Raw genomic sequence first — 72,089 nt, 5'->3', positions numbered from 1 at the left:
CCCAAAGCCAAGCTCTGGCAAAATAATTCAGAACAGCAAATGGTGAGCGCTGTGAACTGTGTAAGACTTTTGAATCACAGACCTGTACCTCTGAAACAAATAATACATTATATGTTTAAAAAAAAAAAAAGAAGAAGAAGAAGATAGCAGGAATGGAAGAATGAAGGGGAGAATTGGAGGGGGAGATGAACCATGAGAGACTATGGACTCTGAGAAACAAACTGAGGGTTCTAGAGGGGAGGGGGTGGGGGTATGGGTTAGCCTGGTGATGGGTATTAAAGAGGGCATGTTCTGCATGGAGCACTGGGTGTTATGCACAAACAATGAATCATGGAACACTACATCAAAAACTAATGATGTAATGTATGGTGATTAACATAACATAATAAAAAAAATTTAAAAAGAGAACAGCAAATAGAAAGCAGCTAATCTCTGTTTTACTATAAGGCATAAATTAGAAATGATAAAAATGTTAGGAGATGCCCAAGTCATCTTAAGGACACTTGAATTCATTTGCCAACTTCACAATCTTCTAAAAAATAAGAGGACTGCATTTTTGAGCAAGTTGTTCGGGGAAAGAGGACCCCATCATAAGTATTTCATAGTGTTCTCTCTGCAGGACCGAAAATGCCACATAAGGAAAGGGTTGCATACGGTCTTCATAGTTCAAGGTGTTTGAACTTAAAATACAAATAACCAGTGACTGAGAAAGGACAGTCAGCCTCTCACACATATGAGATGAGACTTTAAAATAATGAAACTGTTTCCAAGGACATCCTTCACTGACTTAATCTAAATGTTAGCAACAGTCTGGGCCGGTATGCTGTCTTCCGTCTCTCCCCGACAGGAGCGTACTGCTTCTCAGAGTCTCCACGAGCATGTGGCTGACGACTGTCTGCACCCTCCCCTCTCTTTTGTCACCGATGAGACAAGGTCAGCCCTGGCCCCTTCTCCAGAAGGCACTGGGCCTGAGGAGGAGGCCCGTGGGCAGCTACGGCCCTTCCCTGCTGGTCCGGGCCTGACCTCATGCCCCACATAAGGTGATGAAAACTCTGCTTCCTTGCTATTTTAGCTTTTTACTTCGATGTAATTTTTGACTTGCAGAAATAGTACAGGATAGTACCCTCCCCCCAGCTTGCCCTCCTGTTAACACCTTGCATAACCACAGTAAAATGATAAAATTAGAAAGCCAAGAAATTCACATTCTACACTGCTATTAACTAAACTACAGACTGATACTTTGCAATAGCAAACAGTGCGTATGTATTTTCACATTGTTGAGATGTCTTGAAGGTAGATTCCCGAAGTGACATTGCCAGATCAAAAAGTAAGTGCATATAGAGTTCTGTCAAGTATAACCAAAAGCCTCTCTAGAGGAGTGGAACCACTCTGCATCCCCTCCAGCAATGTATAATAGTACCTGTTTCCCCACAGATCTGCCAGCAAGCTGTTTTCAACTTCTTTTTTTTTTTTTTTAAAGATTTTATTTATTTAACAGAGAGAGACACAGTGAGAGAGGGAACACAAGCAGGGGGAGTGGGAGAGGGAGAAGCAGGCTTCCCGCCAAGCAGGGAGCCCGATGCGGGGCTCGATCCCAGGACCCTGGGATCATGACCTGAGCCGAAGGCAGACGCTTAACGACTGAGCCACCCAGGCGCCCTGTTTTCAACTTCTTAATCTCTGCAAATCTGGTAAGTGAGAAACGGTATCCCGTGAAACTTTAATTTTGATTTCTCTAATTATGAGTAATTTGAACATTTTTCATATGTTTGAGGACCATCTGCTTTGTTTTCATTGCTATCCCAAAGAAAGGCATGGGAGACACATGTAGTCAAAGTGTTCACCATCCCAGCTGAGGGTGGGCAGAGAATAAAGGTCACGGACGGATTTCCTCGTCCAAAAGCTGTGGCCATGGGCGGTCATTGTCCCTCTGTTGGCTCTCTGTTTCAGTGCCCTGGGAATGTCCCACTCAGCTAACAGATATCAGGAGCCACCCTCTCCCCAAGAAACTGAACCTATGAGAAGATCATGGGCTTGGGGTCAGTTGAACCTAGTACTTCTCCTGAGCTATGTGGTTTTGGGCAAATTACTTCACCTGTCTGGGTCTTGGTTTCCTTATTTTTAAAAAATGGAAATAGATGAACTCTATCAATTTCACACGGCTATCACAAAAATGAAATGAGTCAATGGATACAAATCTTCTCCCCCATGGCTGACAAGCGAGAGAACCTTGGTAAATGTTAGCTCTCCTGAGTTTCTTTTGCCTCATACACAGATCTCGAAGTAGCCCTTCATTAATTGTAATGTCCTCTTGCCTTCAAACACCTGAGAAGGATGGGTGTCCAGTGAAGTGGCTTGAACCCAGACCTTATTTTTTGACCTTGACCACGGAGCAGGAGAACAAGACAACTCTCTGATACTAGAATTTAGGTGCTGTATCATCGGACCAGGAAGATAATTGAGGTGGGTAGGGGACAGGATTGCCAGGCTCAGAAAATAAAAATACAAATTATAAATAATAAATTTGAATTTCACACTCTTGGTATAAAAGATACTCATGTAGGAGGCTCTCTTAAATTTAGAAACCTCATAATATTATTTCAATCACATTCCTAACATATGGAGATTTGATAAGACTGGGGTTACAAGATAAAATACAGGACACTCAAATTTGAATTTCAGATAATGAAATTTTTTTCATATAAGTAGATCCCACATATTGCATGGGACATACTTACACTAAAAATTATTTCTTGTTGATCTGATTCCAATATTGAATGGGACATACTTATACTAAAAAAAATTATTAGTTATCTGAAACTCAAATTTAACTGGGAACCGTGTATATTATCTGGCAATCCTAGTAGGAGACATTTCAATCTCTGAAAATCGCATGAAAGGTGGCTGTCCCTCCGTTCTCTGCTCTGTGCAGATCACTGCACCAGCTGGTGCTCCAGGATAGCAGAAAAGTAAAGGAGGTAGGCAGTGAAACCAAATAGAGTGAAACTTCCTTGAATAAAACGCCTGGCCGTTGTATCATGCAGATGTGCTGGTTGCAAATGACAGAAACCCAACTCAAGCTGGCATACCCAAAAGGTGGACAGTATTGCCCCACGTAGCCGAAAATATAAGGGACACAGCTGACTTCCAGGTGGCCAGCATGAAGGGGTCCGATGGTGTCGTTAATAATATCTTTCGTTCTCCATCTCCCAGCTTTGCTTTTCTGTGCTTGGGCTCCACTCTCAGACAAGCCCTCCCCACATGGTGGCAAAGCCGGCAAGCAGCAGATTTAGCTGCCGCTATCCTTACAACGAATTATCCTACAAAGGGAAGGAGCGCTGCCTCTCTCCCAGTTGCTTCTGCAAGAGGCTCGTGGAGGACTCTAGAAGGGCTTGGGTCTTGCCCACTCCTGTCACTGCAGATGGAAGCATTAGCCCCAGCAGAGGTACATGGATGGGTTTCCCAGAGGGGAGAGAGATGGTCTTTGCCATCAAAGGAGCCAGGGAGAGGGAAATATGCACGGAGTATAACAAAAACTCCAGTGACTACATCACTCACTAAAAGTTTGTTAATCGGTCAAACCTCCAATACCAGAGAAGAGAGAGAGAGATTCTTGCTGCTCCCAATGCAAGAATAACAGGAGAAAGGGCTGGAAGCAGGGATATTATGGGTGACTGACAACTACAATTGTCTAAATAAAGCAGTTAGGACTCATAGGAGGTCAGGGAGAATAATGAAAGGAATGTTTGCCACTCTATTAGTCTACCTGACATAAGGTGAAACCCATGTGGGGGAAAACCTCCATAAATGATTAGGCATAACAGAAAACAAAGTGGTCTCAGGGTCCACCAGGGACGGGATGCTAACTGGAACTGTCATACAGAAAAGGGGACTGAAGTCAGATTTAAAACCGCAAGTGATGTCCTCACTCCCACAAACACACAGTTTCAGAAAAGCTGCCTACTCGTCATCTGGTAGTCATGTCCTAGGGAGATTTTTCTGAATGGAAGAATTTGATAATTATCAAATGTTGCAAGCTTGAAACTATTTGCTTTAGTGGAAACAACATCTCCAGTGACCAATCAGCCCTGAAATTAAACAAATGCCTTACTGTAATGGCTAGAGATGGGGGCCAGGGAGGCAGAGAAGGGAAAGCCTTCCATCTCTTTTTTATATATATAAATCATGTTTTTATTATGCACTTTACCATTGATACAGTTTTGTTTTTTAAGTAGGCTCCACGGCCAGTGTGGAGCCCAGCACAGGGCCTGAACACGTGATCCTGAGATCAAGACCTGAGCTGAGATCTAGAGTCAGCTGCTTAACTGACTGAGCCACTCAGGCACCCCAAGAATGCCTTCCATCTTGAAGGAAATGGAAATTGGAATTTATGGTAGAATTGGATGAAGTTTGATCTGCAGAAACCCCTTTCGAGAGAGCAGGAAAGATGCCTGTGGCTCTTTTGATTGGAGCATTGCACAAAGATGGAAAGTGTGGTGCAAAACCCCAGGCGAATGCTCAGCAAAACGTGGGGACTCTCAGGGCCACCTCTGGTCTGCACCCCAGTTCTTCCAAGTCTTCCATGGCATCCCCGACAATGAGAACAGTTTGTCTCTTACGACATTTGGACCAATGTGATCTCTAACACCAGGCCGGGAGTAAGGAAATGTATGAAAACATCACATGGGAAATATCATACTTTATAGTCAGAAGAATTATTAGTGTGCCTATAAAATGTAATAGAGGAAAACTTGGGTGAAATCATATTTCAAGTTATCTCAGGAAAGCATTATTCAAGGAAACTGTTATCCCTTTTAAAGCTTGAATTCCTACATAAAGGACAAAATTGCCTCACTCTTATTTGTGTTTTTCTAAAGATCCCATTTCACTTTTCCTGGGTCCTAGAGAAACTACCTTCCCTCTAAATTTAAGACTGGGGGTGCTTGGGTGGCTCAGTTGGTTAAGCGACTGCCTTCGGCTCAGGTCATGATCCTGGAGTCCTGGTATCGAGTCCCACATCGGGCTCCCTGCTCAGCAGGGAGTCTGCTTCTCCCTTTGACCCTCCCCCCTCTCATGCTCTCTCTCTCTATCTCATTCTCTCTCTCAAATAAATAAATAAAATCTTTAAAAATAATAAAATAAATAAAATAAATTTAAGACTGAAAACAGGGAAAACCCAGAAAAACTCAAACTAAGGAAGTGTTGACCAGAGACCAGGAACAAATGACTCTAGAATCAACATTTTATTTCAATAAATCCTGGGGAACCCCATGAGGCCCAGCCTCTGCATGGAGTCACATTCAAAGGAAATATAGACTGTGCCTTAGCAGCATTAAAGAAAAATGTTGGTGTTTAAAATGGGGCATGAGTGCATGATGGGATTTTACACACCTGGGTACCCAAAAAGCATCCCAGACATATCTTCAGACATCGTTTCCTATCTTCTGCTCTCACGCAGGCAGGTCTCACACCACCCTGCTCTCTTCCTCTAAGCCCTCTTCCTTCACAGGCTGACCCATGCGTGACACACCCTGGTGCCTGGCCTATGCTCATTCCTGGGCCTGCTGTCCCCAACACTTGGTCATGTTCTTCCAATCCAGGAGAGCTGAAGGACCCAGATGGGTCACACCTCCTTCCTCTACCTTTCCTCCCCCACTGGGAAGCCACTCTGTAGTGTCTTCTCTTGCTCCATTCATCTTGGGAGAGACCCTTAGGGAGCATTTCCCCCTCATTACAACTGATGCTCCTGCAAACAATGCAAAGGACACCGAGAGATAAAACTTCCACAAAGAAAATTCACAGAGCTTCCCCTCAAAGAAATGGGGGGAGGGGTGAAGGATAAGGCTAAATAGCCCAGGTCAAAGAATATAGAATGGCCTTGTAGAACAGAAATTCCTTTTGGCCACCCAGGATAAAGAGTGGCTGGGCAGACAGCAGAAAAATCTGCCATGTTGTTCTCTGAATGGTAGAAACGCAGGGTGGGCTCAGGAGATCGGACTTTGTTCAAAAAAATGATGTGGTTGGTTTGCACACTGATGTTCATAGCAGCATTATTCACAACAGTCAAAAGGCAGAAGCCACCCCCCCAAGTGTCCATCAACAGATGAATGGATAAACATGTGGTATATCCAGACAATGGAATAGTATTCGATCTTAAAGAGGAAGGACATCCTGTTACATGCAAAAATACCCACGAACCTCGAGGACATTATGCTAAGTGAAATAAGCCAGGCAATCACAAAAAGACAAAACACTGTGTGATTCCATTTATGTGAGGTGCCTAGAGTATCAAAGTCATGGAGACAGAAGGTAGAATGGTGGTTGCCAGGGGCTGGAGAAAGGAGGAATGGGGAGTGTTGCTTAACCAGTACAGGGTTTCAATTTTGCAAGATAAGAAGAGTACTGGAGATTGGTTGCACAACAACGTTAACGTGACTGAACTGTACACTTAGAAATGGTTAAGGTGGTAAATTTTATGGTATGTGTATTTTTAACACAATTTAAATTTTTTTTGTTTACTTTTTAGAAATGACATGGTTGGGAAGACCAAAAGAATATGACAACATAACCAATTCCTACTGGATGGGGAGAAGGTAGAGGTGGACAGACAGGTGATGAGGCTGATACGAAAATGCAGGGGGAATGGTGGCAGAGGGGCAGGCCCCAAGGAGGCACAGGGAGGGCCTCAGCCCTGTGCTGCCTCCCCACACCCCTGCCCAGCCACCGAAAAGGAGCCTCTATTCTTCTGGAGCCCTGAGACAGCCCGCTTGGCGGCACTGTGCTCTGGGTCACGCAGGCTGGCCTGATGACCAGAACCACAGCAGAAATGAGGACGGCCCCTACCTGTGAAGCATTGTCCCGCTGAGGGAGAGAGGCGTCGCATTCCTGTAAGGCAGATCTTAGGACTCCTCAGTCCCTCAGCCACTCAGACAAGGGCCCCAGTGCTGCAGCATTTCATTCTCCCAGCATCGCTGGGGTTTGAGATCTAACCGGTTACATGACCAGAGAGGGGCCAATCACATGGCCTTCACATGGCCAATTCACAAAGAAAGAGACTGGAATAGAAATATAAAAGGAAGCCTTTCTGGACACTTAGCCACACCAGACTCCAGGCCCTCTCTGCGGGTAAGAGAAGGCAGATGGACGCGGGGGGCCCCATGCTAAGGCCACTGCAAGTCTGGGCGGTGAGTCAATATAAAAGATGAGAACTTTTATAACAAGATCCACTTTACTTCTGGAAACTGCCCGCATATTGTTTGTTCCTAAATTTTCGAGCCCACTGAGAACAGCTGAATAAGATTGTTGCCTGTCCCATTTATGTGTCCTCACCTCTTTTCTCCGTCTATTCTTACCACTCTCACTATCACTCCACCTGTTCTCCACACAGCTGCCCAAGAGAGTTTTCTAGAATACAAATTTCACAAGGTTATTCCCTGCTTAAAGCTCCCTAAAAGACTCACCACTGGAAATGGGATAAATTCCAAGCTCATCAGCCCAGGTCACAACCCAACACACTCCCTTCAGCCCAGCGTTGGCTTTGACCAAAATTTTCTCAGCCTGGAACACTCTCCCATCTTCCCCAAGGCCCAGCCATCCTCACCCAATAAACAATGACACGCCCATCCAGTTAGCATAAGGGAGCCTCCTTTGGGAAGTTGCCCCTGGTCTTGTCTCTCACCCAGGTGGGACTGGATTCCTCCAACTGCTCCGGATTCTTATCTTGCCCAGAGCACTCACCAAAGAACTAGATTGATACGTAGGAGTGTTTAATGTTTTTTGAGTTAATTAACTAATGAATGAATGAAATAAATATAAGCAGAGGGGACAGAGAACAGCAGGACTGAGTGTTTTGGCCTTGCTCAGTCCTCTGTTCTACATCAGTCCAACTAAAAGAGCCCCCTGTGTGTCAGAATTTCCCACTGGTGATGAAGGTAAACTTGGCTTTGCTAGTTGGAGTCTTTGTGCCTACGTGCAATTGATGAGGTCACAGAGGCATACCTGTTTGTCACTGTGATCCATCTCATGCAGATAGCATCAGCTCTGCTCTGCCAGCTTAGGGTGGCAGAACTGAGAACCAGGAAGCCCCTACATCCTTCTCGCCCCCATCCAAGCTTGCATGTGCAGTCCCTCTGAGTAAAAGCTCCGCAAAGGCAACTGAAATCTGTCACATCTCAAACACTATGTGGACTGATGTGGGATATAAATAAAAAGGCATCCAAACTAAAAACACCAAAACAGCTATGTTTCCCAAACATAACAAAATCATGCCCGTTGTCTTCTAGCAATGAGCCCGAGTCCACCAAGGGAGCCCAGCCCAGCCTCCCTCAAGATACTGATTTGTTCCCATCCTCACCTAAGAGCCTGGGTAGCAACTGAAGCTTGACCAGTGATGTTCTCAGGGTAAAATATTGCCTTCAAGGAGCTTAAAATCTAGTGAGGGAAACCATCACTAGACACATAATTGGCAATATCTGATAAGTATAAGAGAAATTTTCATTGTGTTCTGCTCAGTCTCTACATGCTCATTTTACAGACGAAACTAAAAATTCCAAAGTAATTTGCCCCAAGGTCACACAATCAGTCACAGCTCCGTTGCTGGAATATAATTTGTTAGCATGGGGAATTTGTGTACACTTAAAGAGTTTAAAAAAAAAAAAAAAGGTTGGGGCGCCTGGGTGGCTCAGCCGTTAAGCGTCTGCCTTTGGCTCAGGTCGTGATCTCAGGGTCCTGGGATCGAGCCCCGCATCAGGCTCCCTGCTCGGTGGGAAGCCTGCTTCTCCCTCTCCCACTCCCCCTGCTTGTGTTCCCTCTCTCGCTGTGTCTCTGTCTGTCAAATAAATAAATAAAATCTTTTTAAGAAAAATAAAAAATAAAAAATAAAATAAAAAAAAGGTATATTGAAAGTTAATATAAACTCAATTAAAAACATGAAATATTAAGGTATGTACTATTTATAGACAACTTTCTGTACTTCGAGTTTCAGAAGCAAAATGCCAAAATCTTAGTTTCAACTACATTTTCTTGACAATCTCTACTTACGAAAAAATCCCCTGAAATGTCTCTTGCTAGTGGAGTCTTTGGCAAACTAGCACCTTCGTATCAGCTGAGCCTGGCTGTGCGATCATTTGCATACAAGTGGGTACTTGTATCAATCCGCTTGGGCTTCTGTAACAAAACACCACGGGCTGGGCGGCTTACACAACAGATATTTTTTTCTAGCAGTTCTGGAAGTCCAAGATCTGGCAAGTGCTGGTAGATCCTGCTCCTGGTGAGAACTCTCTTCCTAGTCTGCAGGGGGCCACCCTCCTGCTGTGCCCACACATGCCAGAGACAGTGAAAACTCTCTGCTATCTTCTTAGAAGGGCACCAATCATGTCATGGGGGCCCCACCCTCATGACCTCATCTAAACTTTCCAAAGTCCCCACCTCCAAATAATATCACATTCTTGAGGGTTAGGGTTTCAACCTACGAATCTTGGAGGAACACAAACATTCGGTCCGAAACAGTACTCAATAAATTTAATCCACAACGTGGCCAAAATTATCGGTCATCAAAAAAAGTTCTGATCCTTTTGAAGACACAAGAACCATTGTAGCGATTTGGGTTCTTTAAAATGCTTTCAACTGAGGGGCACCTGGGTGGCTCAGTAGGTTAAGCGTCTGCCTTTGGCTCAGGTCATGATCTCAGGGTCCTGGGATTGAGCCCCATGTCAGGGCTCCCCGCTCGTTGGAAAGCCTGCTTCTCTCTCTCTCTCACTGCCTAATGCTCCCTCTGTTTTGCTCTCTCTCTGTCAAATAAATAAATAAAATCTTTAAAAAAAATCATTATAAAAAAATGCTTTGGGGGCGCCTGGGTGGCTCAGTCGTTAAGCGTCTGCCTTCGGCTCAGGTCATGATCCTAGGGTCCTGGGATCGAGCCCCGCATCGGGCTCCCTGCTCCGCGGGAAGCCTACATCTCCCTCTCTCACTCCCCTTGCTTGTGTTCCCTCTCTCGCTGTCTCTCTCTCTGTCAAATAAATAAAATCTTTAAAAAAAAAAAAAAAAAGGCTTTCAACTGAGATTGTAAAAAGAGGAAGAAAAAAAATTTGAAAGAAATGCATGATTAATCTAAGTCCAAAACCCCAGCTGCTGGAGTGAGCCAGCGAGTGCCCTAGGGAGGATCAGCTCCACTGCCTGAGTCCTGTCCGCCCACGGCTTGGTGTTCTTCTGCTCCTTTGGATCTGTGAGTCTCCCCAGGGTTTTCTAATGACTCCCTGCCTTTGGCTTAAGTTAGCTAGAAATTGTTTCTGTTGTTTGCAACCCAAGGAGTCTTAATAGACATGGGGAGTTCTAATTCAAGTTAACAATGCTACCGAACCTAAGGAAGTCAGCAGAACTGGGAAAAAGAAGCGAAACAGAAATGAGCTCTTGTCCCAATAATACCAAGTTCGAGTTCTTGCTTTTCCTTGAGAAGTTCTGTGTTATTTGGTGATATTCCTTTGTGAGCCTCAATTTCCCCATCTGTAAAATGCTGAATGGTCTCCAGAATGCCTTTCAATTCTGACAGCCTCTGAATTTGGGGGAGCCCACAAGGAGCCAATGTACATTTCTGTTTAAAGTCCCTGTATGGATTATTCCCCCAATAGCTTGAAGTACTGGCAAGGCTCGGGGTCAACCCCAAGATTCCCCCAGGAACACAGCACTGTGAAGCAGTCCAGACACTGTCCTTTGTTTATTTGTAAACCAAAGTGTCAGTTTCCTTGAGGCATGCCTCTTCCTGTCGACCCATCTAGTCACACACCCGTCTAACTGCAAAGACCTTGAAGAGTCACACTGAACTTTAGTGAAGGTTTTGCAGGGACTTAGAGGAGTTACTCCAAGGTAACACATAGCACAATGTCTTTAAAATCTTCTTTGAACATGGCCATCCCCCAGATGGGATCATCCAGAGCATCTAGCATCTTTCACTCTCCATACAGAACCCTCACCACCAAATGCCCCCCAATCTCTACCCTTCTGAGTGACACCCCCATCCCCAGCCTGGGACTCTACTGGTCCCACCAAATCTTTCCATATGGTTAGGATTTTCCCCAGCATGCCCTATATCTTTTGTTATCTACTTGCTGCTCTGACATTCTTGCAAGATGAGGCTTCCTAGAATTTTGGTGACTACATTGCACCTTCATTCAACAAACATTTACTGGGCGTCCCCCCACCTGCCATGGCCACATAACTCGGAGGAAGGGATGCCACAGGGACGCAAATGCATTTCACACTCATACCCCAGCTCCATTCCATAGTTCAGTTCTAAAGTTTAATGATTAAAAAATAATAATAATTTTAAAACCCCGAGTCCAGTTGGCAGTTGAAAGTGGTCTCATTTAACCCAGGCTGCATGTGACCCCGGCCGGACCACCGCCATCAAAAGCCCAGGGCAAACAGGAAGCCGCCTCAGGCACAGGTCCCCAAGGCCAAGGAGAGAGGAGGCTACCATCACTCTCCCGACACGTCGCTCCTGGAGGGGGGCCTTCCTCAGTCTCTGGGAGCCACTGCTGATCCTCACGGACAAAGATCTGAGGGCACTGCTAACAAGGCACCTTCCTGGCTTGTGCAGTCTGACTGCCGGGGGCCAGTATCCAGGGAGGAATCGCAGGAAACAGTCTTATGTGGCAGCAAAGCAGCTTCCTCAGGAGGATGCAAATTAACTCAAATTTCCTTGATCTGAGGAAGAAATGGGGCTCACATAACTGAACAGTCAGGTTACTCCCCTCAGAGAAGTAAATTTAATTACTCCCACACAAATTGATCAACTCTTTGTAAAGTGACCTATAGCCCCCTCTGTTCTTGACGGTTATCGGGCACACTAACAAGCTGCCGTCATCCCGAGCCTCTCAACTAGCATCTCCACATGGCACTTTCTCCTCCCTTCTCATTCTCCACACTGTAAGACAAAAATGAAAATAACAACTTCCCATGTATTTGTGGGATCAAGACCAGAACCGTTCGGCTGACCCACAAGGTCCTGCAAGCTCTGTCCTGCCCCCCTCCCCCAGCCTCACTCAGGCCCCCTGCTCTGTGTGGCCGCCACTCCAGACTTGTCACAGTTCCTTCAGGGCGCCGGCTTCCACTCCCCAGGGCCTTTGCATGAGCTGTTCTCTCTGCAGCTGCCCTCTGCCCTTGAGCTAGGGAGCACATATTTGTCCTTCCATATCAACTTAAACCTCACTTCCTGTGGGAAAGATTTCATTTTATATTCTTGTGCCACCATTTATCACAAATGTAGGTTCCACTTCTTTTTACAGTACTTTGATTAAAGTCAGTCTTTCCCACTAGAGTATAAGCTCATGGGACCAGAGGCTGAGGCTGGGACTTTGTTTTGTTATTTTGTTTTTTGTTTTTTGCTTACTTTCATTTTTTCAGTAAGTAGCACAGGACATGGGAAATACGGAAGGAAGGAAAGAAGGAAGGAAGGAAAGAAGGAAGGAAGGAAGGAAGGAAGGAAGGAAGGAAGGAAGGAAGGAAGGAAGGAAGGAAGGAAGGAAGGAAAGAAGGACCTGACTTGGGCAGCTCTGGGCAGTGACTTCCAGGCCTTTGGCTGGGGTGACGCTATGGATGGTGCTGCCATCCCCAGAAACCAACAGGACAGAAGGATCGTCAGCTTGGGGAGATGATGAGCTCAGTTTGGGACTTGTCCTGGGCCATCCCAATGCAGGCATTCCACAGGAGTTGGCTTTGTCTCTCTGGAGCTCAGGGGAATGAGTCCGGAAATAGAAATGGGATCACACAGGAAGAACACGCAGGGAAAGGAGAGCAGTGAGCTAAAGGTTAGCTTGCACAGAACCTACCTTTAAGTACCGGGCAGAGAGTGAACAACCCCTAAAGAAGACAGAGAAAGAATGTTCAGAAAATAACAAAAATCCAGACAATAGGGTCAAAGACAGCAAGGATAGTTCCAGAACAAGGGAAGGACCAGAGCTGCCCAGTGTGGCTGATAGGCCAGCACAGTGTGGACTCAAGTGTGCAGTAGAGTGAATTCAATAAGGGCAGTTCCAGGAGGCCAATGTGGGGTGAAAGGGGTAGCCACACCGCAGGGGCTGGGAGTCAATGTACAGGAAGACAGGGAAGGCTGGAGTCGTTGGCAATTCTTTAGAAGCTTGGCTCAGAAGCAAAGGGTAAGGTGATAAAAAGAAGGGGATGGAAGAGTGTTTGGGTGGTTTTATAGGAATGAACAGTGAGAAAAGGAGGGGCATTAAGGACAGACCAGGGGGTGACAAATGGATGGACGTCCTGCAGGCAGGCGGAAGGACTGGCGTAGAAGGCCGAGGAATGGCCGGCCATTCCCCAGGGCCAGTGCGGGTTCTGGCACCCAGTGGATGATCAATAAACACAGTGATGAATGAATGACAAACATATAAACAAACTGACAGACAGGTAAAGAGGCTGGCTTTGAGAAAGGCTGACCTTCCTAGCTTGGAAAGAAGGCAGAATGGGTACAGATATAAATAAATGGCTACCGATTGTGACTAGTGTTGCAAAAAATGCTTTCATTTTGAATGAACACTGACCTCAGAAGCTATCTGGAGATAGAGAGTGTCGAGAGGTTGAGGCACTTGTTACACAGGGACCCCCGATGAGAACCCCCCCCAGTTTTTCCAGACAGCTGCCATGGGTGCCACTGAGCGGAACTGGAAGGTACAGAGGCATGGGCAAAACTGGCCTTTGCGTCAGGAAGACAGTTTTTAATCCTGTTTAAACTTAATACTTATTTGACTTGGGAGAAATCATCTAACCTCTCTGTACCTGAGTTTGTTCTTGGCAGCATGGGGCTAACAATTATCCTCTACTCATGAGATTTTGTAACAACGAGTATAGCGTGTCTAACACAATGCCTGGCACAAAAATGCTCAAAAATTGAAGATACTATTGTTATTGCTGCTGGTGTTGCTGATGATGTTGTTTTGCAGCCAAGAAGCAAGACCGCTTGTGTCTAAATATTTCATTGAGCAGAAACCTGAGCATCCTTGATGATTGCCCTGAGTATGCTTGCACAGTGCCCCATCAGCAAATTGACAAGCCAGCCAGTGACATAAGGAAACCACGAACTGTGCATAAAGTCGTCCCAGACCTGATAGGCAGTCAGGGGAGGCAAAGGCCCCAAAGCCAGGCTCCACACCTGAGCAGGTGAACCAGACATATATGCAAAAGACAAAACCAGACTAGGTCATCAGTCAGTGTGGGTGTGGGATGACAGATGGTACAGTGTGTCCCATTCTCCCAGACAGCCCCTGCCCATATGGGGATTTGGATTCCATGAAACCAAGATGGGACGGCCAGGAACAGAGTGCTAGAGGGGTCCTGAGCCAATGTCCCAAGAGAGCAGAAAGAACAGGGTTTGGTGCACAAGCCAGAAGGCAGGAGCAGGACCGCAGGGAAATCTAAGTCGAGAGCTGGGGGCAGAAGCCGAAGAGGAGCCAACTGCGAGCAAAGCATGGAAAGCCAGATGACTACAGAAAACCACATTCAAGGTCTCGAGCTTGCCCTCATCGGCATTCATGCATGTGAGATAAAGGGTCAGGACAGATTCCAGGGGCCACTCGCTGCGCACAGAAACCGCACACTTAGCATCTCGACTCTATTCAATTTTTCTTCTGCTAACTCCTTTTTGTTCTTTCTCATTATTATTAATTTCCTGGCATTTGCTTAAGCTTATAAGTTAAAGTGCTTTGAGGACACAGTCAGGGCATGCATGCATATACCACAGTTATTTTCATTCTGTCCTGACGTATCTTTGTAAACTACTTTAAAACCCTCCACTAACAAGTCAGAGTGCAAATGATTAAATAGTATATATTTTTAAGTCTGTAACTCTGCATGTTTTCCAAATGATTTTACAGTCACCAACTTTTCTTCATCCCATTTATTCTTATCTTCTTGTTTCTCTCATCTCTATTGCATGGAGTTCTGATTGAAGTCGGTAGCTGGGGTTGGAGCATGTTCTCTGTATGCTACCCCAATTTGGGGGGGGATAAGGTGGAATGTCATTAAATAAGTAAACAACAAATAAATAAATACAGCCTGTTTCTATGTTAACAATAGATACCATTTATAGAGCACCTGCTATTTACTACGTATTGTGTCAAGTGATTTTCGTTTTGTGTAACCCTCCCGATAACAAAATTGGATGGATTTCATCATCCCCACGTGACCAATGGAGAAACAGAAGATGGAAGTAGTTGCATGGGTCACTCAGCTAGTAAGTGATCTGAATCCAAGATTACCAGACACCCACACCCAACAACACCCTCAACCACCAAGTTTTGGTTTTTTCCTCCAACGTGCAAAATGTGTACATGGGTGCACACAGACACTCTATAGAACACCAAATAGTGGAAAGTGCTGGAATGTCACAACAATTGTAACCAGTTGCCCTGACTTCTCCAGGGAGGTCCCCATGTTCAAAGTCTCCCTCCTGGAACACAGGCATGGGGAAAATGACTTTCCACTGCTCTAGGGTCCATCTCAAAGCCATTCCCCAGCTCAGAACCACCAATTCACTGAATTGCACACCTCTTAAGAATTCACAGACAGAAATGATGAATGCCCATAGAGCTCTCACACAAACTTCATGCCTCCAAAGAGGGTGGCAGTCATACCTTATGTCCTCCTTGGCTTCAGAGTCATGAAAACTGAGCCTACCATGGGAAAAGAAACTTATTTATAGACTTCCCTGGTAATGCCTGTTTTCTCAAAACTGGCTTGAGGCTTGCATATATTGATCATTTTCCTTCATTGTGACCCTGAAAGCTGACTGGGAGTATCAGCAAGCAGAATCCACTTTCATTCCTGTGAACAGACCAGAGGGGGATGGAGCTGTGGTGTGAAGATACTAAGTTCTCTGGCCCAACGCCTGGAGTCCCGCCATTCAGGATTCTTTCAGCGAAGGAGCTCTACAATCTCCTGGATTTTTATGAGCCCTCTCTGAAAACCAAAATACCCTTGGAAGGAGAGGAGGTTAGGTTAAATGGGATTAGTTCCCCCTAATTACTTATAATCCTGATTTTTAGCTTTGACTAATCCCCTGTGAGAAAGGGGTAAATGGTAGGGATGGGAATTGTGCTGGGTGAGAAGGTAAGGAGGAGCTAGAGAAGAAGACAGCCTATGCCCAAAGCCAGCCCTGCCCTCTGCCTTCCTATTCAAGCCCACCTGTAGTAGAGACTACAAGGCCATGATCTGCTGTGTACTCACCATGAGGGTCTTGACTTAGAGATCCAAAGATTCCTTTGTTCCTAGAATCAATTGTTTTCATTCACGAATTGAACAAATATCCACTGAGGACCTAAAGATTCCTTTGTTCCTAGAATCAATTGTTTTCATTCACTCATTGCACAAATATCCACTGAGGACCTATTAGCCACTATTTAAAAGTCCACAGTCTAATGGAGGAAGACACACCTACCTACACATTTTTATAATACAATGGGAGTAAATACAACAAGACAGATAGATGATAGATGCTGGATGGGAGGAAGAAAGAAATCCATTTAGGAGCATTAAGTTTAGTTGTTTTATTTGTAAGGGAGCAAGAGGTAATTTTGAGCTGATTCATAAAAGGTAAACAGGAGTGAGCTAGTGAGAGGGTGGGAGAGAAAACTTTCCAGAGAGAGGGAGGAGTATAAGCCAAGACACAGAAAATCAGGACTGCATATGTGTGTGTGTGTGTTTTGTGTGAGTGTGTGTATATGTGTGTGTGTGTATATAAACATCACTTTTAGTATGGTTGGTTAGTAGAGTTAGTAGAGTGTAAGAGGTAGGGAAGGGAAGGTGAAGCAGAAGTGGCAGACGGAGCCAGTTCTCCGAGGTCATGTGGACAGAGTTATAGAGTCAGAACTTCACCCTTGGACAATGGGTATGAGTGATGGACTGAGAGCAATAGTGACACCATCAGAGAGAGAAAAGTCAGGGTGAGCTAGGAGAAGGGAGGTGATATCCCTGTGTCTTGGTGGCAAAAATAGGAGAATCAGATTAAAGATAATCGTATTAACAATTATTCAAAGAATCTGGATAAATTGTGGCCATATCACCAATTTTCTTCAATACAAAGAAAATCCAACTCATTTTCTCAACTCTCTCTTAAGGGTGTAGATAAGCAAAAGCCTTTCCATTATTCACTATGATATTGACCAAAATTCTGATTTCTACATCTGCAGGTAGTAAGTATTCATTCCTTATAGAAAAGGAAAGGAAAAATCAATAAACAATAACCAGACAGTTCAGAGAGGTTGCCTAGTGCACATGACTAAAACAACAGAGCCATGATCAGAACCCAAGACTTACTCCAAGTCCAGTGCTCTATATGATGGAGCACCTAGCCTCAGCTGTGACACAACATAAAATGTTCACTTTTATTTCACTCTCCATCATCTTCTGACTTAGTGAAATCTCTCCTGATCCAAAAAGACTTCTACACCCACCCTAGCTCACAGTGACTTTTCCTTCCAAGAAGCCCTTTATATTTGCAGTCCAAATTATGCAAACCCCATATATTAGTCTAATATGATTTCATGACTGTTACTGATAACCATACATTGAAATTTTAGATTCTTGGGAGTACAGAGACCTACTGGGAGATAGTTCATGCTCACAAGATGAGAAGAAACACAAGAGACACATGAATTGCCTGCATTCTGATTTACTTTTTCAAGGATGTTTGTAAACAGCCTTGGAAGAGAGAGTGTCTCCAGATATTGCCCTCCAGAACAAAGGGCAAATTGCTTACTGTCTAGTATAATCAAGGTAATATTGCCCTCTAGGTTGAAGGGCAGATATGCTTACGTCCCATTTTAAAAGATGAGTGTTCCCCTAGCTGAGATGTTCCCTTCAGGCCCACTTTGCATCGCCCTATGGAGATGGGCTGAGGGAGCAGGTATAAATACTGACAGTCTAGTTATTTCCATTGCTGTGACTGACGAACTGCCCTTTGTCTCTGGCCCAGGAATCGTGTATCCTCTGCCAGCATCCGTGAATTCATGGCCAACTAACTTATTACTGTGCAAGCAGGGTAAATTTCAGACCCTTCACAGTTCTCAACGTGATCATGTCAAACAATCCTCCAGTCTTCTCCCAGATACCCAAGAAAGTCCTCATCACAGAGCAGGGCCTCAACACTATCAGCAATGTCAAAAAATAAGGAGCAAACAATTCTCAGCACTCAAATGTGGAAGTCATAGTATTGTAAATGTTAAAGACTCGGCCACTTGAGATCATCAAAATGTTGTCAATTCAATTGCTAAATAACCATTAGTCATGTGACTTAAATTAGTATGGAGCCAGTATATTATAGACATTGAGGACATGAATTCTGAGGTCAAACCAGGTCCCTGGATTCAAATCCTAGCTCCCTAATTACTAGCTGTGTGAGTTTGGGCAAGTATGATAACCCGTTTTTCAGTTTTCTCAATGATAAAATGAGGATGATGGCAGCACCCTACCTCATGGGGTTGCTGCAAAGATTAAATGGGTGAATTCATATAAAGCACCAATGTGAAGCACATGTGTACAGCTGCTGTTCCAAATACAGCAGCATATTTCAATGCATCCAAATTACTTTAAAAACTCCAGCTTTATTAGATCCACTGATTGCAGACAACTTCCTGAGATAGACTAAAACATTTAACCATCAGAAATGAAGGACAGAGGCGCCTGGGTGGTTCAGTCCGTTAGCATCCAACTCTTGATTTCAGCTCAGGTCATGATCTCAGGGTCGTGAGATGGAGCCCTGCATCAGGCTCCGCACGCAGCACGGAGTCTGCTTGATTCTCTCCTTTTCCCTCTCCCTCTGCCCCTCCCCCTGCTCTCACTGTCTCTCTCTCTCTCTCAAATAAATAAACAAATGAAATCTTTAAAAAGAAAAAAGAAATGAAGGACACACTGGGACAGCTCTATTATAGAACTCTGATGCTCAGTGAGGGATAGAAACCCTTGCCAAAACTTTTATGGACCATGGTGATGACTGTCAGCACTCAAATACTGCATTCATGAGGCGGTTATTTTGGGCCCAAGTTGTTTTTAGAATCCCTTGTTATTTGACAGGCAATATCGGATTCACAAATGTCATCAAGTCTGTAGCTGCTTAAGGAAGCCCCCAAGGCTCAGGTGTCTCCTGCCTCATGATACATATGATTATCATGGAAAAATGGTAAGGTCTGTACCAGTAATCAGTCATGGATGGAAGAGGCTGCTCATGATCTCAGAGGAGCATTGGCATTTAATAACACGCCGATGAACCATTACGAGTTTATTATCAGGCAAAGGATGAGGTGGAGAGCAAGGAGACTACATGTCTGAATCATCTGGTTTACTGTCCACACTATTCAGATTCACCATATAGTTATCAAGGCTTCAGTACATCTTCTATAATAAAACCTCAGTCAAGCGTGCCATATTAGGGAATGGAAAGACAAGGAAAGTAATGTTTATTGAACACCTCCTATGTGTCCTTAATGTGCATTATCTCAACCCTTTTTGCTGTATTAGGCCCCTTTGAATAGTTGAGAAAACAGAGGTTTCAGAGAGGTTAAGTAACGTGACCATGATCACAGAGAAGTAAATGGCGAAGCCAGCCCCTGAACCAAGCTCTGTACCCCAAAACCTATGCTCTTTTCCTGCTCTGTCTTGGGCACCACAGCCCCAGATGCCCATTCTACCACCCGTGAGCTTCTCATGAGCAAGAGAGCTGTGTCCTTTTCATCTGTATATCACCCATATATATATATATATCTCAAAGAGGACTGTTTAATAACTTTTTGTTGAACAAATGAAATTGGACACCAAGCAAAATCATAATAAATAATCTGGGTCCTAGAGGGCAAACACCAAGAATAAGTGCTCAAGGATCCTTGCCTATCATGCTGGGAAGCTGCCACAAATAACTACACAGGTCCACCAAGTCCCTTATAGACAAGCATCAAAAGCCACAGGGCCAGCTGATCAGAAGAGAGGGCAGTTCCACTGGAGGAACCTGGAATGCACAAGAGAAAGTGGCCCCCTTAAAGTCCTGTTATACATCATGCAATATCTTAGGTTTGACGTGGGCTCCCAGAGCTGGTTGACAACTCTTGCTCTGAAATCTGGAATGAAGTCTGATCAGGCCTACATTGGTCACCGGAAGCCATGGACTCCAACAGCCTGAAATATCCAGATGTCTCCCTGCATGGCTTACAGCAGGTTGGGCTGAACCAGCTGGTTGGAGTTTGGACTTGCTCTAAGAGGCTGGCTGGGACAGCCATTAAAAATGGTCTGAAATGAGAAGACACATAGACTGAGGGTATGAGGGCAAACAGGAGTGAACAACAGAAAAATCATTTGCCAAGACCCAAGGGCAGATGGCGAACAAAAGTGAAAGCTGAGAATCAGGAGCCAGAGCATACCCAGATCCATTGGAAACTGGAAGGGAGCAGTAAAGAAGGTCTGGGTCCCTGCCTGGCTGCCAATGCCATGGAGGGCTGGTGGCTCACTTCCATGGGCTGGCGAGGCCGTCAGTCTAGCCAAGAAGCAAAGGGTATAGCAAACATGCACGATTCTTGCCTCCATCTCTAACAAAGCCTGCCTACCCCCTTGAGAGCCTAGAAAGGATTCAAAAGGCTGACCTACATAGAACACCCCGCAGCTGGGGTGAGATGTGTCTGAGACGGCTCTGAAAGCTTTCTCTTGCTAGGCCATGGAAGACATGAAAGTGAGAACTGACCTCCCACAGCTCATCTTTCCTGTGACACCATGGATTGGATATCATGACCCTGCCCTCACTTCTGGAATCTGCTGGGGTTGGCCCAGGGAAGGATGAGCCAAGCATCTGACCCAGAGCCTTGCCCTCTCTTCAGCGTGTGATTAGAAGCACATGTGCTGGAGTCATCACCATCTATGGAGAGAATCCCTCACAGCAACAGATTTGCTGACAAAATTTCTGAATCCCTCATTAGCTGTTCAGAACCGACGTGGCTATTTCTCACCAGTGCACAGGGATGAATGCACGTGCTGTGCATGCCGACTAACATCTTTTGCAGTTTATAAATACCATAGCACGTGCTCCCTACTCCAATGGGAATATATCCGGTTTGCCTGCTGCAGACAAGGCACAATTTCATCCGATAATTGCTACTGGAAAAGGAGCTCTGTGTGTGCTTCGTACATCTGGCCTTACAGCACCATGGAACTTTTCCATAAAATGTATATTCACGTTGGTACTTGGCAGGATTCATTTAGGAAGAAAGCTGTGTTCAAATAAAGCTACACAGCGCTTCAGGAACCAAATGTTCTGTTCATTGATTTTTTTTTTTTTGATGATGCAGTAAAATTCATCGTAGAACACAAGGATTGTTGCTTCTTCTCTTTGTCTTTCCTCTCAAGGAAAGAGGGCCTCATGATAGCTCCTTACTATGAAGTGTTTATAAAACATACGTGAAGCATTTTTACATCCTCACAACCGTGATCTTGTTGTCACTTTTCCATACATGGAGACCCTGAGGCTTAGAAAAGTCAGATGGCTTCCCCAAGCCCGTGCAGAGAGCCATAAACAGATCTGGAATGCAAACGAAGGTATTTTGATTCCAGGTCCTGGTCTCTTTCCCGTCTTCAAACTCATTATGTCTCAGCCACATTGTCTATCTTCTGGAAACCCTGACAATCCACTTAAAAGTTGCTCCAACACTAAATGTGATTCTTCTATTTTAGATTTATAGTTCTTAATTTTAAATTAGCTTCATGTCTTGTCACACAACACTACTTCATAAATTACTTTTCTCCTGACACCTATAAATATCTTGACAGTTGCCAAATTCTGTCTAATTTCATGAATGTACTATAATCAGACAGAGAAATACCTGGTCCTACATGGGTGCAACCTGAGATAAGCCAAAAGGAGTCTTGCATTATAATGATATATAGAAGACCATTAGGGAGTCCATGTTGTATGCCAGACACTGTACCAGACACTTTACACAGAGAGCCTATATATATATAGAGAGAGAGAGAGCCTATATATATATATATATATATTATATATATAAAATATATATATATATATATATATTTTTTTTAAGTAGGCTCCATGCCCAGCGTGGTGCCCAATGAGGGGCTTAAACTCAGGACCCTGAGATTATGACCTGAGCTAAGATCAAGCTTAACCAACCGAGCCACCCAGGCTCCCCTAGAGAGACCCAATTTAATCCTTACTATCCCTGTGAGAAGGTCTATATCAACCCCAAATACAGATGAGAAGACTGAGGGTCGGAGAGATTCAAGAGCTTGTCTATGACCACAGACAAAGCTAGGATTAGAACTCAAGTTTGTCTGACACCAAAGCCCATGCTCTTATCCATTCTTCCTTTGTCCCAACCAACACAATGCATTTGTATTACCACACCATTAGAATCAAGGCTTCTTAGTAGCTGTGTGACCTTGGTGGAGGAAGATGAATATGGACCCCCGAAGAGATCTAGGTCCTAAACTCTGGAACCTGTGAATGGCAAAAGGGACTTTGTAGATTTGATAAAATTGGGGATCTTGACATGGGGAGATTACCCTGGATCCTAAATGTAATCACAAGTGCCTTAAAGGGAGGCAGAGAGAAGTGTGACACAGAAGAGAAGAAGGTGATGTGACCATGGGGGCAGACAGGAATGATGTAGGCAGCTGTGAGAGGCTGGACGAAGCATGGGACGGACTCCAGCCCCAGAGCCTTTGGAAGGAAAGAGCCCTGACAGCACCTCATTTTAGCCCCCAAGACTCAGTTCAAGCTCTGGCCTCCAGAACTGTGAGGCAATGAATTTCTGTTGTTTTAAGCCACCAAGCCTGTGATAATATCACAGCAGCTGTAGGAAACTAATACTCAAGGAAGTTTTTTAAAACTTCTGCTAAAACACCTACCTCATTTGGATGTTGGTCAAATTGGGTAACACCTAATAAATATTTTCCTTACTTTCCTGGGGGTCGAGAAAAGTCAATAAAGGTTTCAAAATTGGGATTCTTTAGAGCAGGAAAAGAGAGTTCAGAATGGAAACTGATTGGCTTGAAGAACACAGACATTCTTTGTTCAAGGGGCAGTTAGCGGTTGGTTCCTCCTTCCGTGAGTGTAACACAAGGACAAATGAACTTTTAAGCACTGTTGGCAGCACTTAGGTTAAATGTAAGCTGTAAGGTGTGTTCTCTCAGCCTCCAGAGATCTTTAAAAACTGAGGGAAGGGATGCCTGGGTGACTCAGTTGGTTAAGAGTCTGATTCTTTGTTTCGGCTCAAGTTGTGATCTCAGGGTCCTGAGATCGAGCCCCATGTCCGGCTCTGCCCTCACTCTGGGGGCTGCTTGAGATTCTCTCTCTCCCTCTCCCTCTCCCCCTCCCGCTGTTCCCATGCTCTCTCTCTCTCTCTCAACCAAATAAATACATAAAATCTTTAAAAACCGAGGAAATAGTAATCTGTCTCAGATAATTCAAGGGTCTCAGCAGAAATCATTTCACTTACTTCTTGAGCTCCCACTTCCCTGTGATGCTTTAACACATAATTTGTAGAATTCTTTTACCTGAACCAGGTGTTCACAAATGCCAAGTAACTGGAGAGTAGAGGTTATGCAATACCTTCAAAGACCGGATATTTGATACTACTAAGAAATTATTAAGCTGGGGGCACCTGGCTGCCTCAGTCTGTAGAGCATGCAACTCTTGATCTCGGGGTTGTGAGTTTGAGCCCCATGTTGGGCCTAGGGCTTACTTTAAAAAAAAAAAAAAACTTAAAAGAAATTGTTAATTTTTAGTTTATTGGCATTGCCTTTGTATTTAGAAAAAGATTATTTTTTTTAAATATACTTAATGTAATACTTACGGATTAGAGGATATGACTGACATTTGTTTTAAAACAAACCAGAGAGGAGAGGAAGTGAGTTGAGGAAGAGAGGAAATGAGTTTCTAATGAGTTGATAATGTTGAAGCCAGGTGGTCGTCACATGTAGTTACATTGATGCTATGCTTGCAACTTTTTATACATGCTTGAAATTTTCCATAATAAAATGTAGGTAGGGAAGAAGGCAGGGAAGGAGGGCAGAATGCACTGTGGTGTGCTTCAGTCTGGATTTGGTCTCTATGAATGCCTCTAGCTGCATGCCTTGGCTGAGTCACTCCTCTTCCTCATGACCTCCCAGGTCCCTCTGAGCTGTTGCATTCATGGCTTTAAGCAAGTGCTTAGCCATCCTGCGTACCTACTCTTGCTCAGCTCACCCCTCCTCTGTCCTGTGTTCCTAAATGCTTTGGCATTCTTCCTGAGGACAAATGAGCAGATGCCAAAAATGACCAAAGGTTAAGCCACCGAGTGATTTTCAAGCAAATCAATTTTATGGATCTATTGATGTTCAAGAAAACTTTTACCCCCAGGGGCGCCTGGGTGGCTCAGTCATTAAGCGTCTGCCTTCGGCTCAGGTCATGATCCCAGGGTCCTGGGATCAAGCCCCACGTTGGGCTCCCCGCTCAGCTGGAAGCCTGTTCTCCCTCTCCCACTCCCCCTGCTTGTGTTCCCTCTCTCACTGTGTCTCTCTCTGTCAAATAAATAAATAAATAATCTTTAAAAAAAAAAAAAAGAAAAGAAAACTTTTACCCACATCACTCTCCAGCAGTTCTAGGGGCTTTGCTCCTCCTCATCAGACAAAGGGAAAGAAATGACTCTGCAAATGTTTTTAATAACCTAAATTTTAAGGCAAGCTAATTAATTCCCCATGTCCTCAACAGCAATAAAACCTCATTGGTTAGCACTCTACTGACAGAGAATAAGAAAAATTCATTGGCAGGTTAAAATCTGTTTTTTGGCTATGCGAATTTATAATGTAAACAAAGTTAGAGGGGAACTAACCAATTTGCAGAAAGAAAGTGAATTACATAAATGTCCCAGATAGAAAGGATTCTGGTGATTATTCTTAAATCCAGCCTAAGAAAAGGTGTTCAGAGAAGGGCTGCCTGGCCTCCTAAATGCACAGCTAGTTAGCTCTGGTGCTGATACCCAATCCCCAGGCTCCCTGATGCCCACTTCTTCCCTAAAGTAGACATACAGATAGGACCAGTCACAAGTTTGCCTAAGAACTTGAGAAACACCTTTTTGCTAACATGAGGCAAACCCTTAATATTATACTGAATCATATTGAAGCTGCTATGATTCTAGACCAAAAAAAAAAAAAAAAAAGATGGAATAATGACAATTTCGTATGGTGTAAATCATCCCTTTCCGACTGTTAGAAAAAGCTTTTCCAATAATATTAACCAACTCCATAAAATAGTACAGCGGTCTCAGAGCACAGAAACCCCAAGACAATGGCCCATCATGACCCTCTAGATGGGGACAATAACAATTGCCCCCCAAATTCTAAGTTAAATATAAAATCAACACATGGGGATGAGCGCAGGCATATAAAAAGCAACTGTGACTAATATGGGCATAGTTGAACCTCCACAGGGGAAAAAAATGGGATAATCACATCTAAAGATGGAAGATCCTTTAACTAAAGAAGGGTGGTGGTTGGCGTAGAGGGGAAAGAGAAACCCCAAAGGCAGAGATGAGCAGTGTCTGCAGCTGGGACCCATCCAGTGGCAGTGAAAGTTTTCTCCCTAAAACTGAACCAAACTCACCAGGATCTCAGAACTAAAGTTCCCAAATAGCTCAGGTGTCACCTCCTCCAGGATGCCCTCCTTCTCTCACACACATACACATACATGTCAGCTGACTAATTTATCTCCTGTTAGCCTAAAGTCTCCCTGAAAGCAAAGACCATGTGTCAACCTGTCATTCCCAGTGCCTTCCCTGAGTACACATGCCAGTAAGCACGGGGGAAATGGAGAGTAGAAACACAAGCAAGCTGAGACAATCTCCAGCAGAGGAGGACTGGGAGGGAGGAAATCACGCCTGGTGGTGTAGGTCCTTGGGTGAGTCACTGACCTTCCAAACCACCATAGAACTGCGCTGAAGATGCTAACACAAATCCAAGGACATGGAAGAAAAGGTCACAGGGTAGGGACAAGGAATCTGAAAGAATTAAAAGACAGAACTCTCCCAAAGTGGCCTGATCCCGCTCAAATGAACCCCAATGCCCGGGACTGCTCACACAGCAATAGGCAAGGCCAGAGGTAGTTCGGGTTGGCTGGCTTCCTCCTCGGCCCCTCATTCCCCACTCCTCTGCCAGACCCCCTGTGCCATGGGCCTTTAGCCTCTGACTCAACCCGCAGGCAACAAGAAGCCCGCCATCTTACCACACGGGATGAACAACAGGTGACCTGTGTGGCTAGAGGCAGAAACACAGTTGCTGTTCTGCTCCAACCGTAAAAGCTCAGGTGAAAGGATGTAGGACTCTAGCTCTCCTTCAGTACCCAGCAGCTGAGAGACATTCCTGAACTGTACAACCCCAGGCTGCCCACTGCACCTGCCACTCAGGCTCAAGGAAGCACCCTCACAGTCTGCTCCAGCTTCGAGGGCATTCTAGAAAACTCGGTTTGTCAACGAACGTGCCTGCTTTGCGGGTCAGGGAAGGACAGGTACATACACAGCATTTTCCCCATTCAACTCACATACTGGAAAAATCAAAGTCCAACAGAATTTGTTGCTCTTTGCCTCTCCTGATGAACTCTTTCCTGATGTGTCCTTAAATCTACTCCCCAACGCAGCAGAGTGGGAGGCGGTGTGATGCCGTGTTCAAAGCACGGGTTCTGGAATCTCGATCCCAGGGTTCTCAGCCCAAGTCCATTATTCACTGTGTGCACTGGCGCTTTCCTTGCGAACCTCAGTTTCCTTGTCTTAAAGCGTGGACAGGAATAAACCCTTGCTCACAGCGATGTTGTAAGCAATCGGTGAGATTATATAGGTCGTGCACTTACAGAGCAGCTGATTATTATCATTGCTGTTGCTTTTCTTACTATTACCATTATCAATATCATTGCTGGTACTGTTACTGTTACTGTTACTGTTACTATTACTATTACTATAGAAGCAGCCTTCAGCTACTGCACTACTAATTGGGAAATCTTTAATAAAAACCAGATCCCAAATCCTATCGCTATGCTTCAAAACTATAATTATGCCACCATCAAAAAGGCATTTTGGGGAAAAGAAAGCTTTTTCAAATGGGCAGGGGATGACACACATGCATGAATAAACCTCCAGATTTAAAAGTGACTATAAACCCTGTTCACAGTTATATCCGTCTCAGAAGGCACGGAAACGTTGAGAGATGAATCAGAGTTCTCTTCATCAGATAACCTACAGGCGACGTCCTTCTTTCAATGAAATGCATCTGCAAACATAGGAAGTTGTATAATAAATCCATGCAGCTTTTCCTTTCAAAAAGATCTCAGGGAAAGAACTCAGTCTGACAGCAGGAGTTAGGGTCACCATACGTCTCCAAGATTAAGACTTTAGCTAAAGTCTCTCCACCTGGGCTGGAATTGCTCTGTCACTGCTCTGGAAATGAGTATGTATGTCTTCCTTCATTGTGCGGGGCCTCCTTTATAGAAGAGGCAGACATTACTGTCTCGAAGGCGACTTTAAAATGGTTGCTGGCATCGCTCTTTCCAGTGATTAAAGTTCCATGCCTCCGGCCATAATGAATCACATCTGTGTGTTTGTACAACATTTCTCCTTTCTTCCACTCACGGAATGTGTCTCTGCCTGTGAATGTGGGGCTTTACTCTGCTCTGCATAATTTTCAGGTGATGAGGTTTTATCTCAGCAAGAGAAATTATAAAATACAAAATATAGACTGGAAGGATATCTGTGAGGGCACATGCTTCGTGCGTATATGCTAACTTGAGTATGTCCTGAAAGTGCACACGTTTAATCAGTTGACCCCGGACATGATCCTTCTCCCTGCCAACTACCACCAGTCTCCTGAACAAAAGAACTAGCCTGTTGTTGATGTTTACCCAAAATTCAGAAACGAACCGCAAGGACTCTTGATACTCCAAAAAGAGCATTGCCCTTCCAAACCGATTTTGAACATACTGACATGGACTTACTCGACAGAAAAACATACAACCAAGACATTCTCCGTACTGAATTAGGCAAGTTTATTAGGCTCCTAATTTCCATGTCTAGAACACAAACATGGATTCACATGCATTGTCTCATTTTGTGGATCTTACATGCATGTAGTCTTCAGTCAGCTGGGCCTCTGATTCTACTTGTCAGTAATTTACAGTTAGCTCAATGTGAGTAGATGACAAACACAGAATGATACATAAGCCGTAGCAATAAATCCCACCCGATACCATTTACCTTTTTTCCAAAATCATATCACAACTCTCTCTTGTAAAAAATAAATTTCAGAACAAGGCATTTAATTCACTTCACTGAGAAAAATAAAGAAGATTCTATCATTTTGGAGCAATGAATGTCCAACTATGGCTGAAAGGTACACCCTGAGAATTAAATGATTTTAACGAACCCATTGAGGTTTATAAAGCTGTGTTAACCTAACATCAGGAAGGGACACAAGATACAGGCACAAATGTCCCTGCTCATTTCGCTGTGCAATTCTCCAAGGATGCGGTATTATAAACATCCTCGTTGTCTTCGATGCTTGAAGCATCTGTGGAATCGGGATCGCTCACCACAATTCCCACAGAAGATAGACTGGTAATGAAGGCGTGCATCCGCTGTGCGTAAATATCCCTAATGTTAAAGTAAGGGAGCTCATGACACTTCTCTGGTGGGTCCTCACTGCACTGGTCCACGTCAATGTCCTTCTGCTTCTGGTAGTACTTGGAAAACTTGTTGAAGATAATGGTGATAGGAAGGGCCACCACCAAGATCCCACAGATGATGCACGTGCTGGCGATAAGCTTCCCGGCCAAGGTGACTGGGTGGGTGTCTCCGTAGCCCACAGTAGTCATGCTGATGGTGGCCCACCACCAGCAGATGGGGATGCTGGTGAGGCTGGACGTGTGCTCATCTTTCTCCACAGAGTAGATAAGCACGGAAAAGATGGAAATGCCCACAGAGAGAAAGAGAAGAAGCAGCCCAACTTCATGGTAGCTGTGTCTCAGTGTGGCACCTAGAGACCGAAGTCCTACTGAGTGCCGGGCAAGCTTGAGAATTCGGAAAATCCTCATAAGCCTGAGGATCTGGACCACCTTGCCCATGTTCTCAATGTCCTCGCTCTCTTCCTCCTTGGTGTCCACAGCCAAGGTGGCATAGAAGGGGATAATGGAGACGAAGTCAATTATGTTCAGAGGGTTCTTCCAGAATTTCTTTTGACAGGGAGCAGCCACCAGCCGGATGGCCAGCTCGCCAGTGAACCACACGATGCATGCGATCTCCACGCCTTCCAGCACAGGGTCATCCACCTCCCCGTCCTCGTTCTGGAACTCCGACATGCTATGGACACACATGGCCACAATGGAGGCCAGCACCACACTCAAGGAGGAGATGGCAATGAGCTTGGCAGACAGGCAGTGGGCCGGGTTTTCCATTCGAATCCAGATCTTCTTCCGGAGCTGACCAAATCGCAGCTTGTCAAACTTCTCCAGCTCCTTCTCAAACAGAGACGACTCCTCAAAGGAGGAGTCGGTACTCACGTCGTTGCTCTTCTGGTCCCAGTCCTTCTCATGGTTTTCCTCCTTGCGCTCCTGGTAGCGATTACTGCAGCAGGAATCGAGGAAGAGCTCGTTGATGCCCCAGTACTCGATCTCCTGGCAGAATGAGAACACGCACAGCTCCTCCATGACGTGCAGCTTCCCCGTATAATAAAAATTCAAAACATATCTGAACAAGGACGGGTTCCGATCGAAATAGTACTCCTTATCGGCCACGCTATAGTCATCACACAGCTCTAGAATGGCCTCTTCTGAGTGACAGGTGAGCAGCTTTCCAAGTCTGGTGTGAGGAAACCGCAGGAGGGTGCTTTGGTCGACGGACTGCTTAAAGCCCCCCACGTTCAAGTTGACAAGTTCCTCGTCTGGTCCAGGGCGATGGAAAAACTCACCAAACACCATGATGGACACAGGAGGCCAGGAGCTGGATGGGAAGGGAGATGAGGAAGTTCACGCTGCACCTGGAAGGAGCACAAGACGGCATTAGCACTGTCCCGTCGTGCTTTGCCAAGCTTATTTTTAATCTGCCCTTTCCAGGATGATGGGCTACATGAAGAGCAAAGCAGGAAATGGAATAAAAAGGAATATACAGCATTCCGCATTTGAACTGGAAGAAAATCAACACAAAACAGGTTGTTTGGCAAAAGCTGGGGTTGATAGATCCATTTTTTAGGAAAAAGAAGACTGCCATATCCTTTTCATAAACTTTAATTCCTATTTCTTTATTTTCTAAGCATACAAAAGTTACCTCCCACCCCCCCTCCCCAAAGAAACAATGCATGGATCACTTACGCAATAGAAGCCTCTCCAGTCCAGTCTCAACCACAGGGCTCCCGCATATGGGAATGCTCGGTTCAGACGTGATAGGCTGGTTGCTGCCTGGCTTGTAGCTCACCTCTCCCTGTACCCAGGGCCCAGTCATGCACCCTCACAAACAGCCCTCCCTTCTGCTCTGACCCTCACCCCCCACCCACACATGACCAGGGGCTCGGCTCAGCTCTTACAAAAGATGTAGCTTTCCCCTTGTGCTTCCATGTTTCACTCTTTTAAGAGAAAGCCCTATCCCTAGTTTGGATGTGGACAATGAAGAGGATATAATTATCCCCCTGTCCTTAAGTACCCTACATCTTAAAGATATAGTTACACTTAATGGGATGCTGTTTCAGGTACATCCGCAGGGAAGAAAGTGACTTGGGAAAACCTCTGTAAGTTAATTGCACCATCAGTTTCCTGACACAAACGTGCTTCTCTTCCACCTGCTCCTTCTCCTCACAGACTGTCCCCCACACACTCCCAGTTGCTCCACAGATACCAAGTCTATATTGGTCCAGCACATGCTTCCTGTTTCTGGATGTGACACTAACTAGGATGCACCGGATCTATTTCTCAAAGAGAAAGTAATAGATTTTGACCATCACCCAATACAATGGTGCTCCCTCAGAGTAAATGGTGTAGATAAAAGAAAGGTAGGAGATTGTCAAATACTAAGTTCCCACAGGATACTATTAGATGCTTTGTAGACATGACATCATTTATTCCTTCCAATTCCTTCCACTTTACAGAAGGTGTACAGAAAAATGGATACCCAGAGAGGTTGAATCAAAGATCACAGGATAGGTAAATGGTAGAGCCAAGATTTAAACCTGGGTTGGATTAGCCATGATACTTCCACTACATACACCCTCTCCCCAACTTTCTCCCTTATTATAACCCAAGAATCCAATGTGGGAAGTGCTATAGCAGAAATGAGTCAAGCATCTTTGGCATTACTGAAAAGAGCAATGACCCCTGTCATTGGTTCTATCTGACTCATATGTTAAAGGTTTAAGCAGAGTTGACCAAACAAGGGGAAAGGGCATTCCCAACGGTGGGCATCAGAGGGTGGGCAGAAGCCAGATTGGGAAGAATCTTGTATAGCAGCCTACAGAGTCTGGACTTTACCTGTAGGCAAGACCACTAAATGGTCTTAATCAGTGATTGGACACAGTTGTCTTTGTGACTGTGACCTAGAAAGACCCCACTGACAGCAGGGTGGGAGTTTGCTGGGGGGCAAAGGCCAGGGTCAAGGAGACAGGGCTGCAAAAGAACAGGTGAGAGGAACGGAGAGGCCCCCAACTCATACAGCAGTGGTGTGTGTAAAAAGGAAGGGACAGAAATCAAGAAAAGTTTATAATGCTGAATCAGCAGTACTTGGTGATTGGAAAAAAAAAGGACAGGGAAGTGGAAAAGTGAAAAGAGGATGTGTTTTCTACTCTGCGTAAGTGGCTGATAATGGGGACACAATTAGAGGAAGCAAAAAGGTCAGGAAGGGATTTTTTTGCTCCTTATGCTTATGAAAAGCCAAGGCTGTCCGTGAGACAAGAGATTCCTCCCCTGAGGAAGGCACCAGAGGACACAGCCTCCAAGTCCAGCCCCCTGCCACCCACCCCAGGAGGAAGCCTCCAGTCATAAAGCAGGCATGGGCATTTGCTCTCGAGACACTAACTGAACGTGTTCCCATGAGCGTGTTCCCATGAAACCAGAGACCGTAGCATAGCTTGACATACCAGTTAATAGATTTGCTGACCTCTTCAAAATACTTGGGTTTTTTTTTTTTTTTTTTTTTTTTCTGCCTCTGCTTTCTATTTTTAGCTAGATATCTTCTTTGTCGGGCCTAAATCAGAGCTCATGGCTTGGTCCAAATATTTATGGAACTTCAGATCTCTGAAAGCAGGCTTGTGCTCATGGCAAGTATAATAGTAAAACATTCCAAGGAGCTAGTTTTAGCTAATCTGGCATTAAGAAATTAATGGACATTTTCTTCTGGTGCCTTATTTTTCATCTCCTTGGCTATTCTGGAAAGCCACGTGATAGAACACCAATGTCTGCCTTCATGACACACCTGCAGAAGCCGGTCTCATCATCAGTGGGCGTGTAATCCATTTCCCGATCATTCTGCAGTCACTTTTCTAAAGAACACTGTTATCACCCTTAAGGTCAGTCTTCCCACTCAGTCCTCCTTGCTTTGTAATCACTCCGTACCAGTGAAGCCCATTATGAAGCCCATTCGTGCCACAAAGTCTCATCATAAAAACAATACACATCATAAAATAAAGGGCTCCTTGTTGTGGGGACTTCAGCAGAGAGAAAAAGGAAAGCATCTCTGGATCAGATCAAATGCTTGAGCTCAGAGCACAAGCTGAGATTTTCCAAGGCTTGTTGGCCAGAGAAGGAGGTTTGGTTTCCTTGCCTGTGTCCATCCCCCAACAGCCAACAGGGGGCAGGGAAGAAGGAGCTCCCACCTTTATCTTCTGTAGGAAGGTTCCCTGGCATGCAGACAGTCCCTTGCCAATTACAAACATTGCTTCTGTCATTTGTCCCTCACTATCACCCTGGGATTTTGCCAATGAGCAGGCAGGATCAGAGGAGATGAGTGGGCATCGCGCAGCTATTAAGGGTTAGAACGGAGGTGCAAGCTCTACCGATTCCAGAGCTTTCTACAGCATGCTGCCTCACACATCCAAAGTGACATAAAGACAGGCAGATACTGAGCATCATTATTTCCAAGATTCTTATTCATTTACTCCTATCCAGAAAACATTTATGAGATCAAAGGTATATTTATACATATCGATGTATATTTATGATTTATATGAATTACACATTTGTGATTCATTTATATATGTAAATATATGCATTTATTTATATGTGTAAACATGTACACATTTATATGTGTATTTATAAATACATAAATAAACTTTAAATACTTTAAAGCATTTTCTTTATGCATATTCATGTGATCTGTAATCCAAAAATTGGACTGCATACTCTATTAATGAGTCTGTGGGGAAGCAGGGGCGGGAGGGATGCAAAATGAAGAAGAACCCTTTTAGAGGAGAATTTGACAAGATGTGGCAAAACTGTAGAGGCATTTACCCTTTGCCCCAGCAATCTCTCTTCTAGAAATCTCTCCCAAAGAGAGACAAAAAATTGATAACACCTGCATAACTGGAAACAATCCAAATAGCCATCAATAAAAGACTGGCCAAATAAACTACGGTCTATCTCTCTATATATGCAATGGAGTGATTTCTAGGATATGTTACTTAAGTAGAGGGAAAATATGTGTGTATATATATACATATGCATACATGCATATACCTATACATATGTACACACACACACACTTAGAGAATTACACAATTATGAAACAAAATTAAATAAAAAGAAAAGGACAATCCCTAAAAATTTAACTTTACTGTGTATCAAATTGGCCATTAACCTCAGAGAGATAAATTATTTCCAGATTTTTTAAATTTAATTTAATTTTAATAATTTGTACATCCAAAGTGGTATACACCCTAGGACAAATAAACTCTAAACATCTTAAAAATATTTTTAGTATTCATATTGGTATAATTACTCTGAAACGTTTATGCACACACACATAGGGTAAAGCAAATAAATGATTATATTAATGTCATGAAGAACCCCCAAGATTTTGAGTGCAAAATAAAATACAAATGTAAAAATCAAAGAAATTAAATAGAAGCCCAATGATCCTAAATTTGAATTGGAAATAGCATTATGAACTGATAATTTAACTTTTCCTAAAAGAAAATTTTATTTCCACTGAAAAAGCCTACAACAAAATGACCAACTCTAATGGATGTTAAGAAGTGTCACTTATATCTCCCCTTTCAAACTGAGCCACTCATTCTCACACCTGCTGGAAGTGTTAATAGCTAAGGGCTCTCAGTTAAGTCCCTCTTTGGGAATCACCCTCATTCAAAGACAGCTGTCTTGCCTAAGGTCACACTCCTTCCCCAGGCCAGTTCACATCCAATGACTTATGTCTGAGGGGGCTATAAAGACCCAGCACCTTTTTCTCAAGGTAGGCTCCAGAGTTCCCATAGGATCAGCTAAGATTTCTGTTCCAGCCTCATCACAGTTCAACTCTTCTCCTTGCCCAATCCTACTTCCTTCACTTCCCACTGGTATTGGTCCCAAGGGCACCTCCCAACAAACTTCCTGCACATAAAACTCTGTCTCAGTCTATTTCCCTGGGAACCCAACTGAAGACACCAAGTCAAGAGCAATGAACATCTCAAGTTTGTGCAGATTAAGGCATCAAAATATAATTTCTCACTAAAAAAACAAGGGCTCCTTGGAGAAATAGCCAATCCTGGGCCTGGGGTAAGAAATACCCAAGATAAATGCAAGCTGGTACAGCCACTCTGGAAAACAGTAGGGAGGTTCCTCAGAAGTTAAAAACAGAGCTACCCTTGGACCCAGCAACTGCACTACTAGGTATTTACCCCAAAGATACAAACGTAGTGATCCAAAGGGCCATCTGCACCCCAATGTTTATAGCAGCAATGTCCACAATAGCCAAACTATGGAAAGAGCCCAGATGTCCATCGACAGATGAATGGATAAAGAAGATGTGGTATATATAACTACAAAGGAATATTACTCAGCCATCAAAATGGATGAAATCTTACAACATGGATGGAACTGGAGGGTATTATGCTGAGCAAAATAAGTCAATCAGAGAAAGACAATTATCATGTGGTTTTGCTCATATGTGGAATATAAGAAATGGTGCAAAGGATCATAGGGGAAGGGAGGGAAAACTGAATAGGAAGAAATCAGAGAGGGAGACAAACCATGAGAGACTCTTAACTATAGGAAACAACCTGAGGATTGCTGGAGGGGAAGTGGATGGGTGGATGGGGTAACTGGGTGATGGGCATTAAGGAGGGCACATGATGTAATGAGCATTCAGCATATGCAACTGATGAATTACTGAACTCTACATCTGAAACTAATGATGTACTATATGTTGGCTAATTAAATTTAAATTTAAAAATAAGAAATACCCAAGATAAGCCTGGACTATCTTGTTATATTAGAAAGCAAGGAAGCTATCAACAAGGACAGGGGTAGAGTCAAAAGGACTCAGGGCCAACTTAAGGAGACTCCCACTGGTCAAAGATAGTAAATCTGTGCATCAAAAAAAAAAAAAAAATCTCCCGATAGATTGACCTCTGTTGAACATATTAAAATCCCTGAGTTCATAATAATATTTTTTAAGAAAGGAAGAAAGAAATACATTGGTCACCTTGGGAGGGTATTAGAGTATCAGTTCATTATTCTGGAATGTGAGGAGGAAAAAAAAGAAAATCAAACATTTATCCTATGTTTTCCTGCATGAATTATACCTTAGGAGAACTATATAGTAGTTAAAGAGCAAAATTTTTCTTTATAAAAATATTCCAATAACTCAAAAATAATAGTAACAGAAACAACTAAAATGGTACACTAGAAAATATATATTTAGATTTAAAAACACAAACAGTTTGAAAGTAAAAGCATGAAAATTGTAATCAGAGAGCAGGAGTGGCATACTGATACCATACCATATAAAAATAAAACAGTCCATCAGTCAAGTAAACATAAAAATTATAAATACAGATGTACCCAGCAACTGAGCCCAAAAATAGTATCTCTATTTGCAGATGGCATGATCACATATATAGAAAATCCTATGGAATGCATACACACACAAAAATTATTAGAACTAATAAATAAATTCAGCATTGTTGCAGAATATGAAATCAATATACAAAAATCAATTATATTTCTATACATTAGCCATGAGAAAACAGAAATATGAAATTTAAAAAACAATTCCATTTACAATAGCAACAAAAATTAATATTTAAAAATAAATTTAACAAAAGTGGTACAAATTTGTGCCAAAACTACAAAATACTGTTGAAAGAAATTAAAGAAGACATAAGTAAATGTAAACACAACCCCAAATAGCAGGACTCCCCAAATTAATCTATAGATTCAACATAATTCCTATCCAAATATTAGCTGCCTTTTTCTTTTCAGAAATTGACAAGCTGATTCTAAAATTCATACGGAAGTGCAAGAGACCCAGAATAGCCAAACAATCTTGAAAAAGAACAAAGTCAGAAGACTCATACTTCATGATTTCAAAACTTGCTACAAAGCTACAGTAATCAAGACAGGATAGGGTTGGTGTAGGATAGACAGGTCAAGGGAACAGAATTAAGAATACAGAAATAAGTCCATATCTATGGTCAACTGATTTTCAACAAGGACGTCAAGACAATTCAATAGGGAAAGAACAATCTTTCCGATAAAGGGTATTGGGAAACTTGGATAGCCACATGCAAAAGAATAAAATTGGATGCCCATCTCATATCATATACAAAAATTAATTTATCAGTGAATCAGAGACCTAAATAGAGGTGCCAAAACTATAAAACATGCATAAGAAAACACAGGCATAAATTTTTGTGACCTTGGATTAAAATGACTTCTTAGATATGCACCAAAATCACAATACAATAAAAGGAAAAATAGATAAACTGACTTCATCAAAATTAAAAATTTTTGCTTCAAAGAACATTATCAGGTCAAAGGACAAGTATCCTTGTTGTCCCATCATGTGGGACATGATGGGAGAAACCCACATGATGGGAGAAAACATTTGCAAATCATTTATCTGATAATGATCTAGTATCCAGAAAAAAGAACTCTTACAGCTCAACAATAAAAAGACAAATAACTTACTTAAAAATGGGCAAAGGGTTTCAACAGACATCTCTCTAATGACATACAAATGGCCAAAAAGTCCATGAAGAGATGGAACATCATTTGTCATTAGGGAAAATGACAATCAAAAACGCGAGATACTCCCTGCTCAGCGGGGAGTCTGCCTCTCCCTCTGATCCTCGTCCCTCTCATGCTCTCTGTCTCCCATTCTCTCTCTCAGATAAATAAATAAAATCTTAAAAAAAAAAAAAAAAAAACACGAGATAAACCACACTAGTAGGATGGCTAAAATCAAAAAGTAATAATAATATAAGCATTTTACTATAATGCAAGTGTTTGTGAGGATACGCAGAAATTGGAAACCTCATGCATTACCAGGGGTAATGTAAAATGGTGCAACCATGCTGGAAAACAATTTAGCCCATTTCTGGAAAAGTTAAACATATGATCCAACAATTCCACTTAGAAGTATATGATCCAACAATTCCACTTAGAAGTATATTTCCAAGAGAACTGAAAACATATGTTCAAACAAAACATACACATTAATGTTCATAGCAGCATTATTCATAATAGTCAAAGAGGGAAAACAACCCAAATATCCATGTCCATTAATTGAGGAATGGATAAACAAAATGGTGTATCCATTTGATGGAATCTTATCTGGCCACAGAAAGGAATGAAGTACTGATACTACAACATGGATGAACTTGGAAAACATTATTCTAATGAAAGAAGCTAGACCAAAAAAGGCCACATATTGTATGATTCCGTTTATATGAAACATCCAGAATAGGCAAACCCATAGAGACAGAAAGTAGATTGGTGGTTGCTAGGGGCTGGGAGGAAGAGAGAATAGGGAGTGACTGACAGTAGGTATGTATTTCTTTCGGGGGTCATAAGAATGTTCTGGAATTAGATAGCTATATAACCTTAGAATATACTAAGAACCACCAAATTATGCATTTTAGAAAGGTAAATTTTACCATAAGTGAAGTATATCTCAATAAAACTGTTACTTAAAAAAGGATCCCAGCTACCGAAGAAGGAATGATAGAATTAAAATCTCCCAATTTTGCAAGTCATCATGGAATAATGGATCTAGGCTGCTAAAACCCAAATAAAAAGCTGATGGGGCACTTTATGCAGCTACATCAGAATAACAATACCCGAGCCTGAAGTAACAGAAAGAAACAAGACACAGGGTGCCTCTTGATGGAAGTATATACACAGTTCTGCAGTATTTCAACAACAACCAACAATCAGTCCTGGATTTTATTGAGAGTCTAGATCTGCCATTTGAAATCAGATCGAGATTTCAAAGTAACATGACAAAGTAACATGACACAGCAAAATCTGTGGGAAACTGTACTGGACAGACAGCACAGACCAGATAAGCGATGTATCAAATAGATCCAATGTGTGGGCTTTGTATGAATCCTGATTTTAACTAGCCAAATGCTTAAAAAAATATATACCTGAAAAACAGGGATGTTTGAGTTATCAACGAGATACTTGATAATATAAAAGAATTATTGTTAAGGCTTCAATGTGCTGATTCTATTGGAATTACACTTTTTAAAAGAACCCTTATCTTTTGAAGATGTATACTAAAATATAAAATTATACCACGTTTGGGATTCATTTCAAAATAATCCCTGGGGGGACGGGTAACAGAGCTGGGAAGTGGAGGGTTGGGGGAGGTGGGAGAGGTGTATCTTGCTCATACAAGATATGGCCATGAATTGATCATTGTTGCAGCTGGGTGATGGGTTTAATGTATTATTCTCCCTATTTTTGTCCATGTTAAAATTCTCCATCAAAAATGTTTCAAGAAAAATTTACTAAGCACCTTTTTGGGCCATGCACCATAGTTAAGTGCTTTAATAGACACTCTTGTTCACCCTTGAATTCCCAGCAGCCTGTGCAGTACCCGGGCACTAGGACGCAATGAGGAAGCATCACTGAATGAATGAATAATTTCCTTTAATTCCCTAACCATCCTAAGTGATAGATCTTATACCCCACCTTGCAAATAGGGACACCTGAGGCACAGAGTTTGCCCAACATTATCCAGATTTTATGCGGCAGACTCTTTCCACTATGCCTCGAATATGAGTACTTAATTTATTTTTTTAAGTGGGAAGGAGGAGGGACTGGCTGATCTTTGAATTTACCTAGTTTTTCATCATCCTCATTAAAGAGCACTATACTCTTTAGTAGGGGATTTGGTATAAGTATGCCGAAGATACATGGGGGTCTCAAATCAGGCACATCCACAAGTACAAAAGGCATTTGGCCACAAAGTTGAAAACCCAAATACTATATTCATTCTTTTCCTCAAGAAAAGCATCAGCTCACTGTGCCGCTCCCCCAGCCCACTATCAACCCAAATGTGAGAACATTATATACTGTATTTGGCCACCTTGGGCCTCTTGGTGTTTACAGTATTGAAAAGAAAGAAAAAGATGTCAAAAATCCAAGATACTCACCGGCAGCTTAAAAGAAAAACTGCATTGATCTACTTCTCTCCGAATACCACCCTGTAAAAGGCTTTTCGAAGCCATTAACCTCTTACTCACCTCTTCTTAGTCCTCTTCCCTCTCTTTTTGCTTTCCGCTCTCAAACTCACTTAAAAAATACTCTCAGAACTGTCTTTTCAAGGCTGACAAATATACATGCACACATGCGCATGAGTGACTTTGCTGATGCTCTTGCTTTGCTCAGAAAAGTAACAAGAGCATAACAAATACAAGTCAGTATTTTGATTGGGCAGAATCACTTTTTTCAATCGATTCCATAAATGTAGACAAGAGCCTAGATTCCTTCTGCCCTCCCACTTGCCCAAAATCTACATTAATCCTTCCATCAAATTAGAAAAAAAAAATAGGGCATTTTTCAGAATTAATACTGCCACCTTTTTGGGATATTCTGAGAGCTGCATTTCATCCCATTAAATTTAAAAGAGAAATCACTCATGTTTTTAAAAGGGGGAGGGTCATGCTAAATTCTATTTCCACCCATGGCATGTGAGGATATTCCAAATAAAAACAAGCAGATGTAAACAGAATTAGAAATCTAAAGTCAATCCACACCTATGGATGGAGGTGTTCCCACCAGGCACCTTCCCTGACCTTCTCTTACAGCAAGCTCCCCGTGCACCGGGGTGGGTAACACGTAAGGAACAGAAAATTGGTCATCAGTACTGGGCAGAGAAGAGCAGAGAGCACGGTGAAATTCCAGCGTCACTGCATAGCCCACCCCGTGTGGTTTAGAAACGGAGATGTTGTTGGAGCAGCTAAAATAGTGCAATTCTAGGAAATGAAGGGCTGCTTATGAGACATCTAGAAGGTCATGCCCAGCGCCAGCCTATAGAATACATGAAACTCCAGGAAGCCTCTCATTCATACAGCTCATCTCCAAGCAGAGGCCGCTCAGAAGGCTGAGTGCTTTACTGAGGCCAGAAATCTGTCTTATTGGTAAAAAACAAAGAATCACGGATGGACCTGAAACAGGAAAAGAAGTGGATGGGCCACAAGAGGGGAGCCTTAACTCTGCAGGAGGTACCCCATCAGGAGTCACCTTACATGGAGGAACCTCATGTGGAGGAACAAGCACATGCTCGTATTGGTGTCCAGGGGCGTTTTGGGAGAATCTGAACGCACCTGGGCCAAATTAACAGCTCCCCCCACCCGCGTCCTAACCCCTCTCACCCTCTCCCAACAGCCCCGTATGTGGGTGCACGATTATGTTAGCACCCACCACAAGATATTATAATGTTTTCCCAGTTCTCCTCACCCGGCCCCCACAGGTGCTGTCCCTACACCCAAAGCATGGAAGGAATCGTGTATTACCACCTCTACAGTCTCAGCCCCGTATGCTAATTTCTGCCCCTAATCTAGTGAAAGATACTCACTTTGATCCGGAAGAATTAAAAGGCTATCACTCTTTTTGTCCAAGAGCTAGTGGAATGATCTTGACCAGACAAGGTGAAATGAAATGCCTCCAGGTGGCAAACAAGTAAGTTAAACAGATGAAGTGGGTTGGTTGGGACTATGGTGAACCATCCGGAGGCACAGGCCGCTCAGCACCGGAGTCCTTTGTGGGAACAGAGAGCCAGGACGCATGTATCTTATGGTGCTCCAGGAGACCTGGAAATCCTGATTTTTATGTGGGGTATCTCAAGTTTAATTGGAATTGATCAAACATGTTTTCAACATTACATGGCTCAAACAAAATATGTCTCCAGGCCAGGTACTTCCGAGAAGCCCTCAATCCGTGACCTGAGCCAGACTTCACCAACCCGGCTCCACAGCCCATTTTAAGCCAGACTGACTTAAACGGACTCAACACAGAATCTTATCACAGTAACAGTAGTTGTTACTTCCTCCAGTTTGGGCCATAAATATCAGAAGGGGGAGTGGGCAGTGTGGGCTACTTGATTCTTCCAAAGCTGGCTTGGCGCATCCCCCAAAAGAATCCAACCTAATCCTTCCAGGCTGGCTTTCTCACCTTCCTCTTTTACTGCCCCAACTGCCAGTGAATTTTAATCAGAATAGTCTCCCTGGTGTGCGACCTTCATTTCTGTCACTACGCTGTAAGGCTCGTTCTCCCCTCCCTCTGGTTAATAATGGGGCCAGGGGAAAGATCAGTGGCATCTCTTACCCTTGTGGTGTCGATGGCACACTCTCTGCCCTCATCCTGTCCAGTGGAATGTCCATCACCATCCACGAAGCTCCGCCCTTCTTCCCTCACGGGTGTGTGTGGTACACATGGGCATTTAGTGGCCAGAAAGAAGAGAAGAATCCTGTTTCCTGGTTGAATGGGCCAAAGCAACCACTGGGAAATCACTCTCACCTGCAGAAAAAGCCAGAGGTCAAGTTTTAGCTCCAAGGAAGAAACACACTCAAGACGTTCTAACTCAGACTCAGTGATCTGGGCACTTTACTGATTAGACCCATCTCTTAGAGCCCCATCTCATGTCAGGGAGGGGGTGTTCTTCTCCACACACACCCTCCCTCTGGCCATGGAACCATCACTCTCACTGGACACAGGGATAGGGAGACATCACGGCCCCAGGACCTGACTCGCAATCACTCTCAGCCTTAAGGACCCTCAGGTTTTGACTATAGTGGACACTTGGGACATCTCCACTGACCCCAAGGCCAACAAAACATCCGAAGCTAAAATGAGGCACTAGCATTAGGACTGTAGTCATTCACCTCCCACACAGTTTCTTCTAGGAGCATTATTTTCCTGGCTAATTTATCAAGGATATACTTAAAAGCTTCTAAATGAATACATTTTCATCCATTTCAGAGACCAAGTTCTGAGTGTGACTGCTCTAATAGAATTAACACTGCTGCTCTAATTTGAAATCAATAGGTTTCAAAGGCTGGCCAAATTCGATTTTGCTTTATTTGTCCATTGTTGTATTTCACAGATCAGAAATGACTATGCGTGCGAGATCAGAGTCCTCGGGTTAAACGTGTGCTGTCTACGGATGTGTGTGTACTGTGTATGGGGGCGTTAAGCTTGTACCAAAACAAAAGGACAAATTTACATGTCTCTCTCTGAATAAATTAAAGAAAGCAAAAAAATCTCCAGTTCCCAACAAGGTAAGCCTTGCCTCATGTTGATGCCTCCCCATAGATTTATATTAGTATCTAAGCATCCATCCACTGATTTTCATGTTTTCCAATCAATGCTAGGTCCTAAAGGGGGCCAGGGGTGGGTGAAGAGGAAGAAGAAAAGATTGATTCCGTGCTTCAGACTGAAAATGAAAGAAGTGCCTTCGGCTACATCAGTCATTAAACAAACAATCATTATAGCTTAGGATCTGCCTGGAATTATCCTAGGCATTGGGATTGCAAACAAGACACAGTGCCTGCCCCCTCCTCCCCACCCCAGGAGCTCCCAGGCCCAGGACCAAATGTAATAAACAAGGAATGGTATCCTACCAACACCAAGGGGGCAATGGAGACGGAGAAAAGCAGGAACACACCGGTCCCAATAATGGCCAAAGAAATCCTTCAGTGCATTTTCACCTCTAATAAAGATAACAAGGAAAGATCCAGGAGAAAAAAAAAAATGCAGCTCTACTCGAAGTGAATTTCTGAGACAGGACTCTTAGCAGAAAAGGTAGAGCAATCTCAACAGGGATAAATAAAATCAATTCAGGAGCTAAAGTCCTCCTCCTTCTCCTCCTCCTCCACAACCTCCCAGCAACTCATCATTGGGTCAGTCTTAAATACTTGTGTGCCACCGAAATGCAGAAATGCGCCGTGCTTTTTTTCAAGGGTACAGCACACACATATAGTCTTCCTTTCCCAATGTAGCACATGTTAAGGGAAAGTAAGATTAATCTGGCTGGGAGATAATTAACTGCAAACAGCTTTGATATGACTATATTAATTATTGAAGAAAAAAATTAACAAAGTACTTAGGCTATTTGGCACTTCTAAGAACCCCCAAGCATTGCTGGGCACTGGCTCATCACAGAAGGACTGGCCCAGGGACAGACTGAGAGGGGAGCTAAGTGTGTCTTTTTTACAGAAACTGTGGGCCCTCCATCAATGTCTGATGAATTAATAACCTCCCAGGCTGCCTTTTTTTCTCTGTCTCCCTCCAAACTCAGAATGCCAGTGTTCTGCCTCATTTTCCATCACCAAGACTCCTGTCCAAAAAACTAGATTTTTGGAAAAGATACAATACCAGTCAATAAGTCAATAGCTCTCAGTGTGAATTTATGTCAATTCACACCCCTCCTAGAGCATTCACATTCTAAGGGTGACCTTTCCATGTAAAATAATAACCAGCATTTTCTGAGTCCCTACAACATGCCCGAACCTTCCAGGAGTTTCACACACATCACCTCTATCCTCAAAAAAATGTTAACTGTGATTCCCATTTGATAGGACATCAAGGCTCAGGGAAGCAATTTGTCCAAAGTTCCAAACCCAGTGAATGCCAGAGCCAGGATTCAAACTGAGGTAAGTCTGCCTGATGTGACTATATGAATTATATTTGATATGATTATATGAATTACTGAAAAAAAATTAGTTGTCGGGGAAAGTTAAGGACTGGGAGAAGTGAGCAGAACATGCCCCAAACCAGCAGACTTTGGGAAAGAAAAATGTGTGCATCCAACACAGTCTCCCCTTCCTGCTTAACAATCCCACCACATGGTTCCATTCTCTATGTTCCCACCACCCCTATCAGCATGTAACTGTTCAAAAGAAGATGGTATCGTTTGCAATTTAGCACCTAAGCAGGTTTCTGACTTTGCTGAATGATTCAGCAGGATCATGGCAAAACACATCAGGTTCACTCAAGTATTGCTAGCCTCTGTAGAAGTCTCTGCACAATAAAAAGGGAGGCCCTCTGCAGCATCCTTGCAATGAACACTCCAGCTTGGCTATATTTCCTGGTGGGTTGACGACAGCATTCAAAAATGTACAGAATGACTGGCTCCATTACTGAGAGGGAGAGGGTGAAGATTAAGTGGCCTATTGGACTCTTTCATCATCCAGAGAGCTGACATCCAATCTTGGAACAGAACGAGGAAAATCAAATGGACAAGCAGATAGTACACAGGGGTAATAATAACTCCTGATGTCCATCTCCCAGGACTCAGATTCACAGGACTAAGGTTGCTCTCCAGAAATTAAACTATAAAATCAGTGTCTGAGAGATCAAAGCAGACACTTGGAGGGCCACTGCTGCATAGATCTGGGTCTTATGTACTTGCACAGAATCCTGAGTGTACCTGTTACTGCCCTGCTCATATTCTTCTGAAATTTGTCACCTCCGTCTACCCACTGGACTGAGAAGCCTCCAGCTAGGGACAGTGTTATAATATCAGTCTTCATATTCATTATCCCTGTTATACAATGGTGCTTGACACATTTTTATTGAACCAATTCCTCTCCCCCAAGGAAACAAGACTAAAGAGTAAATTAATTAAAAGAATCAATATGGATAATGAAAGGCAGTTGGTCAAGGGAAGCGGAGGCGGAAAGTGTAAAAGATCAAAGTTGGTTGCCCAAGACCCATCCCACCACTTTCCAAAGGAGGTCTCACCCTGAAGAGGCCACATCGTCCAGCCCCGATGGGGACATCTCGAGTGGAGTTTTAAGTGTCTACACCTAGAGTTTCAGGTATCATTAGATACCCAAAAACCTCTCCTTGTTCTGATTCTAGACTGCCTGAAGCAACAGAGAGCACGCGAGCATGTCCACTCTGTCCACGAGATATATTTATCAGTGGCACATAACAAGGGAGGAAGAGGTTTATTAACTCCATTTTCTGTAAGTTTCTATGAGAGTCAATCTGCTAGAGTCTGATCAACTCTAGGACACCTGAAAGTGAGTTTCTGAAGTTGCCAGGCTGCCAGAGAGCCTGACCCTGACCTGGGATAAGGTCACCAGGTAAATAGCACCTTTAAGCACCATCCTGACAGCCAGCCAGCTTCCCTGGAGACACCCTGACCTTGCCAACCTCTACAGAAGAGTTTCTCAGCCTCAGCACTATTGGCATTTTGAGGCCAGGTAATCCTCTTGCGGGGGGCTGTGCGATGTACTGCAGGACGGTTAGCAGCATCCCTGGCCTCAACCCACAAGCACCTCTCCTCCCTGTCCCCTAAGGTCATGACAACCAAAGTTGCCAAATGTCGCCCAGAGAGCAAAACCATCCCCAGTTGTGAACAACTGCTCTAAAGTAGAGTAAAAAGATCTCAGATAATCAGATACTCAGATTTGGAATCTGGAAGTTCGGAAGGCTCAGAATGGCAGATTGCAATCATACCTCATCTGCTGAGAGGGGCCGGGGATGTTCCCCTGGAAACCCGTTCTAGAATTCAGTCATGGCATTTCTGGTGTCAGACAAGCAAAACTTTGCAAGTGAGGAAAGATAAAAGGCAGGTTAACCTTTTGTTGAGACTCGAAGCATGCTTCAGGTAATTGGAGTCTAGAGTAAAGGTTAGTGATTTTCTCTGAGAATCTATCTGATATTTGCTAACATTTTTGGTGCCAGGATGACACACAGGGCAATGCACACATACAGTTTGAAAGATGTCTTACTACAGCTATCTGTAGGTAGGGGTCCTCTTGCTGACCACACCCACCCCTGACCAAGCTCCAATCTTGTGGAAATTCATTGATGTCCCAAGAAAAATGCAAATACGTGTCAGTTTTGTAGTCTTACCCCTATTTATCAATCACAGACTAATTTTCAATAAAATCTAAGAGTAATGAAATAATAGGAATAATAACAAAAGGTGAAATTCGACCCTACTTCTATTTTGATTAACTAATGAGAGTTGTAGTCTGAGGTTTTGCTTAAATAAAATTAAAATCTCACAATCAGACTGCCATAATTAGATATAGGGTGCCAGAAAATTTGTACTTATATTTAAATCCTATAACCCAAAGCAATCAGAAGAATACACCACCTCCCAGTTGATTCCGACAGTAGACTACTAAGAATATCCCTGAATTACTTCATTTTTCCAAATTATCAAATTTTAAGACATACGTTAATATGAGAAATCCTTGAATTAACAATGACTTTTTAAAAAAATTTTGCTCTGTCCCCAGAAGAAAATGAAAACTTCTCAGGGTCTAATACATTCAGGGATTAAAAATAAATGTATGGAAGTTCTGGTCTTTGGGGAGGAAACAAGTAAGTGCCTTCCAAAGCAAAGCTTCTAAATTATATTTCAAAAGTTAATATAAATTATACTTCTCTTGGCTATCCAGAATGAGTAAATGTAATACCATCTCCAGAAATCCCTAAGGCTTGAAGCACGGGTAACTAAACACCACTTTCCTCTCCTCGGGTTCTGTGTTCCTAGACAACCCTCCCTGGGGAACAGAGGGAGACAGCAGGCTACTGCTGAGTCACTGAGTCACCTCCAAAGGCAATCTTCAGAAAGGAAAGCGAGGAAAAGCCCTGTGGAAGGGTGGGCACCTCATAAGAGGGAGCGAAACATCGCAGCCACTGACCCCAGCATGGTCATCCCCACATGATGACAGGGCTCTGGGACCATCCTGAGTGGTCCATATGGCTGCCACTATCCCACCAGCCCCAGAAAGGAAGTGCCCTGGCTCCCTCCCCCTTGCAGGAACCCCCTATAGCAGAACTGGCTGGAATCAGGGGCTCAGACTACAGCCAGGACACAGGCAGGCAAATCAGCCCACCCAGGGGCCATAGACCCTGGGTTCAGTCTCATCTATCCCAGTGTTTTTCATGGCTGATGCATCAAGTGTCTGAACTAGCACAGTGATTAAAAGAACAACTGAGAGCAAGCAATTTTAGAGAGTAGAGGAAAAAAAAAACCTATCATGCCATGGTAATAGTGATGGAAACAGGCAAAAGGAAACCTTTTGGAGGCCACTGTAACAAAGTGCATTACAAAGTTGCGGTTTCACATCAGAGAGACTGTGTCCTGAGGGAATAAATTAGACAAGTGTGCAAGGATGGGTATCCAAGGATGTTCATGGCATCGGTAGTTATTCATAAGAATAAAAAGTCAAAGGCAACCTAAATGTCCATCAATAGGAAAACAGTCAGTTAGATCAGGAGGTAGCCATGTAATGGGATATTCTGTGGCCATTAAAAACACTGAATCATAGGAAGAGCTCCCGTATACTGAATCAGGTGTTTCAGTACCTCTGGGTGTTTGCATGTCCGAACCCACTTAACCCTCACAACACTTGAACAAGTAGTATTTTTACAGGATTCATTTTACAGATGGAGAAACTGGTAAACAGAGAAATTAACTAACTCTCCAGGGTCAACAGTGATAGCCTCATGGTTTGAATTTAAACAATAATGCTCTAAAGCCATTCTCTTAAGCACAATGCTCTACTACCTATAGATTCATGAAAAGATCATCACAATATGCTAAGTAAAAAGAGAAAATAATTATAGTACAACATATGGCATGATCTGATCTTTATAAAAGAGGTCTAACTTTACAAAGGGATAAAGAATAATCTCTAAGAATATACACAACAATGTTAAATGCATTCTCTCTGGATGCTAGAATTCGGGGTGATTTTTGCTTTCTACTCGGTACCCCTCAACATTGTGTGACTTTCTTTGCAAGTATTATGAAACACTTATGTAAATAGTCGTCTCGGGGCCCCTGGGTGCCTCAGTCGGTTAAGTGTCTGCCTTCGGCTCAGGTCATGATCCCCCTTGGTCCTGGAATTAAGCCCCATGTTGGGCTCCCTGCTCAGCAGGGAGCCTGCTTCTCCCTCTCCCGCTGCCTGATGCTCCCCCTGCTTGTGCTCTCTATCTCTCTCTCTCTCTGTGTCAAATAAATAAATAAATAAATAGTCATTTCTTTTTGGAAAAAATAAAAGATCAAAAAGCAGCCTTGGTCAGTACTTGGGGAGGGGAAGGGGGAGCAGGATAGACACTTAAGTGAACATATGGATTTGGGTGAGACAGGACCCTCCACCGACGGGCTCCTTTGTCATCTGTAGAATCATACGCTTCTGCCGCTCATTCACGTCTGTGCAGGCACTGTCCCGGGAACTACAGAGAACAGAAGACAACGTGGCTCCTGCCCTCAGAGCTTACAGTTGCTTAGAAGGGGTTAGAGGAGGGTACACAGGTAAATGAACAGTTGCAGTACAAGGCAGAAGATGTCAGGTACCCTGAGGAGAGGTACCGAGATGCCGTGGAAATTCACAGGAGGTAAGGGGTCCCTCTGGGATCAGGAAGGAGGGAAAACTACAGGAATAGGTGGCATTTGAGCTGAGGCTTGAGGGTTGGGTCAGACATGAACAAGTAAAGAAGACAGGTAAGAGTAAGAAGGTCGTCCTCCCCGGAGAGGAACGAATACAACAAAGCTGTGGGGACTAGAAAGCTTGTGGTATGTACAGAGAGCAGAAAAGAGTTGAGTCTGGCTAATGGAGCCCTGTGACCCAGAGATATTCATGTAGAACATAAAGAACTCTACCTGTACTAGCCACACCTCTGTGAGCCAGGAATAACAAAGGTGAGTGAGCGATAGCCTTAGGAAAGGAGAACGGATTGCAGGTGGCCATGCAGAGAATCTGCTGAAACAAGGACCATAACTCAAGTCTCCTGAACTATTTAGCCACAAGGAACCAGTCAGAGAGTCATAAAAAACCGCTCAGAGTTATCGCTGTTTCCAGAACATCTGGAAATTAGAGGCTGGCTTTAGGTACAGCAATCCACCAGGCACTGCAGTGACCTAAGATGCCAAACGGTGAATTCCAGCACTGTCTACAAAGTGCAGAGAGTGGCAAGGACAGAAATGTGGGCAACATCTCATGAATTACCCCCCTTCTCTCTTGCACCTCCCCCTCATAGCGCAGGAAAGCAGAGCTCAGCAGGCAGAATTCAGGAGGTCCTTGAATTTAGATGATCTAAATCAATTGATTTAGAAAATCAAAGTCTTGATTTTCACTAATCTCTAACCAAAATTTAGTAATTCCTCCTAATAAAAATGCAGGCAGTGTCACTGATATGAGGAATTCTTAATCTCAGGAAACAAACTGAGGGTTGCTGGAGTGGGGGGTGGGGTGGGAGGGATGGGGTGACTGGGTGATGGACACTGGGGAGGGTATGTGTTCTGGTAAGCGCTGTGAATTGTGCAAGACTGTTGAATCTCAGATCTGTACCTCTGAAACAAATAATGCAATATATGTTAAGAAAGAAAAAAAGAAGAAGAAGAATGTAGCAGGAGGGGAAGAATGAAGGGGGGGAAATCGGAGGGGGAGAAGAACCATGAGAGACCATGGACTCTGAAAAACAAACTGAGGGTTCTAGAGGGGAAGGGGTTGGGAGGATGGGTTAGCCTGGTGATGGGTATTGAGGAGGGCACGTTCTGCATGGAGCACTGGGTGTTATGCACAAACAATGAATCATGGAACACTATATCTAAAACTAATGATGTAATGTATGGGGATTAACATAACAATAAAAAAATTTAAAAAAAAAAAAAAATGCAGGCAGTGGCCCAGAGCAGTAAAGAGCAGTACCCGTGACTTCACCCCATAAGAAATTCCAGGTAATTTTATATCATAGCACACTCGTTCCAGGTCTCAGAAAATAATCACGTAAGTTCATTGTTTCTTTGAAATCACAGTAGTTACAGACCTATTGCTAGATCGTCCTTAAGGAGTTGATGAAGAAGCACATATATCACTAAATCGTAAGTTGGTTTAAGTATTTTGATAACTGTATATTTCCATACAGTTGGATTCCTTTATATACTGTGGCTCTTATATTTTGTAGTTAACAACACTGTTCTGAAAAGGGGTCCATAGGCTCCCCCAGACTTCCAAAGGGGTCCATGGCACAAAAGGGTTAAGAATCCATTAGCTAGAGATCCTGTTAAAATATAAGTCACACCATGTCACCCCTGTGTTCAACTCTTCAGGGGCTTCCATCTTCCTCGAAGCAAAACTCCCTTCCTCTCACTTTACTTACCTGATTTAATCTCCTTCTCCTCTCTCTCTTTCATTCCCAACTAGCATACTGGTGTCCCTGCTATTCCTTCATCATTCCTGCCTCAGGGCCTTTGTACTGGCTGATCCCCGTGCCTGGAATGCCCTATCCATAGGGGACTGCATGGCTTGCTTCCCCATTCTCTTCAGGCCTGGACTCAAATGATAGCTTCCAAATGAAGCCATTCATGGTTACCCTATCTAAAATACCCCGCAGTGAAACTCCCATCCCCCACTCCTTGCTTTATTTTTTCTCCTTAGCATTTATCACTCCCTAAAATATACTTAGAGACATGTATTTTATTTTTTTTATCATATTTATTATTTATTTCCCCACTCAGACATGAGCTCCACCATATCCCAAGTGGCTACAATCTAGTCTGACACACAGTAGGTTCTTAAAAGTTATTTGCTGAATTAATTAGCAGGGTAACATTTGTCACACAGCTTGGCTGTGGCTGCTTCCATTCCATGTTGAATTTTAAAGCCTCCCCTGCTCATTGTATTCCTGGGAGAAAAGAAAAATCACAGTAAATGTGCCTGTGAAATTGTGGTCACCACAGAAGAAAGGTAACTTATTTATCAGCCACTGCAGAGGGAGATGCATTTTTTTCCTTAATAAAAAGAGTTCTCATCAAAGACAAGATAAACAAGGGGCGCCTGGGTGGCTCAGTCGTTAAGTGTCTGCCCTCGGCTCAGGTCATGGTCCCAGGGTCCTGGGATCGAGCCCCGCATCGGGCCCCCGGCTCCGCGGGAAGCCTGCTTCTCCCTCTCCCACTCCCCCTGCTTGTGTTCCCTCTCTTGCTGTCTCTCTCTGTCAAATAAATAAATAAAATCTTAAAAAAAAAAAACCCACAAAGAAAAATAGACAAATTCTCACCCGCATACACAATAAGTTATTAGATCAAATTATGTCATAAAACAAACACAAAAAAGTAAATGGGAAAACTGGTACGTGGCATCCAACCAGTAAAAGGCCCACTCGCCCAGCTTGAAATAGAAGTGACGCTCGCTGATCAGATCATCACACAGATCCCACCTGGCAAGCGGTAGAAGGAAACGGGCAGTGTACAATCACAGGAGTAAATGCAGGCAGTAAGTCACCGCACGGACCCTGCTCAGCTTGACCTGCTGCTGTTGAAATGCACCGTCGCCCATCTGAAGGCACTGTTCCTCAAACCAGCAAAAACGCACCTAACGCTGGGAAGGTCCGAATGTGGCGGGGCTGCCTGCACCCCAGGGAACCTCATTCCATTCCAGCCCCCGGAGCACTCTGTTTTAATAAGAACAGCAAAGCTAAGACTGGATTCCTTGTAGTTACAGAATGTGAGTCGAGGACAAAGAAAGTACTATTTTATATCACATACATCCTTATATAGATATGATCACGTCACTCACATATTAAAAAGTAACAAAACAAACTCTCCCAACCCCAATTGCTCTTGGCAACACAGCTTCTTGAAATCATTTTTTACACTCACCCTTCCTTCCTCTTGTGCAATTCTTGCCCTAACACTCCATTAAGCGTTTTTGCTAAGGGCACCTCCAGATGACCAAACCCAAAGCACACTTCTCATCTGCGTGTGACTTACTTGTCCAAGGCATTTGTCACTGCCCACCTCCCAGCCCCTGGGGGTCACTGATGCCACGTGTCTGACTATTCACTCTTGGTTTCCTGTGAAACTCTGTTTCATCTTCCCAAACCTTAAACCTGGGGGGGGGGTCACAAAATAAAATACCTTAGGGGGCCACGCAGGTGCCTGAAATGAAAAAAGAGGACATCTGGCCGCTGTGACAAGCTGGAGAGCATCAGCCCTGCCAAAAGGGGACTGCTGTCCCTTATCTGTGCACATCAGGTGGTCGGATCGCCCAGCTTGTCGAGAACACCCACAAATCTTATTTTTATGTGAACTTTCCCAATTTTCTAAAAGTTGGCAATTATTGGTTTTAATGCTTTGCTATTGTGAGCCAAATCAAACAAATCTGTACACTGGAGACAATCTGCAGCCTCAAATGGGTGTCACTGCAACCCCCCGGGTTTCTCCTGTCCCTCTGTTTCTCTCCCTGGGAATTTCGTTGCACTACAGAGCCCGGATGTGTATCTCCAGCCCTGATCTCCCCCTTCCCTTTCAGGCTCTGATAACTGCCTCCTGGACAAGTCCACTTGAATGTCCCACTGGGACCTTAAAATAAATGTGTCTACACTTTCCCTTCATCCTCTATTCCCAAACATTTCTCAAATTCCTTTCCTTTCCTCATCCCTCCTGCCTCTGCTTTAATTCAGACACTTGGTATTTTTCCATGGTTTATTACAGTATACTTCTAATTGTCTCCCCTGCCTTAGACCTATCTCCATCCCCTACCTTCAGATTCATTCTCCATGCCAAGTTCAAGCTATCTTAAAATGTGCAGGCTGCAGGTCCTCTGATAGCTCCCTTGCCCTTCATGATAAACTCTGGACCCAGAGTGCTTGAGTCTGAATCCCATCTTCACTACCCACTAGTTGTGTGACCTTGGCAATTACTTAAGTTCTCTGAGCCTTGTTTTTGTTTTTGTTTTTGTTTTTTCATTTGTAAAACATGGATACTAAATATCACATGCCACATAGAGCAGTCATGAGGACTAAAAATGAGATAATAAAAATAAAGCCCTGGGTGGCTCAGTCGTTAAGCATCTGCCTTCGGCTCAGGTCATGATCCCAGGGTCCTGGGATGGAGCCCCACATCGGGCTCCCTGCTCAGCAGGAAGCCTTTTTCTCCCTCTCCCACTCCCCCTGCTTGTGTTCCCTCTCTCGCTGTGTCTCTCTCTGTCAAAAAATAAATTTAAAAAAATCTTTAAAAAAAATAAAATAAAAAATAAAGCCCTTTTTGCTTAGTACATAGTAAATGCTCAATTAAATGTTAGCTGTCATTATCATGATTCCTCATCCATTATCCCCACATTCCACAACCAACTCAAACTCTAGAAGTATAAGGAATCCTCCCAAAGTATCCTTGACTTCTCACTCATTTGTCTGCTCAGAATGCCCTTCAAGACTCATATTTTCCATCATATTCTCCAGAACTAAGCCCTGACCCCAGACATCTCCCTGCCCCAAATCCAGGCCCCCACCTACCATTGCCTGCCTCCATCGAGTTTCTAACTTGCTGAACTGCAGAAGAACAATTTCCTGGAAGCCTCCACCACCGCACTGTGAACCCCACAAAGGCAGGACCTACTTTTTCTTAATCTTTGTATTGTTAACGCCCAGCAAAAAATAATGAATGACTGGATGAACTTCTCTAATTCACAGATCAACCCAGAGAGGTAGGCATTGTTATGATCCAGCACTTACGCATGAGGTTCAATATGGTTCAGCCCACAGAGGAGGCAGCAAGAACATCCTGCTGGCCTCTCTGGTCTCGGCACCCACCAATCTACTCCAAACCCCTCTGCCTAAACCCCATCAAATTACTCTCCATCCCCAATCTCAGAGTGTACTCTCCTTCCCAAAACTCCTTGAAGCTGTCCCTTCTGTTCCCTTCTTTTCCAGTTAATTCCACTTTTGTCTTCAAGAAATCAGCTCAAAGATCACCTCTTTCAGGACACTTGCTTTGGTGTACCACATGTGAGAACATGCACACACACACACACACACACACACACACGTCTGATGCTAAATAGGAAAAAAAAAATAGGCACATCTCCTTGGTGCTTCCATCCAATTTCTTTTTTGGGGGGTGTGGGGGGACAGGGAGGAGGGGCAGAGGAAGAGGGAGAGAATCTTGAGCAGGCTCCAGACCCAGCATAAGCCCGATGCAGGGCTCCATCTCATGACCCAGAGATCATGACCTGACGCTCAACCGACTGAGCCACCCAGGCACCCCTGGTCCCAGTTCCTCAGCAACCTCGCGGATCCACAGTGATAATGTCTGACACACAGCCAACAAGCGGGAGATTTGGGTGGAAGTATGACTGAATGAATGATCTACTTGAGGTAAAAGAAGGATTTTCCTGCTCAGAATGGAGCAAAGAAGGCCACTTGGGAGTTGCCTTCACATACGTGCCTTCCTGGGGGCTCCAGCACACTGGGATGAGGATTTCTCGCTGAGCTACTGCTTCTCTCTACCCAGTGGGAGCGCCCAACACGTTATGACATTTCCAATGGATTGTAGAAAAGTGCTTATTGCTACTAGAAGTAACAGAGTGCTTATGCCAAATCATAAATCCTCAGTATGTTCGCAAGGAACTCAAAGAACCAAATGTCACTGCTCTAGTAAGTTGCCACAGTGGCTATTTCATGGGCTGAAAAAAAAGTTTCATTTAACATTTTAAAAGATATAATAAAATAAAGATGATCGTTCATACAGCATCTAATCCATTATTTGGAAGGTAGAAAAAAATGTTTTTATGCTTCACAAACAACCACATCCAGCTCCTAGAAGCCACCCTGGGAGGAGTTTTTTTAACACTTTCCCCAGAACTACCTGCTGTGACTAATTCCATACTTCATCCACATGAAAACAAAATTATAAAATAATGAGATTCCCCAGACAACGCAAGCCAGAAAGCTTTCAATTTGACTTATTAACATTAACTCTCACACCTCTGTTTTTTCCAATTCATTTCCTAAGTGCACCCTCCATTTCCAAGTTTTCCACACAAGGGAGAAGGAGGTGGGATAGAGCGGGAGGGAGGACAAGGAGATTCTCTGAAGAGCGAGGTATCCTCCTGAGAGTGAAGTTCAAGACCAAGCCCCAGGAGAGAGCTTTGGGTACCACCTCAGGACAGACTCCACAGTAAACAGGAATGTACACTTGAAAAAAGCAAACTTTGTGTACCCTGGAGGAAAGCATGGCTTTCTTTACCTGATTTTCACACTCAAAATTTTCCATGTCTTGCGTTTCCTACTCAAGTTAGTTTAGCAAGCAAAATTCAAAATAGTTCCACAATAGACCAACCGCGTAGCTTCTGAAAAAATTAACAATAGAATGGTGCAAACAGAATTTTTTTGTTGCTTGTTTGTTATATAAGCTCAGGGGGAAAAATATGTTTGTTTTTTTTTCCAGGAGCCACCTAGTTCTTTCATCTGAAATCACAGATAAAACAACACATTGAGATGCTAAAGTTCAAGTTCAGATAACATTTGATGAAAGGAGCTAAAATGTAGAACACAACAAAAAATTAACTTGGCTGCAGATTTATTCTACAGTGGTGGTTCTCAAAATGTGGTCGAGAGACCCCTGGGATTCCTAAGACCCTTCAAAGGGCCCGTAAGATCAAAACTGTTTTCCTAATCAACTAAGATATTTTCCTGTTTACTTTCATTCTCTCACAAGTGTCCAGTGGAGTTTTCTAGGGAGTATATGATGTGTGAGATCACAGACTAAACAAAGAAGCAAGTCTAAGAATCCCACTGCCTTCCATTAAACCAGACAATAAATACACTTGTAAAAATATAAGACAATGCCACCTTTGCATTGTTTTTGTTTTGAAAAGAGATATTTTTCATAAAAATATGCCATTTATGTTAACATGCCATGAGAATATTGTCATTTTAAATGAATTAATAATTAATACTTCAAAATGTAGCTATTTTAAGATTTTATCTTTTTTTTTTTAAGTAATCTTTACACCCAACGTGGTCAAGGTTACAATTTACAACCCCGAGATCAAGAGCTGCATGCTCTGCCAATGGAACCAGCCAGGTACCCCTAAAATGTAACTATTTTAATTTCTAATATATATATTGATAGATGAGAGTATGCACTGCAGCAGCTGAAGTCATGGCAGGACAGGTGTTTAGAAAGTTTCTTCCCCTCTTTGACCGAATTCTAGTCGAAAGGAGTATAGCCAAAATCTCAAGGAAAAGCATCGCACACAACAATAGCTGCTGTTGGTTCGGGCTCTAAAGGAAAGGGTGGAGAGGTTAGCGTGGAAGTTGGAGATAAAATTCTTCTCCCAGAATATGGAGGCACCAAAGTAGTTCTAGATGACAAGGATTATTTCTTATTTAGAGATGGTGACATTCTCAGAAAGTACTAGACTGAAACACATTATTATTGTAATGGTATCACGTGAAGCTGCCCATTCACAGCTGAAGTTGTGAAATCTTTCATCATGTAAATAATTTCTATGTCTCTCTTTTATAATAAACGAATGGTATCCGAAAAAACATATTGATGGATATAACCCCCATTAACAGGACCTTGGGGGGGTTCTTAATAATGTTTAAACATGGAAAGAATCTGAGACCAAAACAAAGGAATCTCAATTTCTCTTTTCTTTTTCCAATTTTGTTATTGTGATAAAATACACGTGACATAAAATTGACCATCTTAACCATTTTTAAGGGTATGGTTCAGTGGTACTAAATGCATTCCTAATATGCAACCATCAGCACCATCTAACTGCCAAACTCTTTGCCTCTTGTCAAACTGAAACTCTACACGCAATTGGTACTTCTTTGTGGTTTGTCTACTTCTATGCAATCGGCGAGGCAGCTCACACCACCTCTGTCCCCTGGAGGGTGTGTGTCTGTGTGCGTGGCATGTGGATCGGGGCCCTGCTTCCAGCAGAGAGAACTCCGCCTCCCTTCGACACCACACAATCCTGGAGTTCCACGAAGAACCATCTAGCTTCCCACTCCTTGTGACTTACCTCTGCATTCGCGCGCATTCTGAAACCTAACCCCGGTGTCTAATAATGCTTCCGTAGGATTTATTTCTGAGCTGCTGGCACTAACTTACGAATGAAAGGTTGTAAAAGAGGGCTTGCTTGTGTGCTTTTAAATGATGTGGCTGACAGGAGTGACTGGTCGAAAACAGCCAAAAGCAAACCCATTAGAGTTTAGGGCCACATCACACAACTACATCCTGTCCTCTTTGCTTCAAAGCCCCATATAAAGGACGCTAAATGAGAAGGCAAAATGCACTGCAGTGTCCGCATTTTAAGTCTGGGGGCGCTGGGAAAAAACTCAGTGTGCATCACCACAAAGATGTACCACAGTGACATCTCCTTTCAAATTAGGTCAAGAAGTCCAGAGTTTGTCTTGAGACAAACCATAAGAGACTCTTAATCTCAGGAAACAAACTGAGAGTTGCTGGAGTGGAGGGGGGTGGGGGGGATGGGCTGGCTGGGTGATGGACATTGGGGAGGGTATGTGCTATGGTGAGCGCTGTGAATCGTGTAAGACTGATGAATCACAGACCTGTACCCCTGACACAAATAATATATTATATGTTAATAAAAAGAAAAAAAAGAAGTCCAGGGAAACTACATAAAAGGTAAAGTTCTCGGGCATTTTATGAACGTCCAACAAGATTCCTATTTTTGCATATCCAGAGAGCCTACCCTGTAGAGTTGTGATTTAAGGAGATGAAAAGAGATGGGAATATTGATACCTTTTTACTCTTTGGCAAAGATGATAGATAGAGGGGCACCTGGGTGGCTCAGTAGGTTGAGCATCTGACTCTTGATTTCAGCTCAGGTCATTATCTCAGGGTCTTGAGATCAAGCCCCATGCGGGCTCCACAGTCAGCGGGGAGTCTGCTTGAGATTCTCTCTCCCTCTCCTTCTGTCCCTCCCTCTGCTCATGTTCTCTCTCTAAAATAAATAAGTAAATCTTTTTTTAAAAAAAGATGATAGATAGGTAGATAGATAGACAGACAGACAGGAGGACACTGCTATATAATGACACTTCTCATTTACACTTTTAGCCTGGAGGAGGAGAAGATTCAACCCTGAAATAGCCTCAGAGCTAAATCATGGCCAGGTGATGTCTAATCACCAAGAGGAGGAGGGAGAAGGAGGTTTGATGTCAGCAGCCTCATGAAGGTACCACACTTAGAAAACTGGGATCTTAAAAACCCACGAGAAAAACCCTGCCCAGAAGGTCTGATTTATTGACCTCAAAGACAAGAGTGCTCACCTAACTTTTTGCCAGAACCCAGGCATCTCCTCTCAATCCAAACCAACCAACCACAGTCTTTAGGTGCCAAGTTCTCCCACCCCTCTGGCCGATGAAATTCTTTACCTTAAGTAAATCCTAGGAAATGCTCTTAGATTCACCTTGGCATGTCAGTCAGCGCTTAAGAAAGCCAGACCAGTCCATAAAAGAATGAAAGTTAAAAAAAATGTGGGCATATTCAAGCCCCATATTTTAGTCTGCTGCCATTCCTTTATCTCACCACCATAATTATTTGAGAGGACAGAAGTCGCATTCCCGAAGGAAACAGCAAATGTTAACTGATCTTTGGAGTAACTTTCAGTTCAATGGTCCTATCTACGCTCTCATTCCACATAGCTAAAAATGGATCATTTTTTTTTCTTTTTTTTAAGATTTTATTTATTTATTTAGAGAGAAAGACAGAGATAGGGACAGAGGTAGCAAGAGAGAGCACAGCACAAACGGGGAGGAGAGGGAGAAGCAGACTCCCTGCTGAGCAGGGAGCCCGACGAGGGGCTCGATCCCAGGACCCTGGGATCATGACCTGAGCCAAAGGCAGACGCTTAACCAATTGAGCCACTCAGGCGCCCCTGGATCACTTTTTCAAGGTCCCATCAGGCTCTCTGTGATGTTCATTATTGATCTTTAAGCCGTCATATTCTGCTAAACGTGGGTCTCCAGATGACAGACCAGAGGTACCTCTCTTGCATCTTTTTATAAGATACCCATGGATAAAGAGGAAGACTCTCATGGGATGAGGAACAGCAGGTAAGGAAGGATTCCACTGGGGAGACACAGACAGTTGGCTTAGCCGTGCCCGGGGCCCTCCACTAGGCTTCACCCCCGCATAGCTCAGCAGGGCTCGGCATCTCCTCACCACCAGGCTTATCACTGCTGTCTCCCCATTTAAGGCAATTCGAAAGCAGCTTATTGGTAATCATCAAAGAGCAAATGCTTAGAATCTCACCACAAATGTTCCACATACCCACTCATAGTTCTCCTAGTTCAATTTATAAAAATGATCCAAATTAACCCATGTGAATGATACTATTGAAGAAAAACATCCATAGACAGATTACCTATTTTTTCAATCATACAATCAACAGGCTATGAGGAAAATAAGAACAAAAACAAAAAGAGAGAAGGACAAGAGATGAACTCAAATTTGCCCAGCTAAAATTAGAGACAAAACCAGAGCTAGGATTCAAATGTCTTAACCATCTAGAAGCTCTAGTGCCATTTGACTCCAAGCACAGAGATGTGGACGTGTTGGTTCATTGAGGAGCTGGACTCAGCTCCCTAACGTCAGCACTATGTGGCTTTCACATAGACGGGCATATCCACACACCCTCTCTGATCCCTTTTAGAGCCAAGCTTTACAAGTGTGGCCTCTACTTCCTCAGCTCCCATTGGTTTCCACTCAGTCTGATCTGGTCCCAACTCTCTAACGCTCCAGTTAAGAAGGCTCCCAACTGCCACGCCTGAGCCTCTCAAATTATTCTTCACTGTCTTCACGGGCCATCTTGCAGAAATGTAAATTGACTCCTGATACTGCCCCCCCTACAAATCCACGAGCTCCTTCCCGCAGCCCCCGGGGATAAATTCTAAGGTCCCTAAGCTGGCGTAAAGGGTGCAGCATGATCTGCCGTTGCCCTCCTTTCCAGCCCCTCTCCCAATGCCCTCCCCCCCACCCAGCTCTCTAGAAGTTTCTCCAAGGCTCAGTGTGCATCCTTGCCTTCAAATCCTCACACTCCTTCCCCATCCTGGGATTCTCTTTCTCCCACTTATCACTTGATAACCTCCTGTGCATCCCTCAGAATGAAAAGTCCCTTTCTCAGAAAGGTCTTCCTGGCTCCCCCATCTAACCTAGTGCCCTCCCCACCCTTGTTGCTCTCCCCCAGGCAGTCCTTTGGAGCACCTGGCACTACTTAAATGTTTGCATTGCTTTGTTTAATGTCTGTCTCCCCATCCACCGCCCACCCCTCCACGCCTGTTTCCTTTACCACAGCATACCCAGCACCTAACAGTACGTAATGCTGGGTAAGTACTCCAATCCTTGTGGAATGAATGCTTGCATATATTTGTATATGTAAAGAGGATATATATGACCACATAAGTTAATCATTAAGTCAACACTGATAAGCATCTGCTCGATGCTCAGCTGAGCTCAGTTGATCTGCTCAGGATGATGAGCAGGAGGCTTTCATTCACGGGAGACCTCAACAAGCACACTGAAACCAGCTGCTGTCAACATTAACTGCTTATCTGTAACATTATCAGCTAAAAGCAGATGTTAGGCCCTTATCATTCAACACTTGTGCAATTAAAGATAATTTTAAAGGGTATCTACTCCAAGCAAACCGTGGTGCAAGGCTCTGCAGGATTCCAAAGAGAGCAGGACCCCCTTGCCCACAAAGAAATGATAAAAGAGAAAGAAAAGTGATCAACGAAGACAGGGATGGAAATTCTTCTAAATCAGGTTCTATGTTTGATTGCACATTCTCAACATTGTTATCGAATTCATCATAATTGGGATTTCTCTCCGCGTTTCACATACCAGACTCATGAATGCAAAAATAAAACAACAGCAATAAATACTTTCTCCTCCACCCCTGCTCCTCCTGACTAGCCAAGAGCAGTGACCAAAAGCCAGCTTGGGGATGAAATTCAAACTCTGCCACCTCCAAGGACCCTCCACATCTACTACATTCCTTGTGAGGCAAAGAGATGACGGCTTTGGAGTCAGAAGACCCCTTGCTCTGGCCAAGTCCAAGTGGCTCACTTTGCCTCGTTTTCTTCATCTGTAATATGGGCTTCCAAACCCCCACCCCACCAATTGCATATCACACTCTGTTACTAGAACTGAAATGAGGTAACCCTGTGAAAGTTTCTGCCAACTAGAGCAGGCTATACAAATGTGACAGTTTGTGACTTATCAGGACGCAAATATTTAGCATCTTGTATTGACCTGTCTAGTGCTTGTTACTCTTGAGTCTTGAGGTCCGCTGTATGTTCAGGCTCAGAGAACACACGTCTTACGGTCTTTCTGCCCTTGGCGCCTCGGTACTAGGCACATGGCACCCACACAATAAATTCTTGTAGGCTGGTTACTTGCTGGCGTTTTTGATGTATTTGACTCAGAGTACAAAGTGTTCTCCGACTTTTCTGGATTTCTCATCGATAACAAGTACTTTCTCTGGAGATAGTCATAATGTTTACCTAGCCCATGATCTTTATGGTCTGTCTTCCTTTTTCCCAATTATATTGGAAAGAAGACGTTTTTGGCAAAAGCAAAAAGAACGCTTTTCCAGTGTAATTTTCAAGGTTCTTCCTAAGGATGAGACAGAGGCCAAAAAGCCACTTGTTAACGGCAAGTCACCCCTACCACTCGCTACTCAACAAACCCGGCCTGAGTCCTACCAAGCGTAGGTTAGCGTCGGGGCTGTAGGGATAACCAAGGAGAGCAGCATCCCACAGTGGTTCTGCAGCTGGATCGCCAGGGAGAGAATCCTGGCTTCACATAGTCCTACTTGGGTGATTTTGCCTAAGTCACCTATTTTTCTCTTTTTTCTCATCTAAAATAGGGTAATGATTGCTACACTTATCCTGGCGAGCACTGGGTAATGTAGGGAATTGTCAAATCACTATGTTGTATATTCTAAAACTAATATAATATTGCATGTCAACCATACGTCGATAAAAATTAAATAAATAAATAAATAAAAATTTAACAAATAAAATAGGGTAGTAATAGACCCCACCGCTAAAGGCCATCATCAGGATGAAATGAGTCAATACATCCAGAGCTTTTAGCACAGTGCCTAGTACAGGGTAACAACAAATATGAGACATGTAGATCCTTGTAGCTGAACAGACTGCGACTCAGAGAAGCAAAGTGACTTAAGTCAAGGAGCCATAAAGAGACTGAAATCAGGGCTGGAGCCCAGGTCCTCGTGGGTAGTTCACACAAGGGGCACTCCAGAGAATCCACCTTCCTGAAACCTGATAAGCCAGGGCAGTAAGGACACCCACCTTCCACTCTGCCTCCAACTAGGCACCCCCAAACCCAGCCCCACCCTTTTGGTCTCCCATGGGACTCAGAATGTACCTAGAGGGGTTCCATCTACTCCTGGCTCCCCCAGAAACACTGTGATGAAGAAGGAAAGCCTCACCCCCTCATGGGGTGGTTCTGAAGATTAAATGAGATAATGCCTGGAAAACTGCCAAGCAGAGTAGCTGGCATATGGTATGCAGCCAATAAATGTTCTCTATTAAAAAAAAAAAAAAGGAGGAGGAGGAAAACCCGGTGGCGCCTGCTCTCCAAGCTGCACACATTCCAACCCCAAATGCCAGACCCAGGGCAGATTGAGATCTCTCTTGGGTAGAACAGAGGGACACAGAGTCATCGAAGGATTATTGTGGAGGGTGAAATTCACTTAAGACAGAGAAGGTGTCTGGAGTCCCCACTCTTCCCCATCTTTCTTAAAAATAATAATAACAATAATAATAATAATAATAAGGAAGAAGGAAAAATACTTAGCTGGTGCTTTGCTGGCAAAGCCAAGCATCCGAGCATTGGATTTTTAATATTTTAATATTTCTAAACAAAGCAAAGACTGCTTTGCACCCCACCCCCCCACCCCCCCGCCATTTGCTTTTATGCACTTGACCAGCAAAAGCTTGGCTTTGTTGCATTGATGAATGGGCTTATTCGCACTGATTTTCCAGGTAAAAATGGCTCAGACACAAGACTGAATTAAAACAGATCCCACAAATCTCCTTAGAATATTCAAGACTTGCTTTGGATTCAGAGTTCTTAAGCACTTCAGCATCACCTTCTCCTCCCTACCCCAATATTGACAATCCCTAGTTGTGGAAAGACAAATTTAATATTAGAACACAAGGAAGGAATCTGGTGAAAAAGGAAAAAGGAGAACCGGACTAGAGGGGGAGCAGGACTTCATTTTGTACTGTGTATCCCCAGAGCGGATCCCGGGGCCTAGCCCGGGGGGAGCCGGTTGTAAACGCGAACTGACTGAATCAATGTCCCCACGGAGTTTACAACCCAGGTGAGGAGTGAAACCTAAATATTACACCAAGTTCAACCACAAAATCAACTCCACCCTCTTTCAGCCTAACCTGTGTGGGGGCAGGTGCTCAGGAAAATGCTTGCTTCCTGTTTACCTGGGGAGCTTTGGCAAGTAGTCTAAAAAGGGGGGCAATGTATACAGTTCTAAGCAAATGGTTATGCAAATCACTCAAACAAAAACATGAAAAAGGGAGGGGAAGGTTTCTGATCCGGTTTTCCTCACCTGCCCCACTCTTCAAAGGGTAATATAAAGTAAAAAAAAAAAAAAAAATCCAAGAGCGGGACGAACCCCAAGTCCGCTCTCTATGAAGACCAGGCACAACCCCGCTCCATCCGCTCAGGATCAGGCACCAAACCAGAGCCCCCGGGTTATTCGGGTGGGTGGAGGGGATTCTTTGCCGCCCTCCACCCCTGCCGCGGGCTGCCCGAGTTAGCCTACCGGCTCAGTCTCCCTAGCCGAGATGTGGGTGACACCCCAAGGATGCCAAAGGTGCTCCTTTCCCAAAAGAGACGGGGAGAGACAGAGCGGGGAAGGAGGTGGGGGGGGGGGAGACCGAGCCCTGCAATGCGAAAGGCGCCCAGCCGGCTTGCCGCGGCCCCTGCCGGAAGGTCTGGCTCGCTCACCAGCGCATTCACCTCAGGAGCTCGGGCTGCCACCCAGAGGGGCGCGGGAAAGGGAAGTTCCCGCCCCCCCCCCCCCCCACCACCGAGGCAGACGCGGGGAGTCGGCGGGCGACTCCACAGAGGCCCTGCAAGCCCCAAGCCGCTCGCACCCAGAGCGCGCCGGCAGTCCGTGGGCGCAGCGCTGCGCCAGCACAAGGGCCCCGGGTGCGCTCTGCCCTGCGACGGTCGCGGGGCGCCTGGCACCGCTGTAGGGCAAAGGGGAGGGGAGGAATGACAGGGAAGAAGGCGGAGCAGGCGGCCCGGGAAGCACTTACATTCGCCAGGAAAGCGCCTCCTCTCGAAGAAGAGAAGGAAAGGCTTCCCGGCTAAGGAAACGCCCCAGGGATGCCCTACGCGAAGTGCCGCCTCTCCCCGGCTCCCCGATTCTCCCGCCTCCAGTCCGTCCTCCACCCCGCAGCTACCCACCCCACGCCCAACAGCGGATCCCAGATACCCTCCCTGCGGCCTTCCGAGGGGCCCAGCCACCGTGTCGCCGCCCGCAGCTCGCGCAACAGGCGGATCTTTAGGACTCCAGCGACGGCGGGCTCCGGGAACCGGAGGATGAGGGGCGCCACGAGACAGGCGCCCAGCAGAATGCAAAGTCCCCTGCGGGCCTAGACCTGCACGGCCGTGCACTCGTGACCCGAGCCACGGGGCTGCAGGGGCAGCAAAAGGTGGCGAAAGTTGCGGGGTCGCACGGAGAAGTCGCCGGAGTGAGCGCGGAGGAGGGGACACGAGCAGGTACCTGCAGGAGTCCCGGCGCCTCAGGCTCGCTCCGCTTGGCGACGCCGCCCGCCCGCGCTGCATGGATCAGGCCTCGCCGCGCGGCCCCGCGCCCGCCGCGGCGGCGGCGGCGAGGAGAGCCGGGTGGCCCGCCTGGGTCGGTCCGTCGGTCCCGCCCGGCGGGCGCGCGGAGCCTGGGAGCCGCGAATAGGCAGGGGCGGGGCGGGACGGGGCGGGGCCGGCTGCTCGGCCGCCGCCCCATTGGTCCCGCTTCGCCAGCCGCCTAGCTTCGGGCCCTCCGCCTGCGCTCCCCAGGCCGAGGGCTAGGCGCTCGGCCGAGGGCGGTTGCAGGTTGCGGGGCTCGGGCCGTGCGACCTGAGGACGCACGGAAGGACAGACTGGAAGCCTGGCGGGGCGCGCACCCCCGCCCAGACCCGAGTGCAGAGTCACCCCCGGAGCCCCGTGCCCTGTCCCGGTGGGAGCAGGAGCGCGCCCCTTGCCCCCCACTTGCGCGCCCTCCCGGCTGGAGCCCGCAATTCGGCGGGAGACAGAGCACCTCCTCCGCGGCCCCGCGGCTCCGGCAACCGCCTCTCGAAAGTCGCGGCCCCAAGGGACACTCTGCAAATTTGCCGGGATTCTCTTAGGAAGTACCGAGGCCCTAACTTGTTTTAAAACAAAGTGCGAAGGAGGAAACAGCCCCGGTCCTGGCTGTTTACCACCAGCCCCGCTGCCCGAAGACTCGTGCACTGTGCAGAGCAAGATTGTTTCACACGCTGCATTCCTCGACTTACCTACCAAGTCAACATGCACCGAGCGGAAGGGGGACGAGTCGGGTCTCCTTCCCGAAGGATGGAAGAGGAGGTCAGAGGGAGATGCCTTCAGCCCGAGGTTGAGGAACAACCCGGGGCCTCAGCGAGGGCGGCGTGTGGTCCGGAAGGCATGGTCGGCCCCTCTGCAGTGAGCAAGAACTCAGTGAACCGCCCGGAGGAGAAATGGGACGCTCGGGGACCCACCCCCGCGCTCCCCCTCCCGCCCCCAAACTGCAGATTTTTAAGTTGTGCAGACTTGCAATAATTCCTCAGAGCCAGCTGCTCCAAGCTGTAGGCGCCCGGGTGTTCCCGCCCCCACATCACGCAATGGGACAACTGCCCCCAACCCAGCACCTGCTGACCACTGGCCTCAGACAAGCACCTAGCAAGACCACAGAGTTAAGTTCCAGGCCCTGAGCTGGCACACGGGAGGGGACAGGAGCAAAGAGATGCATGGAAAAGGTGAAAGGCACTTTTTCTGACCTCATCCAAGTACCGGATGGTGTCTGGATTTTCTCATTGTTTTTGTTTGATCAAAACCCGCAGTAGGAATCAGAGAAAGGGGAGCAATGTTTACAGTATCTGGTAGGCTTCTAAAAGGGGGTGAAACCTGCACCTTACAGAGAGCTTTGGCTAGATGAGAGAATAGTAGCAAGCAGGAACGGCAGAGGAGAGCAGAAGCCCAACACAGTCTTCCCTCAGACACCAGCATATTCGTTTGGCTCATGGAAGGCAAGGTGGGGAAGGAGGTGGCTGGGGTACAGGTGTTTGGGGGCCCTCCATCCCTACTCCCATTGTTCTTTGGCTCCCCCAAGCCTGTCCCCTCTCTTATGGAAGAGGATCCAAAGCATTTGTCTACACTGCTGTTTGCAAGCCTCTAAAGAAGGTAATTTGCATATACAATCATCATCTTTAGCGTAAGATCTAAGATTATTCTAAAAATATGCTTATATTTTATCAACACCTGAGAAGGATGCTTCTGAATCTCTTCCAGCTGTTAGCTATTTCATCATTTTAAATCACTAAGTTATCTGGAAAGTCCAGCATTGTTTACCTGAGAATGAGAGACGTTCAGAATCTCCAGGTGCTGCAGAGCACATCTGCAGTGCAGAAGAACCAGGGAGCCAGGGCCTTCTCACAGGTCTGGATGGCACCTGTGGACTGGAGGGAGGCACTCCCAGTGCATGCGGCATCTGTGAAAGCTGGGGAACAGGCCTCCCCACTGTGCGCATATGGTGGCGGGGTAGAGAAGGGGCACAGACTTAAGAGACAGACTGGGGTTCCCATCATGCTGTACCCAGGGGGAGGCCTGTGAGCAAGTCACTTAATGGTTCAACGTGGTGTTTCTGCTTCTGCAAGAAAAGTTCCTCCCTTACAGGGTGATCATATGAAGCAAATGGAATAATACATAGGAAAGCATTGTATGGGTCATAAAATGCATGTCTCTTCCCCAAAAGTTCACCCCTGACAGTTTACTGAGGTTGAGCCAGGCAAAGTGGTAAATGCATTCATACACACACACACATACACACACACACACACACACACACACACACAGAGCAATGCTCTCAACCCCTGTATCTAGGGCCTCTTCCTCTGACCTCAGTCTTCACAGCCACAGTGCCTGCTCTGATCCATTTAACTGCCTCCTCCCTACCCCATCAAAATGTCTTTATGCCCCATGATATGGCCCATCCCCTTTTCATTAACCATGTGCATAGAAAAGCATCTGGACAAGCCGTGCATTAACCTATAAGGGGTTAATCATCAGCTGACAGTAGTACTCAGGCCTCCATGGTTTCCAGGAGGATTCCCAGAGTCAGTGGAGACATCCCAAGCAAATGTGGGCCCAGGGCAGTCTGTCTTCCAGGCTTCTATATTCTCCTTGCTCTGGGCACTCCCTTTGGTAAGGTCTTCCTCTCTTACCCACTTACCCACAGGTCCATGTTCTCCTGCTCCTCTCCCCTCCCAAACCTGTCCTTGACCCTTCATTCTCTCTAAAATCCAAATGACCGAAACCCAGCGGGATGTCATTGCCAGAAGTAGGGGAGATACAAATTTGCTTTTTAAATGGGAAAGGTCTACATGTGAAAATGAAGGTATTCTCATCTCTGACAGGAAGATGGTGAGTGAGGGAGTATTAGCAACAGTGTAACACTTGTTCCATTGGTTCCTCTTATTGGCTTCTCTTTAAACAGCAGTCTGAATGTCACACCAGCTGATACGAGCCCTTGAAACATTTGCAATTCCCCCGAAGTGCCAGCCTTTTTCATGTCTCCCTGCACTCACAGTGGTCTCTCTCTGCTTAGAATATCCTTCCCAACCAGAAGCCTTTCTTTGCTCAACCAACCAACTCCTTTTCTTAGGACACCATTCAGTTCCTAATCACTACCCTCTGAAAAGCCCCCTCTCCTATCCAGGGTTCTGTACCTCCCCTTTATGCTCCCTCATGCCTTTTGCTTCTCACTTAGGTAGCACCTACCATATTGGATTTTCATTGTTTATCTTCAAATAGGCAATGAACTCCTTGAACCTGAATTTCGAGGACTTTTAATAGGGTCTGCATGTTTGTGAAGTGAATTACTGAAGTCTCCATCATAGGACTGTTCAGCTCCATGTGCTCCTGATGGGAACTGATATATTTTATTTCTTCCATCAGGTAAAGAGAAAACATAGGAACCATCACATCAATCTCTGCTTGGATGCCAGGCAGGTCAAGACTAAATCTAGTTAATTAGCTAGAATGCTTTTATTCCAGATTATTGCTACCATGATCTCTCTTCTTTCACAAAATTATTTGTATGTTTACTTTAAATTTCCTGTTATATTATTTTTATATTGAAAGTACCTTAGGAGTGCCTGGGTGGCTCATTCAAACTTAGGACTCTTGATTTCAGCTCAGGTCATGATCTCAGGGTCATGAGATCGAGCCCCTGGTTGGGCTCTGTGCTCAGTGCAGAGTCTGCTTGAGATTCTCTTTCTCCCTCTCCCTTAGCCCCTCTCCCATGGAGTGTGTGTGCATGCTCTCTCTCTCTCTCTCTCAAATAAATAAATAAATAAATAAAATCTTTAAAAAAAACACAAAGAAAAATAAAGTGCCTTAAATATTTGTGGTCTTCAAGTCCAAAGACTTGAATTCTAATCTGTCTCTGCCTCTCAGCTCAGTGATAACTTCTCTCTGGCTTTCTGTTTGGGTTTGGACAAGATGATCCCCAGGGTGTTTGCCAGTTCTAAAAGCCTTACAGTTCCACACATAAAAGGATATCATTTATAAATTATTAAATAAAAAAAAAACCTGTAACAGAATATGGCTTAAGTCTCCAGGAACAAAGGAGTCCTTTCTTCAGGTCATTGGAGGTGTCCTCTGAAGACTAGAGCATTTCCCAAGACGAATGCCATAGAACACATGTGTCATAGTCAAAAGACTTTGGGTAAGCACATTCTACATTCCACTTGTCAGTATTCATAATAATATACTTCAGCATAGTAAGGGCTGTGTCTGAGAGGTCAGGCCATTAAAATACTCCAAGGGATGGACTTCCAGGGTGCTCACAATCTGGCTGAAACTTACCTCTTCACTCACATTTCCAGCTCTTCACACTTTTCTCCCCGCCTCACTCATTCCACACATCCTCCCCCACCCTGTCGCACACACGTCCCTATCTTAACCTTCCAGCCTGACACATTAGATCCATCTTTCCATTGTGCTCATTGTGTGCTCTCTGAGCCTTGGCCCTGCCTGCACCCTTTTTTCTATAATGCTCCCTTCCCTACCTGGCAAATGTGAACTTAACCTGCAATATCATTATCACCCATTCTTTGAAGCTTTCCTTGACCCAGAAATCATATTTAGTTATTCATTCTACTGGGCTCCATCATACTCGGTACAAAACTAGTTATGCTCTTACAATATGGTCACCTGTGTAGACTGAGTCTTCTCTATTAAACTGTGGGCTCCTTGAGGTCAGGCACTCTGTGGTATTACTCATCTCAGTATCTTCAGAACCTGGTGCATTATAGATGCTCAGTGACTACTTTAAGAATAAAAAAGTAGATGATGGATGGATGGATGGATGGATGGATGGATGGATGAATAGATAGGTGGTTGGGTGGATAGGTGGATGGATAGATGGATGAACTAAGGTCTTCAGACTTCAGGAAGAGTACAGGAAAACAAACTCAGAGGCACCAAAGACCAGATGGGTCAACCTCATGGTTTTTCCTCCTCTTGGGGAGTTCTGCACCTATTTTAATAATCCTCCATACCTGTGGGGCGCCTGGGTGGCTCAGTCGGTTAAGCGTCTGCCTTCGGCTCAGGTCATGATCCCAGGGTCCTGGGATCGAGCCCCGCATCGGGCTCCCTGCTCCGCGGGAAGCCTGCTTCTCCCTCTCCCACTCTCCCTGCTTGTGTTCCCTCTCTCACTGTCTCTCTCTGTCAAATAAATAAATAAAATCTTTAAAAAATAATAATAATAATCCTCCATACCTGTGTTGGAACTTAGGGTCTAGCCATTATTTCCAACTAGAAGAGAGAAAACTTTCTCCATGGCAGAGACTGCTAGGCACAACCCCATGATCTTTTATCTTCTGTTTCTTCAGTAAAAATATCCCCAATGTTGAAGAATGAAGGGGGGGAAATTGGAGGGGGAGACAAACCATGAGAGACTATGGACTCTGAAAAACAAACTGAGGGTTCTAGAGGGGAGGGGGGTGGGGGAATGGGTTAGCCTGGTGATGGGTATTAAAGAGGGCACGTTCTGCATGGAGCACTGGGTATTATACGCAAACAATGAATCATGGAACACTACATCAAAAACTAATGATGTGGGGCGCCTGGGTGGCTCAGTCATTAAGCGTCTGCCTTCGGCTCAGGTCATGATCCCAGGGTCCTGGGATCGAGCCCCACATCGGGTTCCCTGCTCCGCGGGAAGCCTGCAAGTTCTCCCTCTCCCACTCCCCCTGTTTGTGTTCCCTCTCTCACTGTGTCTCTCTCTCTGTCAAATAAATAAATAAAATCTTTAAAAAAAAACAAAAACTAATGATGTAATGTATGGTGATTAACAAAACATAATAAAAAAGAAAGATTCTGGATTTTAGAGGCTAAAAAAAAAAAATCCCAATGTTTACTTAGATCATAAGGTGACCAACTCTTCCTGGTTTTCCTAGGATTGTCTCACTTTTAAAAAACTGAAAGTCCAGTATCTCTGGAACCTCCTCGGTCCAGACAAACCAGGACTCTGGTCAACCTACTAGATACATTGAGGCCCAGGATAAAGTCTACATGTCCAAGCCTCCCATGCCACCAGGGGAGAGCACATGACTGAGTTCTTTCATGGATGGTGGTGGAAGTGGCTTATTCAGTCTCTGGGACAGAAGGAATTTTCTATTAAAATTTCTTTGGAAAAAAAAATCACAACTTCTTTTTACAATGATAAAGAGGAGATTCCACCACATCCAGATACAGCAGGGAGAAGAAACCAAAAGATCTTTCTGGAGGAGCAAGATGGAAAGTCAGTGCCCTGATGTCTGCTGGGAGATCACTCTCTCGAATGCACCCCACTCTTCCTCTTCCTCCTTAAATGCAGCTACAAATACCCATGAGTGTTGGGCACCTGCACTGACTTCATGTTTCTTGCCTTTTTCTTTTTTTCCTCTTGGTCGCAGAGAATTAGATGACTCAGCATCCTCGGGTATGGCATATTGTCAGCAGCAGCACTCACAAGACCTCTCTCCTGTTTTTGTTGTGTATTTATTCCTTTATTCCCCGTTCCACACTTGCATTGCCAGCCCACCCTCCATAGGCAGCCATTCTAGTGTGCTTATTGATAACTTTCTGTTTCCAGGTGTCCTTGTAGAAGGTTGTTTTGAGTGCATGCAATTTTAATTTATGCAAATGGAAATGTGTCCTTTATCTTAATCTTCTGGAGTGTTTCACTCCACACTGTGGCAGTTTTGACCTCCATCCCTGTTTGTTGCTCTGTGTGCATCTGGTTTGCTCCTCTTTTTTTCTTGTGTGCACCATCCCCTCCTCAATGACGGGTGCTCAGAATGCCCTACAGTCTGCCACCACCACAGCACTGAACTGGGCATCCTTGCACATGCCCCCTTATGAACCTGGGAAGAATTTGAGAGGGTTGTACATATCCAACAGCAGGCTTGCTGGTCATAGGGTCATGGACAAGGTTGATAGAAATATTGAAATACTTATATACCAGTTGGTAAATAGTCCTGCCCT

At 44.5% G+C, this 72,089-nt stretch overlaps 1 protein-coding gene and 1 pseudogene across 6 annotated transcripts; one reads left to right on the top strand and one right to left on the bottom strand.

The window, feature by feature from the left end:
- Positions 1-27,302: 27,302 nt before the first annotated feature.
- KCNS3 (potassium voltage-gated channel modifier subfamily S member 3) lies at positions 27,303-68,663 on the bottom strand. Of its 6 annotated transcripts, none has more exons than XM_032430072.1 (3): positions 65,837-68,663; positions 41,822-42,013; positions 27,303-30,045 (listed from the first exon to the last, which is right to left on the bottom strand). In XM_032430072.1, the coding sequence occupies exon 3, from the start codon at positions 29,984-29,986 to the stop codon at positions 28,511-28,513; it is 1,476 nt and encodes a 491-aa protein (XP_032285963.1). In that variant the 5' UTR covers positions 29,987-30,045; positions 41,822-42,013; positions 65,837-68,663; the 3' UTR covers positions 27,303-28,510. The 6 variants fall into 6 exon arrangements, with proteins under 6 accessions (XP_032285963.1, XP_032285964.1, XP_032285965.1 ...); XM_032430073.1 differs by having other exon boundaries at positions 65,841-68,663; XM_032430074.1 differs by lacking the exon at positions 65,837-68,663 and adding an exon at positions 65,068-65,171.
- LOC116648222 lies at positions 56,409-56,667 on the top strand (annotated as a pseudogene).
- Positions 68,664-72,089: the final 3,426 nt, after the last annotated feature.

The sequence above is a fragment of the Phoca vitulina genome, unplaced genomic scaffold (assembly GCF_004348235.1).
Source record: "Phoca vitulina isolate PV1807 unplaced genomic scaffold, GSC_HSeal_1.0 scaffold42, whole genome shotgun sequence".
In the NCBI taxonomy this organism is placed as follows: domain Eukaryota; kingdom Metazoa; phylum Chordata; class Mammalia; order Carnivora; family Phocidae; genus Phoca; species Phoca vitulina.
The sequence above is the reverse complement of the archived record's forward strand: the minus strand, read 5'-3'. Positions and strand labels throughout refer to the sequence as shown.

Bases quoted from the DNA above. Each gene is read 5' to 3' on its own strand.
- KCNS3 (XM_032430072.1), bottom strand. From the start codon at position 29,986: ATGGTGTTTGGTGAGTTTTTCCATCGCCCTGGACCAGACGAGGAACTT.